The sequence below is a fragment of the Podarcis vaucheri genome, assembly GCF_965113315.1.
Source record: "Podarcis vaucheri genome assembly, chromosome: 16".
In the NCBI taxonomy this organism is placed as follows: Eukaryota; Metazoa; Chordata; class Lepidosauria; order Squamata; family Lacertidae; genus Podarcis; species Podarcis vaucheri.
The window spans coordinates 35,720,718-35,792,806 of record NC_138754.1 but is presented as its reverse complement, the minus strand read 5'-3'; positions in this window follow the sequence as shown (position 1 = coordinate 35,792,806).

Sequence of the window (72,089 nt, the reverse complement as noted above, 5' to 3'; positions counted from 1 at the left end):
ATAAACATAATAATTATTTGTTAGTCACTTTGTCTTGCTCAGGAAAACCAGAGCAACTTACAACCAAACAACCAAACAGACAATAAACTCCACATAGATACATTAAAACCAAAAGCAAAAGAGGATTACATTAAAAACATCCATTCTAAAAGGCTGCAGATAGTTAAATGCCAAAGGCCTGTTTATAGAGAAAAGCTTTTGCCTGGTGCATAAAGATATATAATGACAGTGAAATGCACACCTCCCTGTGGAAAACATTCCACAAGCAGGGGGGAGTCACTATTTACTATTAGGAAATCAGAAAACAGCTATATTTTGTATTTCTTTTGACAGAAGTGGGTGAAATTTGCAGGCATAGTAGCTCCTCCAGAGTGGATAAAGCCTTCCAAATTACTGGGTGCCATTAAAGTATGCTTCCGCACCACATACAAAAAATTGTTGGACTGCAGCTCCCATCATCCCTAACCATTGACCACACTGGCAGAGGATGGAGGAGACTCATGTCCAACACCATTTGAAGGGCACCAAGCTAGAGGATGGGTGTAGACTAGTGGTTTCCAATCAGTGTGCTGCGGCACCTTGGGGTGCCTTGCATGATAGTCAAGGGTGCCGTGGGCAACACTGGCCTCTGTCCCTCTTTTTTTCCTTCCCTTCTCTCATGCCCTCTCACATCGCTGCCTCCCAAAGGCTTGCACAGCTGTTTGTTGCAGCAACCCTGGTGACAAGCTCTGCTGGGGGTGCTGGTTGCCAGGACCTGAGGTGGCATCAGAGCAAGCAAGTAAGTGGGCGAGGAAGCCTAGCCAGCCAGTCTGCCAGCCCTTGCTGTTGGGAATGGACAGACAAGTGGGAGGCTAGGCAGGCGGGCAGGCCCTGAGTTGGACTTTCTTGCACTTGCTGTTTGAAAGGCCTGTCTGGGAGCTGAGAGACTGGTGCCTTTCCAACATGCAGGCCCAGCAGTGCCCGCTGTCGCCACTGCTACCTCCCAAGGTAAGGTACTGGCCTCACATTCACCTTTGGCCAGTCTCTGTTGGGCGACAAAGGCTGGAGGCATCCTCTTCCCAGGCCCCTGTGGGGCAGTGTGAGGAGGCACCTCTCTTGGGGCAGGAGAGGGGCAGCTCAGAGATCAGGGCCAGCAGCTGAAGCTGCCCAGAGGACTCCCAAGGAGAGGAGAGAGGAGAGGAGGCAGAGGGAACACTCCACAAGGGAGAGTGTTCAAAATAGGGTAAGAGGCTGCCAACTGGGTTCCTGAGCCACACAGGGTGCCACAGAAAGAATGTAGTTGGTCAAAGGAGCTGTAGACTCAAGAAGGTTGAAAACCTCTGGTGTAGACAATACCAGGCTAGATATGCCAATGTTCATAAGTCAACTTCAGATGTTCACAACTGGCCGGAATTCACTGCCTTCTCATTCTGATGCACATCATTAGAAAATGTAATATCTAATTTATTTATCTAATGTAGCATGTTCCAGTCTGCCCTCCACAATTCTATACTGCCTTTTAAAAATGTTTATATGCCACCCTTCCTCCATTTTATCATCACAGGAACCCCGTGAGGCAGCTTGGGCTGAGAAAGAGTAGTTGGTCCATGGTTGCCTAGTCAGAGTCATGTCTTGGTAGGGATTTCAAACAGCCTTCGCTGAGCTGATGCCCTTCAGATGTTGCTGGACTACAACTCCCTTCAGTCCCAGTCGGCATAGGGATTATGGGAGCTGTACTCAAAAACATCTGGAAGGCATGTGGTTGGAGAAGGCTGCTCTAGCCAATTACTGAGACCTAGAAAGAAAGGAAGACATGGAAAATGAGATAAGCGCGGTACACACAGTCTACACTTCAATTGCCATTTGACCTTCATACAACACATATTCCAGTGACACCATGCTTTGAATAACATAACCAAAAGCAGCACTCTTCCATTGCTTTGTTTGCATGAGGACTGAAGCATTTTGTTGCTTGAGCCTGGGCTGGCGATAAGAAGCCTTGTTAGCATGAGAGAACCAATAGGGGTAGAAAAAAAGCTTTCTCTGGTAGCAAGATTATGATCTACTTCAAATACGATATCCATCATCCCTTAAGTAACTGCGGGACACTGAAGCATTGACACTAACAAATGTAAGATTGGATTATAAATGCCCAAGTGAGAATTTTGTGTGTGTGTGTGTGTGTGTGAAACTTTTTTCCTTTGGAGTTCACTGGTTGTTTTGAATCTAATATTGATAGTAACACAATGCCTAGTTTAATGGAATGGACTTTTAGTTAGCTAAGCTGTTTGAAGCTATTTGTAATTACGATGCTCAGAAAGGCGAGGGGAGAAAAGATTGTATGGGAAGATATCAATCATCTTCATGAAAATTTGATGAAGAAGTCAGTTGCAGGTGAGGAGCTACACCCCAAATGGCTGTAGATATATGCTTTAATTTTGAATGAGCTGTCTTGAGAAAGAGGTGCTGTTGTTTGAAAGCATACATAATGTGTGCGCATGTTTGTATGTGTGCACATACTTACCTCTGTGGGGCTTATGCAGGTGGCACTGTGGTCTAAACCACTGAGCCTCTTGGGCTTGCCGATCAGAAGGACAGTGGTTCGAATCCCCATGATGGGGTGAGCTCCCATTGCTCTGTCCCAGCTCCTGCCAACCTAGCAGTTCAAAAGCACACTAGTGCAAGTAGATAAATAGGTACTGCTGCAGTGGGATGGTAAATGGCATTTCCGTGTGCTCTGGTTTCCATCATGGTGTCCCGTTGTGCCAGAAGTGGTTTTGTCCTGCTGGCCACATGACCCGGAAAGCTGTCTGTGGACAAACGCCAGCTCCCTTGGCCTGAAAGTGAGATGAGCGTCGTAACCCCATAGTTGCCTTTGACTGGACTTAACCATCCTGGGGTCCTTTACCTTTTACCCTTTACTTTTAAAACAAGGGTAGCCAATATGGTGTTCTCCAAACACTGCTGTATCACCCCTGCTTTTAAAAGTTTTCCAGACCTATCATAGGAACAATTTCCCTCTCTCACACATTTCTTGGAATTCATTCTTATAGTTTGGAACTAAAGCAAAGTTACTTAATTGCGGTTTTTACCATTGATGGGGAGCGAACTTGGGTTTTGTTCCATCTGACATGCCAAGACGCCTTGGACCAGGACTACCTAAGTAAGCTCAATATTTTAAGAGACTGCAATATCTTTTTGGCCTCTCTCCACACTCCTCTGCCCACCCTTGCTTGATGATTCTAATTTGTTAGAGCGGAAGGAAAGCCCGTCATCTGTCATCTGACAAACGCGCTCCGTTAAGTATTGATCACACAATCATGCCTAATGACAGAACCCTTTAAGTGAATTAGACAAGTCTTCCCTCATGCCTTTCCATTTAATTTTCCCTGTCCACCGAAATGCACTTTTGCTATAGCGTGGAGCGGGCAGGAGGGAACCTTCATTCAGAGGTAGATGGTCTTGTGCCTCTGTAGGTCCCCTGCAATTATTATTAATTCTTTATTCAGTTCATTTCCGTTCAAACACTTAGATCCCACCTTCTCACCAAAGTGGAGTCTAGGGATGCTTCTCAATTTCCTCATCCCAATTTTCCATGGATCCATAGAATCATATGAACATAAGGAGAGTCTGCTGGATCTAAAATGTATAAATGGTTGTTGGAATGGCATTTGAAAGATGAAGAAGTGAAGTCGGTTATGATACACTGGGCCAAGGATTTTGGGTATAATATACAGTTAAAAGATTGGGGAAAACTGTGGAAAGAATGAATAAAATTTACAGCATGCAATGCTTTGAAAGAAAATGTGATGAAAATGAGGTACAGATGGTAAATTACACCAGTGAAATTAGCTAAAATGTATAAAACAAGTAACAAATGTTGGAAATGTAAAGAAAAAGAAGGATCTTTTTATCACATGTGGTGGGAATATAAGAAAGTGAAAAGCTTCTGGAAAATGATATATAATGAGATGAAAAAGATGTTGAAATATACATTTATATATAAAAAAAACCAGAAGCATTTTACTTGGCATTGTAAGTGAGGACATTAATAGACAGGACAATAAACTGTTTTTATATGCAACAACAGCAGCAAGAGTATTGTTGGCACAGAAATGGAAACAAGAAGAACTACAGACAAAGGAAGAATGGCAGACAAAATTAATGGACTATGCAGAATTGGATAAGATGACAGGAAGGATTTGAAACCTGCGGGATCAGAGATTCTCAGAGGACTGGAGTAAATATATGAACTACCTGAAAAAGCAATTGTAATCAACAGATTATGCTAGTAGGATTGCTGGAAGTTTTGTAAGGAGAACTATGCGAAATATTGCAGAGAAAACCCGTGAAGGAGTATTAAATGTAATACTGAAAATGATGAAATGCAGATTAAGTGATAAAGACTGGAAAATCTTCAGATGCAGTTGATGGAGGTCCAAAACATTGTATAAGATAAGAAAGTATGTTATATGATTTTTGGAAATTATTTGTAAAAATATTAATAAAAAAAGAAGAGTTTGTTGGATCAGGCCAGTCATAGTCCATCATATGTCTATCATAGTCCAGAATACTGTTCTCACAGTAGCCACAGATGCTTATGGGGAGCTGACTAGCAGGACTTGAGTGCTACCAACTTGTGATTCCTAGCAACTGATACTATATTGGGCAGCGGAGACAGAACATAGGCATCGTTGCTAGGAACCATTGATAGCCTTATCTTCCATATAGCCTTATCATCCACAAGTTGTCTCACAGAGAGACTACTTTTTGAATGCTCCTCGTTTATTTATGTCAGGGAACTGCCATCGGCTCAGGGGTGAGAGGGGAAAAGCCGGATGGATTACAGAGAGCCCCCAAAGATCGTGGGAAGCAGCACCTCCTCAGCGGAGGAGAGTAACCATGCCTCCAGTGGAGAGGAGCTGCAGGGCTTGGAGGAGGCAAGGTGGTGCCAGGGCACCTTGCCTGAGCAAAGAGGGGAGGAGAGAGGTCCTCCGTTACCCACGCCCTCCTTGCACAGTAGGCTTCCGTGCAGAGAGGGGAAGTGTAGGCTGGGCGTCAAGAAACTACTCTGCTGGGGAAGGTTTAAGGAGCGCCCACTCTCAGATTCTGCCAGTGAATGAGCGAGCCACGGAATAGTGGTGCTCTGCATGGTGAAGGTTTCTTGGGCACCAATAACAAGGCTTTACAACAGACCAGGGAGGCATTTGCCTGATTGCTTTCGAGCAACCCCCTGATACCCTTACAATTTATGGTTTTCTTTTTAAGCCTTCCTGAAAGTATAAAACCAGAACAAGGAACAGGCCAGTTTAGAACACTTCTCTATCATATCTTAGCTTTTAATTTGAAAGGACTGTTGTTGTTCTTGCTAAAAAATATGAGGAGCAACATTCAAAAATGGCACAAACATCACACAATTGCAATGAAAAGTTGTATGGCTCACTCTATGCCCTCAGGGCTCCGCCATCTCATCCCATTGCATGTGCAAACCAATCTTAAGAAGCATTTTGTGGCAGAAAGTACATTGTAGCATTCCCGCCCCTTTTGGGACTGGAATTTGAACTTCCAGTGTATTTAAAAATGCTTGGCTGCCTTCCTGGAGTGAAAAATCTTTCCTTCAAAATATGCATGTTTTTGTTGTTGTGCTGGTGGTGGTTGCTTTCGGATGGCTCAACAAAACAAAAGCCAAACCTCACATAGCCTAATAATAACTTCCCATCGCTCTTCTTGTATGTTCAGCTTTATGGTTTCTTGTAACCAGCTCTGATGAATTCTCAAAGACAAAATTGTGTGTTTGGGTGGGGGGAGTAATAAGAAGAAAAGTGTGTGCATCTAGCAGCATTTGCAGGTAAATCAGTAATGCTGGAAGGCAAGAGCTGAGTCTCTTGAACAAGATCAGTATTTTATTCATGCTTGCAGGCAGTTTTCATTTCCAAAAAATCATTGCAACAAGCTAAAGAAAAGATGTAGAAAAATTTTAAATAAAACAGGGTGCAAAGTGGTGGATTTCATATCCCCCTCCATCCTAGTCTTTTATTGTGGAAGAAGAAGAAACACTGGGAAATTCAACACCTAAACAAGAACATACCAGGTTGTATGAGGTTAGGATATTATACCAGGTTAGGATATTTCCCCCATCTAACCCAATGTTGTCTACTCTGACTGGCAGTGACTCTTCAGGGTCTCTGGCAGAGAGTCTTCCCTGTCTCCTATCACTGTCCATTTTAACTGGAGATGCTGGGGATCAAATGTGGGACATACTGGAAGCAGAGCAAGCACTTTGTCAGTGGGTTTTGGGCCCTCTCCTAAAACCAGGTCATTTCTCCATCTAGCTCACAGCTGGCGGCTTGGACTGGTAGCAGTTCTCATTGTTGGTTGATTTTAGTTAAAGAATAAAATAAGAGTTCACTGGATTCCAAGATCCAGAATTAAGGCAAATACTCTTTGGTAAGAGTATTTCAATTACGGTAATAGTTTTGAAATTATTTGTATAGAAAAGCAAATATGGCTTGCTAAAGCCACACAGTCTAAGTTTGAAGCATCTAGCACAGGCATCCTTACAGGAAGGTTTACATAATGGAAAAAATGAGAGAATAAAGTGTTTGGTAACACTCCCAAGGTGAGGGGGGTATGACCTAGCTAAGCCTGGCAGGACAGCTTAGTCTATGGTCTTAACCCCTTCATGAATTAATTGGAATTAAGCATGTTGGTTCCCCAGAGTGGCTTGGGAAACCCAGACAGATGGGTGGGGTAGAAATAATAAAATGAAGAAGAAGAAGAAGAAGAAGAAGAAGAAGAAGAAGAAGAAGAAGAAGAAGAAAAAGGATGTATCTCACACTCAAGGGAGGAAAATCATTTCCAGCCTTGCTATTTGGACTAGATGAGGTTGGTCAAGATGACCTCTGGGTCCCTCCCATTTTATAATTCTACTAGTTTTTAAATTCTGCCTCCTAATATCCTTGCACTCGGGGTACCAGGGACTGAACCTAGTGCTGTCTGTGTACAAAGCAAGTCTTGCACCACTGGACTATAACTCCTCTTAATCTCAGAGAGGAGCTTAGCTCTACTCTTTTGAGCTCATGGGAGAAGAAGGTGCTGACATTTGTCCTAGAGAATCAGATTCTTCTTGGTTCTATAGGACAACCATTCCCAGCATGGTGCCCTCCATATGTTACTAGACTCCAGCTCTCATCATCATTGGTCATACTGGCTGGGGATTTCTGGGAGGTGGAGTCCAACAACATCTGGAAGGCACCAGGTTCCATCATCCACACCATATTGTCAGATCTACTATGTAGGTTCTGCTCTATGTCCTAACCTCTGAGCTACATTTGGCCAATACACAGGATAGAAGCTAGGCAGTTGTAGCATCTAGACTGTGGAACTCCCTGCCCAGGCAGGACCATCTGGGATTCCAACATGGTTGTTGTTTTTAGCCACTTTGTGAAAATATTTTTATTTCAGAAGGTATTTAACCTTCCAGGGCGCTGATGACATTATGTCCCCATATCCCCGCATTTGGCAATATGTTGCCCTCTGGATATTGTTGGGCAACAACTCCCATCATCCTTGGCCATGGAACATGCTTGCTAGAGCTAATGGGAGTCAGAATCCAATATTTGGAGGTCCACAGGGTCCTCATTCTTGGCATAAAGACATGATACTACAAAAGATGGGAGATTCCCCCCCCCCGCCCGCCACTTAACCAGCTATAGGTCTCATGCCATTGTTCTCCAATGAGAAGAAATATATCTCAGTCATTCTTCATCTCTTTTTTCCAGTTTAGTGAAGACTGGGGGGGGTGGGGTTGAATGCTTCCTTAAACAATGCATCATTGACATATGGAATTCACTTACCCTGCAAAGTGGTGATGGCTAATAACTTAGCTTTAAATGGGAATTAGACAGATTTATTGAGGAGGACAGGTCAATCAATAGGTATTAGATGTGACAGCTAAATGATCCACCTTGGAGCACCATTCGCCAGACTCTGTTGGTACAACAGCTGTGACTCCTCTTGAGTTGGGCTAGATTGAATGCAGTAGTTCAGGCACTGCTGACTTCAAGACTGGATTACTATAATGCACTCTGTGTGAAGCTTCCCTTGTGCTTAGTCCAGCTAGTGCAATTAATGCAGGATGCTGCAACATGACTGCGGAAAGGAGTGAAGTTCTCTTGGCATTAATGTGTACTCAGATATCTGCACTGACTGCCAAATTGTTTACACTTACTGGCAGTGCTTTGTGAGGTTTTGGGCAGGAGCTTTTCCCAGCCCTACCTAGAAGTTGAGATTGGATTGAGTCTGGGACCTTCTGCGGGCAACTCAGATACTCTCCTGCTGAGTTAAAGCCTTTTGTCTAGACGTCTAAAAGAATTGCATTGGAGCTGCAGTGCTGTGCATTGCAAAATAATTTTTTTAAAAAACGTGTTATATTTAAGATAACTGAATTGCAAAGATGTATAGGTTAGGCAAAATTGCATGCAAAAAAGTGCCATTTTCACATGAAAATGCTGACAAATGACCATGAGAACTTTTTTTAAAAAATACATTGCAAACTGATATGGAGAAGTGAACCATGGAAAAACGAGAAACAGGGAGAAACTGAAATTGACAGATTCACCCGCCTGTAACTAAGGCTTAGCATTTAAGCCCTAAAAGCCCATTATATTTCCTGCAGAGGACAGGAAGTTTGCAACAAAAAGGAAAGGGGGTGGAAATTAAGTTCTTCAATGGCAATATGCAGGATAGATTTGATTCCCCTTGTGCAATTGAAAGGAGACATTATTGTGGCAGCTGCTCCACCTGCCCGGGAGAAATATTGGAAATGCCACCAAAACCATTAGGGAAAGTTCAGCCCGTGGTGATGGATCTGTTTGCAACAACAAAAGCTCTATTTTATGGTGTGAGTTTTTTGTTTTGTTTTTTTTTTCAAAAGGGAGGGAGAGAGAGAGAAATCAAGTGCCCTTACATCTCATACTGAGAATTAACTTTCTGTCCTCTGAAGAAAGACACAATTTGTCACCTTGGTGCATGTGTAAAAACCATGCCACCAGAGAGAAAAACCATGTGATAAGATGAGGCAAATGAAGAGGAGTTGAGTGTGGCAGCTGTGCTGATATCGTTTCAAGGTGAGCATATAGTTCTCATTATTTACTCACCTTTGAAAGAGCAATGGTGTTTGGTGCATAGTTGAAGGAGCTTTCGCAGAAGTACCATCTCTCTAGCAAAAAGTACAAGGGACAAATTAGATATGATGCCAATTGCATGAATGCAATTTTATGTAAGTGGGTTTTTTTCCTTACATTTCTATCCAAGGAGCTTAGGGTGGTGTATATGGTTCTCCCCTCCAGTCAGTGGCGTAGCGTGGGTTGTCAGCACCCGGGGCAAGGCAAGTAATTTGCGCCCCCTAACCCATGGATTTGCGCCCCCTAACCCTAACCCCCAGATGTTGCGCCTGGTGTGGCCGCCCCCCCTGCACCCCCCCACGCTACGCCACTGCCTCCAGTTTATCTTCACAACAATCCTGTGAGGTGGATTAGGTCTGAGAGGCAGGGACCGGCTCAAGGTCACCCAGTGAACTTCATGGCTGAGTGGGGATGGCTACCAGGGCCCAGTCCAACTGGCCAACCACTGCACCAAACTAGCAGACCACCTTCCAAGGCAGTCTGTTCCAATGTCAAACAGCTCTTACAATCTGGAAGTAAGATTTTTTTTGTTGGAATTTTTCTTTGGAATATCCCGTGCAACAGCAGAAAACACACTTGCTTCATCCTCCTGGGTTGGAACTCATTGAGGATAAGACTATCAATGTCTGTTGTGAGAAGAATGGATGTGGAGCTAGACCACTAGGGTGAATGGGACAGCACCCCATTGACCTCAATTTACCCTTAAGGAGCCTCCTACTTGCCTGCCTTCTTACTTTAGAATGGCTCCTTCTGTCATTGGCTCTGGCTCCGCCTACAGTTGGGTCTCCCTGCCTTCTGTCCTGCCAATCTCAGTGAGTGCCCACCACCACTGATGGCTATGTGCTGGAAAACAACAGGACTATGAGGTCCAGAGTTTATGCCTCAGTTGTGGGGCTTCCTGTAAGTATCTAGTTTGCCACTGTGAGAAACATCTTGCTAGACTTAATAAACCATTGGACTCTTGTTATGAAGAGCAGCAGGGCCAGAGGGCTGTTGTAGAAGCCTGCAGGGTTTCCTGCCAAAGTGGAAGCCAACTGGTGACTGGGAGCAGCCGCCGAGACCACATAACACCAGTCTTGAAAGACCTACATTGGCTCCTAGTACGTTTCCAAGCACAATTCAAAGTGTTGGTGCTGATCTTTAAAGCCCTAAATGGCCTTGGTCCAGTATATCTGAAGGAGTGTCCCCACCCCATTCATTCTACCCAGACACTGAGGTCCAACACTGAGGGTCTTCTGACAGTTCCCTCACTTGCAAGAAGCCAAGTTACAGGGAACCAGGCAGAAGGCCTTCTCATTAGTGGCACCCACCCTGTGGAACACCCTCCCACCAGATGTCAAACTACCAGACTTTTAGAAGACATCTGAAGGCAGCCCTGTTTAGGGAAGCTTTTAATGTTTGATGCATTACTGTATTTTAATATTTGGTTGGAAGCCGCCCAGAGTGGCTGGGGAAGCCCAGCCAGATGGGCGGGGTATAAATAATAAATTTAAAAAACAAAATAAAAACCACTTATGCCAGCCCTGATCAAAACTCTTATTATATTCCAAGGTAACAGTGGCCCAGCAGCAAAGGGTGGGATCAGAGCTGGCTGTGTCATTGGGCAGGGTCTGCTCCAAGCATGGCATAACAGAAGTTCACAAAATTATACATAGCATGGAGAAAGTAGATAGGGAAAATTTGGAACAGGCGAGAGGAAGCACTTCTTCAAACTCTGCATAGTTAAACCAATGACTGGGATGGCTTTTTAAAAGAATTAGACAAATTCATGGGGGAGAAAACCATCAGTGGCTTCTAGCCCTGAGGGCTATGCTCTGCCTCCACGGCCAGAGGCAGTTATGCTTCTGAATACCAGTTGCTGGAAACCACAGGATGAGAGTGGGCTCTTTTGCTCGAATCCTGCTTGTGGGCATCTGATGGACCACTGTGAGAAGGGGGTGCTGGGTAAGATCCTCCACTGGCCTGACACAGCAGTGCTCTTCTTGGGGTTGTTGTTTTTTTAAAAATAATGTTTATTAAAGTTTCATGACCAATAAAAAATTTCAAGATTTAAACATAAGAAGAACTTCAAGAGTAAAAGCATACAGGAACAAAACATATAAAAAATACACAGTAACAAACCATTAGCAAAAGAAAGGAAGGGAAAAAAGAAAAGAAAAACCAATAAAACAGAACAAAGAATAAATTAATATTTTCATCTCTTATAGTTCATTCACTAGTTTCTTGACCTCCTCACACCTCCCATTTTGCATTCCAGTTCAAATATTAAATTCAGCAAATCCTTACCCTCTAGCATTTATCCTTTATCAATCCCCATTTACATTTTCTTAAAAAACTTTTTACCAATACCACTTCTTTTCAATCAGACGTCAATTTGACATTCCTTAATTTTACAGTGCTTCTGCAAGTAGTCTTTAAATTTCTTCCAGTCTTCCTCCGCCGACTCTTCTCCCTGGTCACGAATTCTGCCAGTCATTTCTGCCAATTCCATGTAGCCCATCACTTTCACTTCTTGGGGTTTTTTAAAATGAAATTTAAGGGCACACTTAAAGGGGAGTGTCAGGAAACTGCCATCAGTTCAGGAGGGAGAGAGCAAAAGCCAAATGGATTATAGAGAGCCTCCAGGGATCGTGGGAAGTAGCTCCTCTTCGATGGAGGAGAGTAAACACGCCTCCAGTGAAGAAGAGGTGCAGGAGTCGGAAGTGGCGAGGCGGTCCCAGGACTCCTTGCCTGGGAGAAGCAGGGAGGAAAGGGGTCCTCCGCTGCCCATGCCCTCTTTGCGCAGAAAGCATTCACACAGAGAGGGGAGGCGCAGACTGGGTGTCAAGAAGCTGCTTTGCTGGGGAAAGTTTAGGAACCGCCCACTCACGGATTCTGCCAGCGATTGAGTTAGCCACAGGAGAGTGGCACTCCGGACAGATAAAGTTTATTTTGGCAGCAAAGCCAAGGCTTCACAGCCAAGTAGGGAGATCTTTGCCTGCTTGCTCTCGAGCAACCCCTTGGAAACATAACAGGGAGCAACAGACGTGCTCTTTGCTTGCTTCTCAGAAGATTGGTCACTGATGTTTCCTGAGAGGGAAGGGTGGAGGGGCAAACCAGCGGGGAGGTCAGCGCAGTGCAAACACACTGGCAGGGGAAGTGGATTGGCTCTGCCAGTGTGTTTGCAGCACACCGATCTCTCCATTACTTTGCCCATTCCCTTCCCCTGTAAACAAAAGCACCCAGCCCATTGGGAAGATATCATAAATGTTTGTGTGGTGTTGACTCAGGGGAAAGCATTGCCTGCTGGATTTATGGTCTGTGTACAGATCAAGTGTAGAAAGAGAGAACACATATTAGGTTTTTTCTCCCCCCCCCCCTTAAGGGTCAGCAGTGTGTGTGTGTGTGTGTGTGTGTGTGTGTGTGTGTGTAAAGATTCAAATATTCATATATCTTGTCGTCTGCAATTTGTGTTTCTGAACAGAATGAGAAGAAAATTCACTGGGGGGGAAAGTTCGTATGTGTCTATGCAGTGATCATAATGAAGGCTGACTTTCCTTGAGTAATGCCATCTCACGTTGTATAAAGTCACAGGCAGAAAATTGAAATGATTTTGTAGGTCATCCACTGCTGATGAAGGAGTAGTTCGTCAACAAGGATGGACAGATCTCCATTCTCTCCCCCTCCCCCCCCTGCTTTGTCTGTAGAGCACCCCCCTCGCCCAAATCTGTTCCATTTATATAAAGCAGATAGTTACACTCTCTGCAGGTATAGGTTTGCTAAAATACAAATAATAATTCAGAGTTCTACATGTGCAGAAGTGACTCACCAGGCAAGACAGAGGTGCTGCTCTAGCCTCTTGGCAGGTGAGCCCCAGTTGCTTCCTGGGGGGAGGGGCAAGGCAGCAGCGAGATTGACACAGTACTAATGTGGCAGCACAGCCAATATGGTGCTCTTCCTGGTATGCCAGCTTCCCCACTGCCTTGCCTTTCCCTCTACCTGCAAGCAACAATGACTCACCTGCAATGAAGCTAGCATTTTGCCTCCACCCCACCTGGTAAGCCGCTTCTGTAACCTTGTATAGTAATACATACACTATATATATATATATATATATATATATATATATATATATATATATATACCTTCTTTGCATCCCTGTATCTGCCCTCAGCTTCTTTCTATCTAACTTATGTCTCGCCTTGTACTGCCTCCCCCAACCCATTAGTTCTAAATACCTTGAATAATTCTTTCTTTCTTTCTTTCTTTCTTTCTTTCTTTCTTTCTTTCTTTCTTTCTTTCTTTCCAGTGTGGTGTAGTGGTTAAGAGTGGTAGACTTGTAATCTGGTGAACCGGGTTTGCTTCCCTGCTCCTCCACATGCAGCTGCTGGGTGACCTTGGGTTAGTGACACTTCTTTGAAGTCTCTCAGCCTCACTCACCTCACAGAGTGTTTGTTGTGGGGAAGGAAGGGAAAGGAGATTGTTAGCCGCTTTGAGACTCCTTCGGATAGTGATAAAGCGGGATATCAAATCCAAACTCTTCTTTCTTTCTTTTTTTCTTTCTTTCTTTCTTTCTTTCTTTCTTTCTTTCTTTCTTTCTTTCTTTCTTTCTTTCTATCTATCTTTCTTTCTTGATTTCAACCTATGAAGGCTCTCTTGTGAACTTGGAAAGGCACTCTGAACCAGGCATTCCCCGCTGAAATTAAAAGGGGGAAAGGTACAGCTAGGCACTTCTAAGGATAGAGGATATATATCTATAAGAAAATCTCACAGTTAATTAGATTCATTTCCAGAAATACTTCTCATTATGCTTCACACCTCCTCTTTAAAGGCATGCCTGGAGAGCCAGACCCCGGTGTGTGCATATTAATAGTGCATCTTAATAGACTGACTCTGTTTATGATCTAGTTGACCTCTTTTCTGGGTTTCCTAGTGGGAACTGTGATATAGATGGCGCTGAGCAAATTGCCTGTGTGAACTTGTTCTGTTGAAGTCTCTCCTCATTAGAGCTAGGGAGAAAGTTGAACTATCATCTGCGCACACTTTCTCTCACACACATACTCCTTCTCATTATCATCATCATCATCATCGTCGTCGTCGTCATGGTTGCTTATGTCTGTTTTGGACCAGCAGGGAGCTAAGAGGCCAGAAAGCTGTGCATTAAAAGCCAAAGATAACAAGAGTTGTGACCTTCAGGTGGTCCCAGCAGGCCCACAGGGGTATTGGGTTGTTGGATGCAATGCTCAGGCAGGAGCAATGCATTGTTTAAAGCCACTGTGGTGCACTGCAGTTTTCAATCTGTCCTAGCACATCATGACAGGGCTTCAGAAGCTGTGATAGGGCTGCAGTGTTTGGTTGATCAACAGCACAAGTCTATATACGTCTACTCAGAAGCCTTTTCCATTGGCTCAGTTGTGACCTTCCCTCTTAGAACTATCTCAAACAGCATTAGGTGAGACAGCAAACCCCACCCCATCAATTGGCCTGTGGGGCCTACTGCTATTTCACTCTTCCCCTCCCAGAACAGCCATTTGAGAGGGAGAGGTGAGGCCACTTCCATCACCCTGAATAGGACCATCAACCCTTCCCAACATGAGAGATATTGAAGAAGAAATGAAGATATTAAAAGACATTAAAAATATTTGAAATATTTGAAAGGCCACCTCCTTTCCTACAGACTATCTCAGGATCCCTCTTGATAGTTCCTCCATCCTCAAAGCTTAAGGGGCCTTCTGTGTGCTTGCCCCTAAGTTGTGGAACTTCCACCTGTCCCCCTGTTAGCCTAGATACAATTCAGAACACCAGGCATGCATCTCCTCATTTCCTCCTCCCTCCCCTTTCTATAGGGTGGCCAGATTCAAATAAGAACAAAATGGCTACTGCATCTAAAAGAGCAGATTGAGGGACACAATCTGGGGGGGGGGGTGGAATGGGGGTGGGGAGGAAACTACATTGGCCACTATCATGCTCACTTGCTCAAAGAGAGAAGCCATCTGCACTCCTCCTCTGTTCAGAATGAACACAGGAGATTAGTGACTCCTGGTTTATGGAATTTGGTGCCAGATAGTGTGGTGATACCCACAAGCATATGTAACTTTCAATGGAGACTTCATAGAGGATTAGGCTAATGATTGCTATCTGCCACATCCAGATTAAGTAATAGTAATAGTAATTTATTATTTATACCCCGCCCATCTGGCTGGGTTTCCCAGCCACTCTGCGTGGCTCCCAACAGAATTAAAAGCACAATAAACCATCAAACATTAAAAACTTCCCTAAACAGGGCTGCCTTCAGATGTCTTCTAAAAGTCAGATAGTTGTTTATTTCCTTGACATCTGATGGGAGGGCATTCCACAGGGTGGGCACCACTACCGAAAAGGCCCTCTGCCTGGTTCCCTGTAACCTCACTTCTCGCAGGGAGGGAACCACCAGAAGGTCCTCGGAGCTGGACCTCAGTGTCTGGACTGAACGATGGGAGTGGAGACGCTCCTTAGATATACTGGACCGAGGCCATTTAGGGCTCTAAAGGTCAGCACCAACACTTTGAATTGTGGGAAATGTACTGGGAGCCAATGCAGGTCTTTCAGGACCAGTGTTATATGGTCTCGGCAGCTGCTCCCAGTCACCAGCCTAGCTGCCGCATTCTGGATTAGTTGTAGTTTCTGGGTCACCTTCAGAGGCAGTATGGTATGGAATATACCAGCAGTTAGAGGGAAATAGTCATGTTCTGCTCCACAGCTCTGTGGTGGATCATGGATAGCTCTAAGTGACCAACTCACTCCAGTGAGCTGTTGGCAGCAGACTGAGGCCTTTTAAGCCTCTGTTGCCAGACTACCTCCTCCAGGCTCTACCCGCTTATAGAAAATTTCAGAGCCTTAAAGAGCCAACCTTCTGGCCTGGTGACAGGCACTCTATTCCATAACCTCCCTTCCCTGTGTCACCAGACAGGTGACGTGCAGTGGAAGCTATCTAGCTCCTCAGGGGAAAGTGCTTGTGAGGACTCTGGTCCCATAGGTCTGGTGGCCTGGGATGTTTGTTTGGGGGCTCCTGCCCAATAGTCTCAGTTGCAATGGTCTTTCTGTCTACAGCAGTCAGATTTGAGCCCCAGACCTGACCCAGTTTCCCACCTGGTACCCCTGCAGCCCCGCAGTGCTGGATCGCAGTCTGGATCACTGCTAGGTTCAGGGGCCATGACATGGACAATGAGTGAATGCTGTCGCCCTCGCATCTTGCATGTAGGCTTCCAAAGAGAATCTGCCTGGCCCCTGTGGGGAATAGGAAGCTGGACTAGATGAACCGTCAGTGTCATCCAGCTCTTAACATTTGTAGGAGATCCAAACACATATTTGGGTTATTTTCTCTGTTCTGGCCCTCAGTCAGGCAGGGAATTACCCGCTGATCCGTTATGTCACCATCTGCAGCACTATCACAGATGCCTTCCCCTTCTGCAGGGGCAATTTGGAAAGACAATTAATTAGCCAATGTTCCACCTGTTTCATTGGCACTTCTGGACATCCTGAGTGATGCTACCATCTAACCCATGTAAGCAGAAGTAGGGAATTTCTGCACTGTAATTCATTCACACACCCTTCTTTTGCTTCCCAGATACAGGCAATGAGCTCAGGACCTCCTACAGTGACTCCTGTCCAGACTCATTTTGTGCGTCCTGAAATCTACCACTTTGAGCATAACTGAGTTCATTAAAAAAGAGAGCCAAATTGGCATGCTGAAGATAAATGGGTCATTTCATAACTCACAAGCTCTGAATAATACTACTGTCCAACAGGAAGCATTTGGAATGAAAATGGTGCTCAGTGATTAATGCTCCCTCTCTTATATATGCTGCAGCAGTTTGCCTACTCTGGCGCTTAAGCCCGTGGTTCATGAAGGAACCTTTTACACAGGTGGGGGAACTCTTGGCCCTCTAAGGTGCTGCAGAACTACAGCTCCCAAAATCTCTGGACATTGCCCATATTTGTTGGGACTGATGGGAGTTGCAGTTCAAGAACATCTGGAGTGCATTTTTTTTTTCAGCGCAGGCCTCCAACTGGTATTTGGAAAGAAGAAGAAGAAGAAGAGTTTGGATTTGATATCCCGCCTTTCACTCCCTTTAAGGAGTCTCAAAGCAGCTAACATTCTCCTTTCCCTTCCTCCCCCACAACAAACACTCTGTGAGGTGAGTGGGGCTGATAGACTTCACAGAAGTGTGACTGGCCCAAGGTCACCCAGCAGCTGCATGTGGAGGAGCGGAGACACGAACCCGGTTTCCCAGATTACGTGACTACCGCTCTTAACCACTACACCACACTGGCTCTCCACATAATAGTGGAAAGATTGCATAAAACTGAAGATATTCATAAAAATAACATCCCCCAAAATGCATTATTTTAGGAGAAATTGCTTGCAAAAATGTGTATGTTAGTCAAAACAGCATAAAAATAGGTGCTTATTGGGAGCAATTCACACTACAATGCTTGTGACTATGCATAATTGTTTTGTTTTGTTTTAAAGTAAGGGGAAAGATGGGGAAAATTAGAAGCTGAGGGAACCAAAATTGGCAGGTGCTTTCTTTCCACGTCCCCTCCTAACTTGGGAAGGGGAGGAGACCTTAAGAAAAGGAGATGTGCACTGTAACACTCTCAAATCAGAGTTAGGTATTCCAGATCCATTTCCAGCTATAAATGTGTGCATATTTTAAAAAGCACTTTGCAGTACACACTCGTGAATGTCTGCACACATATATCTTCAATTTAAATGGCAGCTGGAGTTCTGCTCATACCTGATATTGTGCAGTAGGGGAAAAGTCAATTTCTGTAGTAACACAAGGGAAGTGAAACATACATACTACCTTAGGGGAGTTCTGAAGGATCTGTGAGTTTTTGTAACAATGCTATGGGATTATTTGCAATTGAGAGCTTAAGGGCTTGATGTAATCACAAAGTAGTAGAGATCTCTCCCCCACCTATTCCTCTCTCCTCCCTGCTTCCACAGTGCAATACCCAATTGTATGCTATTTTTCTAGTTCTTAGATCACGCTGCTAGATGAAAAGACACAATGTACTGAGTTGAATAGGTTCCAAAATGCAGCAGTCTGATTGGTCCTAGAACAATGCAGCAGTATGATTGGTCCGCAGCAGCCACCCAATCCAGCTCCAGGTGGAAGTGAATCCACAACCTGATAGGCCTACAGGAGAATCCCAGAATTACCCAATCACATACAGCCCATTGTGTAAATAATGTATATAAAGCAGATATTGTGGGGGAACTTCCATTCCTCCTCACCACTATGAGCTGAATAAAGAGCATGAAATCCACTCTCGACTCTGAGTATATTTCACTGTGGAACCCAAAATATAGCTCAGCCCAACTGCCTTACTCAGCCGGTCCAGTTGCACATATTAAGGCCACATCTACACCAAATGTTTAAAGGAGTATTATGCCACTTTAAACAGTCATGGCTTCACCCAAAGAATCCTGGGAACTGTGGTTTCTTGAAGTGCTGAGAATGGTTGGGAGACTCCTCTCTCCCTCACAGAGCTACAGTTCCCAAAATTCTCCGGGAAGAGGAATGGATCACTCAACCTCCAAAGTAGCTTCTCTGTTTTCCATGATGGCTCAATTGAATCTCTGGTGTTCAAAAATGGAATCAAATTGATTGCAAATGTAGGAAACAGGAATGGGAAACCTACTCCATAAGAAATTCACAATGAGGTTAAGGGCTATCAATTGTGGGTTTGTTTTATAAATCACACTACATGTGTTAATTGGTTTTCCTATGCCAGAGTGTCTGCATTATAATCAACAACTATTTATGTGTATGTTGCTGGTCACCGTTAATGTTATTATCACCACATGTGCTTTCACCAGTCCTCCTGATCTCAGTGTTTACAACAACAACACTCAGATAGTATCACATGCATCTGATTAAGTAAATTCTAGTGCATGGAAGCCTATGCCATAAGTAATTTATCCATCTTTAAGGCACTGCAAGAATGCTCTTTTGTAATGTTATAAGTTTATGGAGGTGGCAGATCCCCCAAATTCTTAAATTAATAACTGTTATAATTTAGCTAATTAAATTAATAACTGTTATAATTAGCTAATTTAGCTAATTTAGTATTAAGGGAAGATGCCAGGCAAACTGGAAAAACTAAACTAAACAGGCTATACTGTACTGTTCTTGTTTTTGTTTTCTGTCCAGGAGATCTGCTAATAGAGGTGCCATTAAGAAGCAAAGGACTCAGCTACATTGGCTTTTTATCTGTTGTTTATGCATTCTAACACTGTGACACCAGATGGCGATGTGCGTTTCCATTTTTGCTAACCCGATTTCTCAAACCAAGTTTACAATGCGACGGCACGTTTAACTGAAACACTTATTTGATGTGTCTAGATCCAGCCAAACGGAGCAGAGTGCTGGGCCATTAATGATGATTGGCAATACAAATACTTAGTGGACAGAGAGCAAAGGGATAAGTGGGTGGTTGCCAGGTTTGCAGGGGGTGTGATGTCGCCACAGGAAAAAAAGAGTGCCTTTTGCAGGATGCTTTTGAAATGAGGTTGCCAGGGTGACAGGGGGCGGCAATGATATAACTGGAAGGGGAGGGGCATTTGGCAGGGGCATTGGGGAAGAGGAAGAAGGAAGTAGGCAGAACTCCATGAGGGCTGGCGAGGAGACTCTGTACCCAGAGACCAGGAAGCATGGTGGCCTTCTGCACTAGCCAACAATAGACACTTTGGGGGTCTAATGTTCTGCACCCCCTCCATTGAAGGATTCAGGCTGCAAATAGGTGTGAATAAACCATAATTCATAAATACACTATAGCTGCCATTGCAGACCCTCCAAGTGTCCCTATTTTTCAGAGATGTCTCTGATTTAAAGAAACTGTTCCTGTTTCTGATTTGATCCCAGAATGTCCCTATTTTCATCAGAGAAATGTTGGAGGGTATGGAGTTATCTGGCCCCTGAGTCATCTGTATAAGGATGGTTTTTTATGTTTAATATTTTATCATGTTTTATATATGTTGGAAGCAACCCAGAGTAGCAACCAGCGGCGTAGCGTGGGTTGTCAGCACCCGGGGCAAGGCAAGTAATTTGCGCCCCCTAACCCGGGGCAAGGCAAGTAATTTGCGCCCCCAACCCCTAACCTGCCGCCGCTGCCAGCTTCTTCTTGCTGCTGCCTGGGCTGGTCTAGTGTGGTTCTCTCCCGCGCTCAGCGCTGCGCTGGGCGGTCGCTGCACTGTCCCTCCCCCAAATAGTCCCTCCCTCGCTCTCTCTCCGCTCCGCACCGCAACGCACGCCTGGCACCCTCCCCCTCCACAGTGGGCGGCGACCCAGCAGCTCGGATCGGATTCGCACAGCCAGCACTGCAGTGAGAGAGAGTGAGTGAGCCAGGTAGGGGCAGAGAGCTGCGAGTGCGAGATGTTGCACCCGGTGCGGCTGGCCCCCCCCTGCACCCCCCACGCTATGCCACTGGTAGCAACCCAGTCAGATGGGTGGGGTATAAATAGAAAAGTTCTTATTATTATTATGAAATAGGATGAGAGATTTTACTTTCTTGGGCTCCATGATCACTGCAGATGGTGACAGCAGTCATGAAATTAAAAGACGCCTGCTTCTTGGGAGAAAAGCAATGACAAACCTAGACAGCATCTTAAAAAGCAGAGACATCACCTTGCCAACAAAGGTCCGTCTAGTTAAAGCTATGGTTTTCCCAGTAGTGATGTATGAAAGTGAGAGCTGGACCATAAAAAAGGCTGATCGCCGAAGAATTGATGCTTTTGAATTATGGTGCTGGAGGAGACTCTTGAGAGTCCCATGGAAAGGAGGAAAGGAGATTGTTAGCCGCTTTGAGACTCCTTAAGGGGAGTGAAAGGCAGGATATCAAGTCCAAACTCCTCCTCCTCCTCCTCTTCTTCTTATATAATTGATATTGATGATATTTGAACCACTAAGCCTCTTGGTCTGTGGTTCAAATCCCCATGACTGAGTGAGCTCCCATTGCTCTGTCCCAGCTCCTGCCAACCTAGCAGTTTGAAAGCACACCAGTGCAAGTAGATAAATAGGTACCACTGCGTCGGGAAGGTAAATGGCATTTCCATGCGCTCTGGTTTCTGTCCTGGCATCCCATTGTGCCAGAAGCGGTTTAGTCATGCTGACCACATGACCCAGAAAGCTGTCTGTGGACAAATCCCGGCTCTCTCAGCCTGAAAGCGAGATGAGCACCATAATCCCATAGTCACCTTTGCCTGGGCTTAACCGTCCAGGGGTCTTTTACCTTTACCATTTACCTAATTGTGCTTTGCAATTTGGAATGATACAGTTTATTTTATTTGTGTGTGTAAACATCTTCATGGTCGCTTGTGTTGAAAATCAGCAAATAAACACATTCAATAATAAACAAGCAGAAAGAGAGGTCGCTTTTGTGTCAATAGTCTAACACAAAGGCCCCTATGGAAATGAATAGAAACAGCAGATTTGTCATGAATTGAAACCTGGGCTTGTGAGCTTCCAGAACTATCTGGCTGGCGACTGTTTGAAATAATATTCAGGTCTAGATAGACCTTGGTTGAAGCTGGCAATAGCAATTGTTATGCAGTGTGTATCCTTGATCCTGGAAACACAAGGCTAGCATTGAATGGCTACATGCTTAAACACACAGCCTTTTGGATACAGCAACATTTGCAGTCATCCCTGATAGCTCTCAGGGTCTGCTGGCACTGTCCTTGAAAGGGTGATGAAGGCTTTTAGCCAAGAGGGGAGGTTTATTTTGAAGGGTATGTCGCCAAGCCAACAACATTCACTGATGCAACCGTGACATCATCTAGCAGTAATAGATGAGCTTTCATGTCACTCCAAAATGCTACGGAAGTTTATTATTATTTCCCCCCCTTTTGCAACGCTTTGTAATTTATGGCTCTGTTCTTTATGCAAGGGATTGTCGTCTCCTTTCCTGAAGGAAATGTTTCTCCTCCTGATCACAGTGCAGCTCCTAAACCCCATTAAAATGAGAGACGCAGTGTAAAAATGTCAAGTGTGTAATTGATGTGTGAAATAAATGGGCTCTCGGGGCTATGGGAAGGGTGAACAGTCACACTGAAGGGTACTTCACATCAATGCCACAGGCATGTCTGTTCAAAGGCAATTTGGAATTACATCTTGGGGAGATGCCCATGACCAACCTTTGCTGCTAATGTTCTCCTTTCTCCCCAGAGAGCAGCTGTAAACAGGAAGGAACTTAGAAAGACGTGGCAATATTCTGGGTCCAATTTCTGACGCACGTAGCGTTGTTCCGCTGATGCAGACAATAGCCCTGACCTGAGCCTGCCTGATGCCTGATCCTGTCCAATTTGCTTCTGTCGGGAAATGCAGGCAACGGGGGAGTGGGAGTACAAGACATTTACAGCATAGTACTAGTTGCAGCAAAGCACTAATCCTGTGACATTTTCTCAGCAGGGCTTTGCGGAGCCTCAATTTTCCCCTCTCTGAAAAAAACAGCCAGGAATCTGGCTGGAGTTCTGAATACAGTGCTGGCTCGTGGCCACTGGGACTGATAGGGTGAAATGCAAGGAGACCAGAAATGCAAGGTGGAGCCAGAGTTCGTGGCAGGGAAGCTTGAGGTTGGGGGAGCAGTGCCTCATTTGCCATAATAAAGTAGCCAGACTACACCCATTAAAAGGAGAATTCCTTCCAATCCTTTGTTGCAGGGCCATAGATGAAGCAGGTAAACATATCCAGTCCCTTCCTGCCTTAGGGAACTTCCCTACCTGGACTGTATTTTGACTTGGCTAATTATATTTCTTTGGTTGTTTTCATCTATGTTGTTATATTTGAACAAACTTTCACCCCAGTTATGGTTTCTTGAGTCTTTAATGGCGTGCTGGCAAGTGCTGATTTTGTAGGACAGCTACTGTATGTTTAGGTCTGCATCCTGTTTCAGAAAGGGCAAATTTCAAGGTTTGTCTTGAATTGCGAACTGAATTGAAATTCTCCCCCATCCTCACTGAAGAGGGTGATATATTTATTTGTAATAGTATGATGCTGCCTTTGTGCCTTAGGGTGGTATTCATGGTTTCCACGAAAGCTGAAAAACAGCAATAGCAAAACAAAAAACAAAAAACCAGAGCAACTGTACCAACCCAACAACTACAGTTAAAACACAGGTCTCAAAGTGCCTATAAAAGCAAATCAAATGCAGCAGCAGCAGCTTCCGACCAGATATCATAACAAACAATAACTAAAACACACAATAAAACTATCCATCAGATGGTTGGGTAAACAAGACAGCATTTACTTACAGAGAGAAGCATATTTATAAGGAAGACAGTCCATCTATATTATTCTTGGCCAATGGCAGCTGATCATGAACCCAAAGTGCATTTAATTCCCATTCCCCTTTTCCTTTAGGTTGCTGTTTCATAAAATACCATCAATAAACTCTGCAGAGTAAGTGGTCAAAAGTGAAGAGGCATGGAGTCACTTAAAAAGGTAACTTTGCAGGAAGGGGGAAGCCCAGTGTTTATTGCGCCATCAGAAACAGGAGTAATAACTATTGATTGCAATCAGATTAAATGCTTATCCATCTAATGTGCTTAGCTCTAATCTTTCCTGGCTCTTTTTATTATTCAGAACCCTATCGTTAGTCTCCCCCCCCCCCATTGTATAATTTTTTTAATGCTAAATTTGTATAATCCAAAGAAGTGATGGCTGAGGGGGCGGGGGGAGGATGCTCACATTTCTGTAAAATGGTTTGCATAAAATAAGTTTCTTTGCCCTGAATTATCTGTAAGGTAAAGGTAAAGGTAAAGGGACCCCTGACCATTAGGTCCAGTCATGACAGACTCTGGGGTTGCGGTGCTCATCTCACTTTATTGGCCAAGGGAGCCGGCGTACAGCTTCCAGGTTATGTGGCCAGCATGACTAAGCCACTTCTGGCAAACCAGAGCAGCACATGGAAATGCCGTTTACCTTCCCACCGGAGCGGTGCCTTTTTATCTATTTGCACTTTGACCTGCTTTCGAACTGCTAGGTTGGCAGGAGCAGGGACCGAGCAACGGGAGCTCACCCTGTCACAGGAATTCAAACCGCCAACCTTCTGATTGGCAAGTCCTAGGATGCGCCACCCGCGTCCCTAGAATTATCTGTACACAACGGTAATTTGATCAAAACTGTATGAATCCATTCATTCATTGCTTAGAACCCTGGGATGAGGGGCAGGTTTTATAAATGACTTTTAAAGGATCTAAGTTTTGTGAGAATTATCTGGCCCACACAGGCTCAATGGCCAACTTTTAGCAACTTCCCACTGGGAAGGGAGAAGAGAGGGAGGTAGGACGGCAGGCAGGCAAAGGAACATCAGGTGCCAGGGCCGCTGAATTGCCAGGGCTCTAGCCAGAAAAAGGGGATATAAATCTACTAAGTATAAATTTTGTTTAGAGATGCACATTTTATACAATGGCAGTTTAGTTTAAATTAGGTTAGCATAGTGTTTTACCCAGTGCACTTAAATAATTGTAGAATTGGGAGATACACTTAAGGGTCATCTATTCTAGACCCCTGCAAGGCAAGAATCACAACTAACCAGTTATTGTTCATTTAATATGTTGTGAGCCACTTTGGACACTTTTTTGGGAAGGGGAAAGTTGCATAAAAATAAATGTTGCTGTTGTTTCATTTACAAATCACCTCATGAAATGATTTATAGCAGATAGATAGATGATATAGATAGATAGATAGATAGATAGATAGATAGATAGATAGATAGATGATAGATAGATGATAGATAGATAGATAGATAGATAGATAGATAGATAGATAGATAGATGATAGATAGCTTACATATATTAAAAAGTTGAAATGATGATGACTTCTTTTGTGTCTTGTGAAATCAGAATGTGTGGGTCTAGGGTCTGCAGTTACCCTGGTCTGTTCTTATATCCACAAATCTCTCTTAGAAAACAGGTGTGAAGGTGGAGGAGAAGATGAAAGAATCAAATATGGGAACTTGGAGCTCCTGACTTCAGCAATACTACTTTTACTGTGTTTTCCTCCCTGTAAAGCTATTTTCCTGTGGTTTCTTACTAATCGGGTTGCAAGATTTTGCAATCACTATAAGAAGTTGATAGCTCTGTACATAAACAGAAGCCCCATTGATCAGTTTCAGAAGAGATTCTGGCCTTGTCCAATGCAGTTGGGTTGCCTTAATAGTCTTGAACAGACCTTTACTCTACCCACAGTCAGCCACTTTGAGGAATACACATTTACCAAATAAATGAATATAATTTGAGACTTTATGGTGTCGTCATCAGCCAGCTTCCCACACCCTATTTTGTTTACTAGCTAGCCTGATGAAGAGTTCTGGAGAACTGAAGGTTTCCACACTCTTTTTGTGACCCTTTAGTTATACATTTATTCCCTTTCTTGAATGAATTTGGTGATTCATAGGATATAATTACTTGCAATGGGACCCTTCCATATTTCCCAATAGAAAAGATGATGAAAGCCAGTCTGACAGATACCAGACTGAGCAATTCACTCTGCATTTGAGAAGAGAGTGATTGCATTTGTATAAAAGATACACCTTCATTTGGAAAGGAAGAGAAAGAGGCAGTCCCCAGTTTGGAGGAGGGGGTGGAATGTTTCAACTGGGATCTCTCCACTAACTTCAATGGAAGTCTGCTGGCAGGTGCCAATGGTCTGGGCACAGCATGTCACAAAAACAAAACAAAACACCTTGCAAGAGGAGTCATTTCCTTTTTGAGTCTCTCCATGCCCTGCTCCATTTTCAGGCTTTTATCCCTTCTATTTTAACCATCCTTTGTTATACTGGAACGTATTTACCTGTCAAACTTAAAAAGGGGAGAGATGCTCCCAGCCAAGATAATTAAGCTTTATGGCTGGGCTCCCGATGTGAGATTGGCAGATTGCAGGGTCTGATGTGAAATCACTTGGATCTGCCATCTTCAGCAGGCTTTGCTCATCTCAAATATGATGGGAATAAATCCCTGCCTTGGACATCCAATGGTCGGACTGGACCATTTCACATTGATCTCATGGCAGCTGGCCAATTCCAGTTTGCTGGATTGGAAATTCCTAACACTATGTTTCCTTGCTCCATTTTTTGTTTGGTGGAGGGATAGCTTGTGGTCCTTTATGTAGCTCAGAAGGGCAATGGCAGCAAAGGAACAAACAGCACAAACCACATGGACCACACCTGATATTTGAAAGCATCACAGCACCTCTGATGGCTGATGTTTCTCAACTCTTTGCTGCAGAGTTAGGGCAAAATCCTCGCTGGATTCAATATGGACTCCAAGCGCTCTAAAGTGTCAGCAGTCGTATCACCTTTGAATGGGCTTTTGATATAATAAAATTATCAGGACTTGAGTTTTGTTGCAAGACAAAGTCATTTGGAAAATGGAATAATTTGAAGGTTAAAAAACCAACAACTCAGCAATAATTATAATTCAGTCTCTCTCTCTCTCTCTCTCTCTCTCTGCTCAAGTGACAAGGGAACTCATATTTCAGTGAAGGAATCCTGCCCCCATACCCCTTTAAGACATGTTCCTATTTGTTGCTGAAGACATTTTCTCCTTGACCACAACAACTTTGCATGCTATGCTTGCTGGTAATAATAATAATAATAATTTATTATTTATACCCCGCTCATCTGGCTGGGCCTCCCCAGCCACTCTGGGCGGCTTCCAAAAAAATATTAAAATACTGTGATACATCAAACATTGAAAGCATCCCTAAACAGGGCTGCCTTCAGATGTCTTCTAAAAGTCTGGTAGTTGTTGATCTCTTTGACATCTGGTGGGAGGGCGTTCCACAGGGAGGGTGCCACTACCGAGAAGGCCCTCTGCCTGGTTCCCTGTAACTTGGCTTCTCGCAGTGAGGGAACCGCCAGAAGGCCCTCGGTGCTGGACCTCAGTGTCCGGGTAGAACGATGGAGGTGGAGACGCTCCTTCAGGTATACAGGACCGAGGCCGTTTAGGGCTTTAAAGGTCAGCACCAACACTTTGAATTGTGCTCGGAAACGTACTGGGAGCCAATGTAGGTCTTTCAAGACCGGTGTTATATGGTCTTGGCGGCCGCTCCCAGTCACCAGTTATGCTGCTGCGTTCTGGATTAGTTGTAGTTTCTGGGTCACCTTCAAAGGTAGCCCCACGTAGAGCGCATTGCAGTAGTCCAAGCGGGAGATAACCAGAGCATGCACCACCCTGGCGAGGCAGTCCGCAGGCAGATAGGGTCTCAGCCTGCGTACCAGATGGAGCTGGTACACAGCTGCCCTGGACACGGATTTAACCTGTGCCTCCATGGACAGCTGTGAGTCCAAAATGACTCCCAGGCTGCGCACCTGGTCCTTCAGGGACACAGTTACCCCATTCAGGACCAGGGAATCCTCCACACCTGCCCGCCTCCTGTCCCCGAGAAACAGTACTTCTGTCTTGTCAGAATTCAATCTCAATCTGTTAGCCGCTATCCATCCTCCAACCGCCTCCAGACACTCACACAGGACCGTCACCGCCTTCACTGGTTCTGATTTGAAAGAGAGGTAGAGCTGGGTATCATCATGAAATTTCTGTGGCAGGTTTTCAATGCCAGCCTGTCCTCAGATGAAGGTAACTGGAACATAGGAAGATGTCCAACACCCGGCTGAACTATTTGTCTACCTAGGTCAGGGGTGTGAGGTTTGTGACCCTACATATGTTGATCGGCTATAACTCCCAACACCGCTCTATATAGGGAAGACATCCAAGGATGAGTCATCATATTGGACGGTGCCACACATTTTCTGATGGAAGGACACCATCATCTTCTTGTGACGCTGAGGTGGGAATCCTATCTTGTTGAGCAGCATGAATAATCCCTTTTGGCTGATGAGGTCAAAGGCCTTTATCAGGTCTATGAAGGCGATGTACAAGGGATCTCTCCTTTTTATTATAATTTTTATTAAATTTCTGTTTTACATTTTAGAACATTCACTTAAACAAAATATCAATGACTTCCCTTCCTCTCTTTCCATGGTTCATTTTGCACATCATAAATCCCTACATATTTTATATAAATTAAACCATTCAGTATTCCATTATAACATCCATTAGAACTTATTTACACGGTTGAATTTATCTTAATGCTGCCAGTGTTTTCAGCTGTACACAGTTATTTCCCATATATTCAATAAACATTTTACATTCTTCTTTAAACGTATATTCTTCTTGTTCTCTTATTCTTTATGTTAGGTCCACAAGCTGTGCATATTCCATCATCTTAAGGTGCCATTCTTCCTTAGTTGGGACTTTGCTCGTTTTCCAATTTGGGGCTAACAAAACATGAGCTGCGGTAGTGGCATACATAAATAGCCTTTTTTGACACCTGGGAATTTCTGCCTGCGTTATCCCCAATGAAAAGGACTCTGATTTTCTTTGGGGGGGGGAGTACTTTTAAACATTTTTTTTCAGTTCATTATAAATTATTTCCCAATACTCTTTTACCCTTTTACAGGTCCACCACATATGATAGAACGTACAGTGGTGCCTCGCAAGACGAAAAGAATCTGTTCTGTGATTCTCTTCATCTAGCGGTTTTTTCGTCTTGCGAAGCAAGCCCATTGACGGATTAGCGGATTAGCGCTGTTAGCGCTATTAGCGGCTTTTAGCGGCTTTTAGCGGCTTATCGGCTTATCAGATCAGCTGATAAGTGGCTTAGCGGCTTAGAAAAGGGGAGGAGGAAAAAAACCCCGCAGGAACTCGCAAGACATTTTCGTCTTGCGAAGCAAGCCCATAGGAGATTCGTTTTGCGAAGCACCTCCAAAACGGAAAACTCTTTCGTCTAGCGAGTTTTCCGTCTTGCGAGGCATTCATCTTGCGGGGCACCACTGTACCCTCAGTCTCATTACGTCTCCAACACTTATCTGATTCAGAGTTATACATCTGGCATTTCTCCTCCACCTGATGCAGTGGGAAAATCATGTCGACTGTTGACCTCTGAGCTCTAAAGCTTCATTGTGACTTGCGACAGATCCTGTCAGCCAGTGCCTGTAATCTATTCAGAGCTACATGGGCAAAGGCTTCCCTCACAGTACACAGTTGGGAGATTTATTGGTAGTTGTTACAGTCATGGAAGTCACCTTTGTTCTTGTAGGACATCACAATGCTGATAGTGCTCTGCCCATCACTTCATCTGCTTCCTGTGGTCTGTGATTATCTCTCACAACAAGGTTCTCAGCGGTGCAATTTTCTTGACTGTTGGTCCAAATGATTTCTTCATGCCTTTGTACATTTTGCGAGTGTTCCTGATGTCAGCAGTGAGTTGCATGTTCTGATACAGCTTTAGCCTGTAGTTATTGGCACATTATCCATCTGGCAATCTGCTGGACATTGCTCCTTGCCTTTCTCAATGCAGCAAGCGTCTTTTCTTGGGAGTCTGTAAGAGCCACATGCTTTGAGGTGATAACAGGCTCCATGTCCTTTATGCCGTCCTCAGACCAGTTGGGGATCTGTTGCTCTCTTTTGTGAAAGGAGGACATAGCTGTGTTATAGGCTGCCTCTTTTATGTGGTTCCACTTTGCTTTGATGCTGTCCCAATATTCCAACAATCTCCATGATTATTTCCACCCTAAAAAGCTATACCATCATGTTCACTCTAAAAAGAAGAATAATTATGGTAACTTTCAGTTACATCTCTTATAATAATCACATAGGTTCTTGCATTCTTACCACTGATAAAGAGTAACCCTTCTCCTGAAACACTCTCCTCACCCCAGGAAAGATCCAGCTGCAGAGCAGGTGACAATGTCCAGACCAGGGACTCAGCTATACAGCTGCAAATAAAATGTTTTGAATGTGTTGTAAAGTGCAATATACAGTTGTAGCGCTAGATGGCGAAGGTGAGCCAAAGCAAATTCAATGCATTTTTCAAAATGATTTTTAAAAAATCATTTTCACCATGTTTTTTAGCATGTGTGTAGATTCCACCCAAGAGGATCATGACAGTTTCCGCCACACAGTTCTTCCCTCAGACAGCTTCCTAAGGGTGCTTCCAAGACAACCTGTTTATTGAGCATTCATATTGATTTGTCAGCAAGGAGATTAGATGGCATTGACTTTTTAATGAGCATTCATCTTGACTTCTCTGTGCAGAGGTTATGTGACAACTCAGCTATGATGGATGGTCCAGATGTTTGCCAGCTCATATTTAGTCATTTAACAGAGGGGCTAAGTATCCAAAAGCAACCAGAGGAAAGCCATTTTGTAACTAGTAAATAGTGAAGTGAGTTTTTGAAGAGTGTGTCCTATTTTCAAGGATATGATTTGAGAGATGGTATTGTCTTGGAGCCTGTGTTGGAGAAAGTGGCAGCTCTGCCTGGTCTTGTTAAATGAGATACAGTAACCTCAAGGCCTTTCGGCAGACAGGGGCAAAATGAGAAAGGTTTAAAGAGATGTGGCTACGAGGTGACAGACACAAATGGATGTCAGTATTCTGGCAGCCTGCTTTAATATTGTGATTGGGAATAATAAGAGGGAAATGTATTAATTAATTTTGGCCAGTATTCACCTAAATAATTGCAGGAGTGGAACGACTTCCGCTTCTGATTTATCCCCTCTTGTCCCCCACATGTTCTCAGGGCCATCTCTAAATCTGCTCCAGAAGGTTGGGGAAACATTTGACTTCACACTGCATTGAATTAAACACTATAGTTGTATAGACTTTTTAAAAAGGGGTGGGTGCATCCAACAATTTCATTTTTCATTCCTCCCCCCATCTTGAATTCAGTCCACATTTCTGCATCAACTTGCATTTTTTTTCCTTTTAAAAAATCCTCATGATAATTCAATACCATGCAATTTTACCTATTTGCATGCTATGTTTCTGCAAATAAACTTTCCGTAATACAGCACCTTTTTGTATGTTATTGCGTGCTGAGGTCCCCCAAAACACCCCTACCCCAATAACTCACACATCACTCATAAATTTTTGTTTAAGGTTTTTGGCATAATTTTGGCCACAACTTTATTAAACATACAAATTGTGAGTGGTTGCTTAGGCATTGGTTATGACTAGCTGTCCCCCCCGCCTTGGGGGACAGCACTGACTCCCGGATTCCAGCGAGAGTCAGTGTGGAGGAACAAGATCAGGGCAACTGGGGCTGCGACACAGACCCTTCAGTTCCTCCCCGCTTGCTCCTTGGGGTCTTACGCGGCCCGCACCCGATTCCAGGGGTTTGGACAAGGGGATGGTAAGCCCCAGAATTCCTTTAACGGAATTCCCATGCAGCAGCAGCATTGGAGGGGCAGGCACAGCCAATCCATACCCCTCCACCAACCAATTTAAACCAATGCCTAACCGCCAACCTTACAAGTTGTGACGATTTGCTACGCAGTAGGCAAAAACCAAATGGCACACACTAATCAGCCAAATGGAAAAATTCCTACCAGGCCCCCGCACCAAGGCGGACGACCCCATGACAGGCATAGCAAGGTCAAAGCACAAGCCCAAAAGGGAGGGCGGGCGGGTGATCCGGTTCCCATATCGAAAGAGAAAGCAGCTTGCTGTGAACCTTGTTTAAATAACCTCTGTTCCCACCCCCAAATTGGCAACATCAATTTTACCCCAGCAACACAAACAGCCAATCCTTGCCAGGCCCCTCTATCTTATCCTGCCTGGCAACTATGGGGTGTCTTGCTAGGCCCCATCCGCAACACATGCTCTCCTTTAGTGAGAACACGCTTTATTGAATACATACATTTTTATGCACGCTTCACCCTATTTGCATATTTGTACATATCACTTGGCCAGAGAACTGCATTGCAAAATTCAGAGAAGGGGAAATTTCAATCCCTTTCAATCCACATCTTATTTTGGAAAGTGTGAGTTAAATAAATTTAAAAAATTAAAAATTATCCAGTAACACCTTAGAGACCAACTAAGTTTGCTCCAGAACAAACTTAGTTGGTCTCTAAGGTGTTACTGGACAATTTTTTAAAAAAATTATTTCGACGGTGTCAGACCAACACAGCAACCTACCTGAACTAAATAAATTTGACTTCAAATGCAAACTAAATTGAATTTCGCCCCCATCCCTGCTGTCTCAATCCATCCTTACTCATTTATCCATACTGCTTTATTAAAATATAGAAAAAATACATTTTCATAATGATAAAGCTAAACTTAAGGAGAACCACCCCCGATCTGTGGAAGCAATGCTCCATTATACAGCCTGCTTGGTTGAGTTTAATGGCCTTCTTTTCCACGGGGGATTCAAGGCTTCCTTTCTAGGGAAAAGGCTGTCACTCAGGCAAGAGGATCTTGATCTCTGACATCTCCCAATCCCTCTCCTTATTGGGAAAAAAAAGACTGAATTTTTTGGGGAAGCAGGTTTGATGCACAAGACCTCCCAAAATCATTGTAGGACCTGTGTTTGTTGCTACATGATCAAATTCACCCCAAAATTGAAGCAGACTGGAAGAGACCTAATTGTTTTCACTTTATCAGATGCCACATGGATAGGCACTCCCTCCTGCCTGCTGATTCTCCACAGGTCCCACATTTGCCTTTTTAAACCACAAGGAGAGCCATGCTGGATCGGCTAGGTCAGCATCCTGTTCTCACAGCAGCCAACCAGTTGCCTACTAAAAGAGTGCAAGCAAGGCCTGAGCTCGACATCACTCTCCCCTCCTATGGTTTCCAGCTGTTGCTGTTTAGTCATTTAGTCGTGTCCGACTCTTCGTGACCCCCTGGACCAGAGCACGCCAGGCACTCCTGTCTTCCACTGCCTCCCGCAGCTTGGTCAAACTCATGCTGGTAGCTTCAAGAACACTGTCCAACCATCTCATCCTCTGTCATCCCCCTCTCCTTGTGCCCTCCGTCTTTCCCAACATCAGGGTCTTTTCCAGGGAGTCTTCTCTTCTCACGAGGTGGCCAAAGTAGTGGAGCCTCAGCTTCAGGATCTGTCCTTCCAGTGAGCACTCAGGGCTGATTTCCTTCAGAATGGAGAGGTTTGATCTTCTTGCAGTCCATGGGACTCTCAAGAGTCTCCTCCAGCACCATAATTCAAAAGCATCAATTCTTCAGCAATCAGCCTTCTTTATGGTCTAGCTCTCACTTTCATACATCACTACTGGGAAAACCATAGCTGTAACTATATGGACCTCTGTTGGCAAGGTGATGTCTCTACTTTTTAAGATGTTGTCTAGGTTTGTCATCGCTTTTCTCCCAAGAAGGAGGCGTCTTTTAATTTTGTGACTACATACTGCCTCCAGCAGTCCTCAGGGCTAGTAGTCATTGATAGGCTTCTCCTCCACGAATTTGTCTAATCCTTTTTTAAAGGTAAAGGTACCCCTGACCATTAGGTCCAGTCTTGGATGACTCTGAGGTTGCAGCACTCATCTCACTCTATAGGCCAGGGAACCGGACAGGTTCCAGGTCATGTGGCCAGTATGACTAAGCTGCTTCTGGTGAACCAGAGCAGCACATGAAAACGCTGTTTACCTTCCGGCCAGAGCGGTACCTATTTATCTACTTGCATTTTGACATGCTTTCGAACTGCTAGTTTGGCAGGAGCTGGGACCAAGCAACAGGAGCTCACCCCGTCACAGGGATTCGAACCGCCGACCTTCTGATCGGCAAGTCCTAGGCTCTGTGGTTTAGAGCACAGTGCCACCCGTGTCTCTAATCCTCTTTTAAAGCCATCCAAATTGGTGGTAGTCATTGCTTTTTGTGGCAGCAAATACCATGGTTTAACTACACACTGTTTTGAAGGAATCTTGGTGTTAGGGATCTTGTAGCAACTCCTTCAACTCTAAAAAGGAGTCATAATCTAGAGCCTATGAAAACAAAACCCTTCTAATAGCATTACAGCACCCCATGTGAGGTGTCAGGGGAAGAACTGAGCATAAGTTGTTTTATTGCCTGCCTCGCAGAGCGCTTGTTACATCATTATCTTTGACAGCAACGTATTATGCCTCTGTCACTTTCAACACAAAGTGCATAAATATCCCAAAGTTGATTATGTAAAGTCAAATTGTTATTAGCTTTAATCATCTGATAATGTGCTAATGCATTGTGGATAATTCACCATTGTGCTCTGAACTTCCTTCTGTAGTGAATACAGAAATTACTTGCCATTTAAAAAGAAGACACGTTTGGGTGGGTGCAAAAGGAAGGTGGCATCAGGCAATGCAGGAGAGAAGGCAAACATGGCATACAATTCCTGATTTGACTGTGGAAGAATGTTCATCTAGCTCAGTGGTTCCTGAACATTTTCAGGCCACCTTCCCCTTGGTTGCATAAGCTCTTCCCCAGTATCTCCTACCGTACCCAAATTAAACAATATTCAGAATAGCGGATGCATGACCCTCTAAGGAAAACAATAATACAATAAAATTCAAAACAGTAATAATTAATTGTACATTTATTCAATCAACAAAATTTATGTACTTGATCTCGTGACACCGGCTTTTCAAAGTCTGAGAGTTATTTATACTTCCAGCATCCTCCCTGTCACCACCTTGCCTCTTAGCACCCCTCCCCCAGGTAATCCCACTGTCCCACAAGGGGTGGTTCAACCCACTTTCGGAACCTTTTAACTAGCTGATTATATGTTCCCCACAACAACTCCTTAACTAGAGGTTAATTAGAGGACTACATCAACCCTCTTCAGCATGTAGCCCAACAATTTCTGACTGGCCCCAATCCCATCACCACCGACTAGGGATGGATAAATTTCACTCAGTATTCGCTTCACCTTAAGTTCATTTCTACACGTTTATTCATCGGCTTGCAGATTTTTTTATTTTTATTCACCTGCATTTTAGGGTGCATTTATGCTAACACACTTACTGTGCATACAATTTTACCTAACAGAATCCTCTGCTACCATATGTGGGATGTGAAGCACAGAGCAGTCAAATACAACATTCCTGGAGAGGGATGTTTGTCCAACCAGTAGATAAACTTCCTGTTTGTCCTGGGCTGGGACAAATTTCCTCTACATGTGACCAGAGGTGGGCATGACCTTACCTGTGCAGTTAACAAAATAGCACAGGTAGTCATTTCTCTCTCTGACTCCATTCCTCGAAGAAGCAACATCTCCTTAGCCTGAGATTCTCTCTTGGAAGCTAAGAGAGGACAAACGAACTATCTCCTTATGCGATAGATTCCACGTGTATATATTTTGTAACTTAAGTCTGCCTTCTGAGATCCATCTGTGAACAGAATGTGTGAGTAAACTATTTTATACCTTTCATACAAGACTATCGTGTCTATTCTTTTTAGGAGGGAATAAAGGGGAATTACCAGGAAACTTATTTTAGAGGCTTAAGCAAGCCTGGCAACAACTTATCCGCTGTGTAAGTTTAAAAAGGGAATGTTACTCTGCTACATTATAGAACGTGTAAACACAAGTTGGGAAGGATATAATTAAACAATCTATCTTCTCCTGCCTCCCTGAACATTCCCACAATTACTATATCTAAGGTGAGGGCACTCTTTTATAAGCATAGTTCAGGAGCTTATGCTGGTCACAAAGGGAGGGGTTAAAGAAGGGCATGTGGAGTTGGACAGCCATTAGGGAAGCGAGGGGAGCTTGGCTTTATAACCTGATCTATTCCTCAACTATTCCTCTTTCCCAGTTTGTAGTGCCCTCCCTCCTTCTCTGCCTGCATGGTTGTGGCCAGTCATCCAAGTAGGAAGTTTTGAGGGAGGACTTCTTGACGGGCTCTAAAATCCTCCTGTGTCACACTGCTGGTACTAATTCCGCTTGTGCTTCAGGAGTTGCATAGCTTGGTAGCCCGTGGTGGGCAAATATATGCCATATTGACCAGCACTTGGGCTGCTCAATTGTTGTATCCATGCCTTATGCCTATGCCAACCCTATTCTCTGTAATCAGGCCATGAAGTTGTAGTCTTATTTCTCTTGACTATTTTTCTGAGTCATGCAGAGTGATACAGCGGCTTCCTCTTCGAAGCCCTTGTGATGAAGTAGATTCTGCACACAAGGTGACTCTTTACGTGCAGGATGACAAACATTAGCATTTATGCATATCAAGTCCAATACAATGCGCTTCTCTCCCTTGAGCCCAAGAGAGGTTCTTCTTGCTTCTTGCCTCCAAAACCCCTTTGTAGCAGTCCATAAATTATAGCTTGTCCTCACCTTACAGTGCCTCCACACTCAGCAAAACAGCAGTGAAAAACCAGCCAACCTCCAACTCTTCACCCTTCCTATCACCGTTTGAGGCACACACATGCTCACTTTTAAAGGCAGTTAACAAATTGACAAGGCATTTCTGTGGCCTTGATTGGAGTCACAAGATTTTGCAGCTGTTACGTTACATTACATAGGTTTTCCTTCCCCCTGTACAATTTAATCTTTGTTAAATACATTTTCTAACAAATACAGTACAAATACCGGCAATTTCATCCCAGAATTGTCTCATGTTTGCTTTGTTCTGCTCCCCCCCCCCAACATTGCTGCACGTATGTCTGCTGTATACAGTAATAAGATCCACAGGGCTCCTGTTTGAAGCCCCTGCTGTCTCCCTCTAGGCTCCTGTCCCCAGCGGCCTCTGTCAGCTTTGTGGTCTACCACACAAGCGAAACAGGATACACATAGGCTGGAAGTGAAATGCAATGGCAATAAAAGCTACAAGCGCCGGGACGTGTAAAATACAATTGCACGAGGATACCTTCTGGCATCCTCTCCCAGCACCCAGAAATAAGCACAATTCATCATGGAGCACATTGTTGTTCTCATAATGGGTCTTTAGTGAGCTGTCCTCAATATGCCAAATGGCAATGGGAAAGGGAGCAGACTTGAAAAGGCATGAAAAAAGTGAAGCCTGCTCTTGACAGCACTGAATGAAAAAGTTAAAAGGTTCTGATTTCAATGAATGCTGATTCCATGACACCAACTACAAATAGTGCTGTTCCTGATTTTTGCCACAAATTGCTGTGCTGCTGGAAAAGGAAAGAAAAACGAAATGATGCCAGGGGGCATTGTTAATAAAGAAACCCGTTCAGCGAGATATTTTAAATAGAAATTATTTGATGTGAGAGTCTCTAAGTGAGAGGGGCTCAGATTGGTCATTTTTTAAAAAGGAGAATCAAGCTGTGGAATGCCGCTCTCATGACCTGTTTGCTCCCTCCTTACAAACTGGAAGCACAGGTTCTGTTTTGGTCTATGTGCAGCTTCCCCTTAAATCTACCCTGCCCTGCTGACACCTGGCTCTATATAATGTTGGTGCAAGGTAAAAAATAGGTATAGAAAGGAGAATTCCCCGGATAGCAAGATCTAGGTTTGGGGCAAGTACTCTTTGGTGAGAGAACCTCAGTGGAGATTTAAAATCACAAAATATGCAACAAAGTGTGGAAATATATGCTGTCAAGCCTTTAAAATGTGCCCTTGTGAGTTCCAATACTTCTCTTTTCTCTTAGCATAGAAAAGGACCACACATTTGGTAAGTTAAAAATGGTTTACTTGCAAACTCTCCAAAGGTCAGATTCATGTGTTTTTCCATACAGCATTCAGAAAAAGTTGCACAGGCAGTAAAACTTGGCTTAGTTATAGTGGTGAAAATGCCTAAATTATTGGTCTAGGAACTTAAGGGGGAGAAGGATGGAACTTGATCAGCTCTCCTGAAAAACCAGCAGGTTTGGGCTTTTCAATCCCTCCTATTCACTATAAGAATTCTGAAATTAAGAATTGGCACCTGAACTTGTGGTTTTCCTACTGTTAGCCCCCTTTCCTTTATTTCCTGTATTGGATCTTTTTGATTGTGAGTCTATAGACAGGAACTGTCTTCTCATTGGTACTATTTTGGCTAAGGAGTATTAACAACATCAACCCAACATGTCTCAAAGGATTCAGGGCATAGCTTATACAGCACACTAGTCAGTTTTCGCCTACCTCGTAGCAAACGTCACAACTTCTCCGGTGTTGGCGGTTAGGCATTGGCAGGGGGAATTGATACGCAAATGAGAGGGGGGGAAGGAAGCGCCATCACCTTCCCCCAAATAAAAGGGGTAGTCCGGTAGAGGACTCCGGGGGGCGTTGCCTTGTCCGAAACCTACGGAGGTAAGGGCCGCCGGCACGCCCCCGAGCGGTGACACCCGTGGGATCCTAGTTGGCGTACTCCAACAGGACCCCCCACGGTTTGTGGACAACCCTCCCGGTCACCATGCCGGGTAGTCGATAGGAGCCAATGCCTAAAGCCAGTACCTTTCAATTCTGTAATCAATAAAGTTGTGGCCTTTTTATGCCCATTAACCCAAAATACCGTGTCCCGTGTCTTCATTTCACAATGGGGGGGGGGGAGTATTGCCACGCAACTATTCCCCAATGTGGACTAAAAATATACCCAAAAATCAAAACTGGGGAAATTGTTGCCCATATCATAGCCTCAGTTGCTGCAATTTGGACAACTCAGTGATTTGGAAGTGTGGCAGGGTGTGTTTTATTTTGGGGGGAGGGCTAGCTTAGACAAAATGGTAAGGGGGGACATGATAGAGGTGTATAGAATCATGAATAGTGTGGAAGCTGAATGGTGGGCTACTCAGGAGAGGCCAAAGGGAATGCTTCTTTATTTATTATGGAACTGACTACCACAAGACACAGTGATGACCAACATAGATGATTTTAAAAGGTGATTAGACATATTCATGGAGAACAATATCAATGGCTACCAATCGTGATGACTGTATCTTACTGCTGGTAGCAGAGACTTTGTGCCTTTAAATACCAGTGACTGGGGAATATGTGTGAGTGTGAATTACATGTGAACTTCCCATAGGCATCTGGTCGGCCATTGTGAGAACAGAATGCTGGATCAGAACCACAGGTTAGATCTAGTACAATGGTACCTTGGTTGTCGAAAGGAGTTCTGGTTTGTGAGCATTTTTCAGAAGCCAAACATCTGATGCGGCTTCCGTTTGAGTGCAGGAAGCTCCTGCAGCCAATCAGAAGCCGTGCCTTGACTTTTGAATGGTTCCGGGAGTCGAACAGACTCCCAGAATGGATTAAGTTCAACAACCAAGGTACCACTGTAGTGCTCTTTTTACATTCGTATTCTTGCCAGCACCACCATATGGGAAGGACTGCAACTCAACAGCAGAGCTTCTCTCGCGGATGCAGAAGGTCCCTGGTTCAGTCCCCAGCACCTCCAGGAATGAAAACCTGGAGAGCCACTGCTGGCCAATGTAGAGAGTACAGAGCTAGATGAATTAGTGATCTGACTTGGTCAGATCACTTCCTTTAAGCTTAGCATCAGAGTAAAAGCTAAAAAGTAAAAGCAGTTTCACTAATAACCTGTTTTTTAGGATGATGAGGGGTTTTTTTGGTAATGCATTGCAGGAAGTCTTCACTATTCACATCTCTATTATTATTATCTTAAGACTGCCAGTTGTCAGCATGAAAAGGGGAAACGATGAGTTGGAAGACTCTGACCCAAATGTTCCCATTCTGAATCTTCATTAGCGACAAGAGCCTCAGCGCCAGCCAGCCCCTGCGGGAACACCCATCACTTTGATTGAACCATATTTTTTCTCAAGTCTCACTTATATTTAGAGCTAGATCTGAGTTGTCAAGATTCTTGAGCAGCTCTTCAAGAAGTTTCTCTTTTCCAGCAGGGGCATCTCGCAAAAGTAGCTTCTTCCTACTTGCTTAAAAGAAAAGAAAAAGATGATGAACATTATAGCCGAGTAAGAAACTGCAGGAGGGGGTATCCATTGGGATTTCAAGCCTTGGAAGAAAATTGGTAAGCTCTTTCTCTGCTGGCCTCTGCCAAAGTGTCCTTTTATGGTGGCTGGAAGTCTTAAGAGAAATTGACATTGCTGAATGCTTCATATATCACTTGCATTACACAGGGAAATGCCTTTTAAAAGGGCTGGGGGAAAATGAGTGCTGGCGGACAAGAAGAAGAACTAAATAAATCAAGAAAGGGTTTTAAAAGGTTTTTGCAAGGAGGTAAAATGGAGAGATGCTTTTCATAAATCAGGAATGCACATACTTGTTTCGAGAGGGCAGGAGCAACACGGCGAGCCTGGCAATCATTTCTTAACAGGCATTCTCATGAGGAGGTGTTTCTGTGGACTTGGCGTCTGTGGACTATGGAACAGTTGTGCTATCGTAAAAGAAGGGTCAACTACTGAGCAGCGCTGGGACAGATCTGGCCTGAGCATGGTTCCATCTGCACACTTCCAAGTGCCACTCCCAGAGGCATCGTCCACTGACTTATTTCCTGTCTGTATTTAAAGTCTAACTTTCAGCAACCATGCATCTTGGAGCAGCTTGCAGCAGGAGATAAACCCAATGCACAATGCTATACAGTGGAGGCTTCCCCGATGGGAAAAGTGGGTTGTCCAGGTGCTGGAAGATTCAGGACAGACAAAATAAAGGACTTATTTACACAGCGCATAGTAAAACTATGGGATTCATTCCCAACAAAGATGTAGAGATAGCCACCAACTTAAGGTAAAGGTAAAGATACCCCTGCCTGTACGGGCCAGTCTTGACAGACTCTAGGGTTGTGCGCCCATCTCACTCAAGAGGCCGGGGGCCAGCGCTGTCCGGAGACACTTCCGGGTCATGTGGCCAGTGTGACAATGCTGTTCTGGCGAGCCAGAGCCGCACACGGAAACGCCGTTTACCTTCCCGCTAGTAAGCGGTCCCTATTTATCTACTTGCACCCGGGAGTGCTTTCGAACTGCTAGGTTGGCAGGCGCTGGGACCCCACTGCGGGGATTCGAACCACCGACCTTTCAGTCGGCAAGCCCTAGGCACTGAGGCTTTTACCCACAGCGCCACCTGCGTCCCTACCAACTTAGTTGGCTTCAAAAAAGAATTAGACAAATGCATGAAGATAAGGCCACCAGAGGTTATTAGAAGTGATGGTTATCACTGTCCTACAGGACCGCCTCTCCTAGTATGCCCTGCAGAGGACCTTAAGGTCTATAAATAACAACACTTTGGAAGTCCCAAGCCCCAAGGAGGTTAGATTGGCCTCAACCAGGGCCAGGGCCTTTTCAGCTCTGGCCCCGGCCTGGTGGAATGCTCTGTCACAAGAGACTAGGGCCCTGTGGGATTTGACATCTTTCAGCAGGGCCTGCAAGATGGAACTGTTCCCCCTGGCCTTTGGGCTGGACTCAGTCTAACCCACCCCCCTCATTTATTTATTTTTTGATGGGATTTTGTATATAAATTTTGCCTCGGCTCTCTTTGCTGGTCCATTTAGGACCAGCATGGATAGTTGGCCCCGGTGAATATTTGACGTTTTCTCCCCTTATGGCTTTGATCTATGGGCTACCACTAAAACGAGGCTGCATTTTAAGCTGCATTATAACTGTGCTCTAACTTATATATTAATCAACTTTTTGTTTTGTTTTGAATGTTTTTACTGTATTTATATTCGGTGTTGGCCGTCCTGAGCCCGGGGAGGGCGGGGAATAAATTATTATTATTATATTATTATTATTATTATTATTATTATTATTATTATTATTATTATTATTATTATTATTATTATTATTTTATTATTATTATTATTATTATTATTATTATTATTATATTATTATTATTATTATTATTATTATTATGCCTTACCTCTACTATCAGAGGCGGTAGGCCACTTAATTCTAGTTGTTGGGAATCACAAATGGGGGGAATGCTGTAGCTCCCACATCCTGCTTGTGGGTTTCCCATTACCATCTTGTTGGCCACTTTTGAGAACAGGAGGGTGGGAATGATGAGGCATTTGCTTGATGCAGAAGTGATTTTCTTATGTTCTTAAATCAAGACTGAATCACCAATCAAGTCATCCAATCAAGAAGACATATGAAGGTTTAGGAAAGTTTTAAATGTCGAATGTTTTATTGCTATTGCTATTATTATTATTATTATTATTATTATTATTATTATTATTATTATTATTGTTATTATTATTATTATTCTGTTGGGAGCCACCCAGAGTGGCTAGGGAAAGCCAGCCAGATGGCAGGGTAAAAATAATAAATTATTATTATTATTATTAGTAGTAGTAGTCTGCAGCAACATGCCAGAGCTCAGAAAGGCCTTATTGCTCAAGCAATACTGAGCTGGAAAAATAAACCCTTAATACTCCTTCCTTCCCAGAAATATCCATAAGGTACCCTGGATCTCTCAGCAGCACAGCATTCTGTACAAAACTGGGACATAAAAGCAAACAGAATAATGGAGGATTCTTAATGCATTAGTTCCATTTTGTGGGGAAATGTCTGGGTAATTGAGAATGCCGCAATCTGGAGGAGAATTTCAAATGCATCCCTATTTATCATTAATGTATAGCTCCCTACCCCCAGTACAAATTAAATGATAAATGCTCTGTATCATAATTTCACACAGATATTCTACCTGTGCTGGAACAGCAAGTGTCTCTCCTTGCCTCAGTGATTCATAAAAAACCACAATTGAAAAGCAAAGGTGAGATGGTTTCATCTATGACTGATCAATGCAGCAGTGGTCCTTGCCGTAATCGCGAAGATCTATCCCATGGCATCATTGCGGCTCCAATAGGCACATGCTGCCATGATACAAAATCACTGACTCACATCAGAGTGATGGAAAATATATCTCAAGTGTTCTGCTTCAAGGAGAAGTCAGCCGCATTCAAACAAAACAACGCGAGCCAGCTTCAAAACAAACGACAACTTAGCAAGTTCACCAGCCCTAAAAATGCACAAGCAAATTTGTCTCCATTTGTAACAGATTCTGACAAATAGATTAATTACCTTCCCGTGTCATTTCGTTACGTGCCAATGGGTTTTGTATGTCTTTCTTTGGGGATTTGTGTCATCATTCTGTCTCATTAGCTGAGACGCTCCAGCCAGTATTGGAATGCAGGTTTCGGAGAGAGAAATTGGTTGCCCTTGCCTTCACGACGGGAGCATGAGTGTATTGATTGAGCAACTTAGTTGAGTGCCCTACAAAGGCAAAATACACACCCCAAGAAAGATGTAATGGTTAAATACATGTTACTACATCCCAATCCCAAAGAAGGACAATGCCAAAGGAATGCTCCAACTACCGCACAATTGCACTCTTTTCACACACTAGCAAGGTTATGCTTAAAATTCTACAAGTAGGTTCAAGCAGTATGTGGACCAAGAACTCCCAGAAGTGCAAGCTGGATTTAGAAGAGGCAGAAGAACCAGAGAGGTGCTGGAGGAGACTCTTGAGAGTCCCATGGACTGCAAGAAGATCAAACCTATCCATTCTTAAGGAAATCAGCCCTGAGTGTTCACTGGAAGGACAGATCCTAAAGCTGAGACTCCAATACTTTGGCCACCTCATGAGAAGAGAAGACTCCCTGGAAAAGACCCTGATGTTGGGAAAGATGGAGGGCATAAGGAGAAGGGGACGGCAGAGGACGAGATGGTTGGACAGTGTTCACAAAGCTACCAGCATGAGTTTGACCAAACTGCGGGAGGCAGTGGAAGACAGGAGTGCCTGGCGTGCTCTGGTCCATGGGGTCACGAAGAGTCAGACTAAACGACTAAACAACAACAACAATAACCCAGTGGGGTAGTGTGGGTTGCCAGTGCCCAGGACCATGCAGAGGGAGGGAAATGGATGGAGTATGCATGTGCATTCAATCGCCTAATGGTGCCTGTGTCACCCGGGAAATCGCAGCCACAGATACAGTCACACCTCTTGTTGCGTCAGTCTCCGGTTGTCTTTTTTCAGGATACGAACACAACAAACCTCGAAGTGTATACTTCCAGGTTTTGCCATGCACAGAAGCTCTCTGCGCATCTCTCACATGTGCAGAAGCACTCTGTGCACCTCACACGTGAGCCAAAGCTCTTTATCGTGCCTCACACATGTGCAAAAGCGGTGCTCTAGTTGAGGACTCTTTAGGGTGCAAATGGCACCCTGGAATGGATCGAGTCCATAACTAGAGGTACCACTGTATAAGAAAGGAATTGTTGTTCCATTGCCTGGAGAGGACACTTTCTGGTTCGCATGGAGAAGCTGTTTTCAATGGATCCTGGCAATGGAAGAGCACTGCTGTATTGAGGCAGCACCACGTGTTGAAATATTGTGCCCCTAACAATTTTGCACCTGAGGCAACCTCCCCTGTAGTCCCCAGCATGCTACGCAACTGCTAGGATTGGTGTCTTTGCAGTAGACCAGCAGATGATGCAGTAAACAAGGCAGTTTGGAGGTCTGCTGTTAAGAGGACCACCATTTCTTTGAATGCTGATTTAAATCTTCCAGCACATGTGCTTATGTAGTCTAGAACAGCACCAAGCATGCACAAAAGGGAAGGCACCAACAAAGTAATCCTGTGGTATGGGGGGGGAATGTTTACCGTGGTACCTCGGGATGCAAGCGGGATCCGTTCTGGAGCCTGGTTCGCATTCTGAACAGAACGTAAGATGCGACTGCATGTCTGTGTGTGTGTGTGTGTCATGCTTCGCCGCTTCTGCGCATGCGCGTGATGTCATTTTGACCATCTGCGCATGTGCGACCGGCAAAACCCGGAAGTAACGCGCTCTGTTACTTCCGGGTCGCTGCAGAGCGCAACCTGAAAATACTTATCCTGAAGCGTATTTATCCCGAGGTATGACTGTACAGTGGTAGCTCGGGTTACATATGCTTCAGGTTACAGACGCCACTAACCCAGAAATAGTGCTTCAGGTTAAGAACTTTGCTTTGGGTTGAGAAGAGAAATCGTGCTCCGGCGGTACGGCGGCAGCGGGAGGCCCCATTAGCTAAAGTGGTGCTTCAGGTTAAGAACAGATTCAGGTTAAGTACAGACCTCCAGAACGAATTAAATACTTAACCTGAGGTACCACTATATAGGAAAATTCCTAAGAGAGGAGAAATGCCCAAACCACCTCATTAGATATCAGTGGCGCAGGATGTTCAGAGGACTAACAGCCAAGTGTCCACCTCATAACCTACCCCAAGCAACTAATCTCCAATGGAAGGGTAAAACCAAGTGGAGAAGAAATGTTTAAGCTTCCCAGTGAAGACTGAGCATGTTTGCTGTGCACAAAATTTTGGCTGTTGGGGCAGGGATCAGAAAACCTGTGAGTCTGGGGTGATGGGGAATGGAATACCTGGCACCCTGAACAGAAGCTCTCCATGCTGCAACAGTTTTGTTGCAGGGCCTCATTTTCCATGATTAGTTTATGCTGATTATTCAGAAGTTGAAATTGTTCCAGGAATGCATTCAGGTGTGTAGAGGAGATTAATTTGTGTACTACTGGCAAAGCAGCCATCATGATGAAGGATGGAGAGTTTAGGAATGGATGGTTCCTAGACGCAGAGATGGTTTGCATATAGAAGGGGTGGTCTGTATGCCTAGGGGTGAGTGGATCTGTCAGTTTCTCATTCTCCCACTCTTACGTTCTCCACATTTGGAAACTAAAACAAACAAACAAAAACCCTTCATCAGCATTTCAGTGCAAGTTTCTCATAATATACTTAAAGAAACAGGAGAAATCACTCCATGGTTTTTTAGGCATCTAATAAATGCCCTTTAATGATGCCGTGAAAGGAAGATATGAAGCTGTCTTAATAGAAGGCCTTTTCTCCATCTAGCTCAGTATCATCTTCACCAACATTGACTCTTTGGAATTCACCCAGGCTTTAAACAACAACAACAAACAAATATCATAACAGCTCACAGACATCATTTCAGTAATTCAGTTTTAATGTTGCGCTTAATGTTTTGCTGGATTTTTATTGCATTTTGATATCATTATGTGCTGACTTTTGGCTTGTGGTTTTTCAGACTCTAATCTTAATTATTATTTATTATTTTTTATTCAATTTATATACCGCCCTTTATCAAAAGATCCCGGGGTGGTGTACAACATTGAAAACACATTGCAGAGCACCAATAATTTAAAAAACATAGTAACAGACAGCATAATAATAAAACCTTCATGCCAAGCAATATATCTGTTTTAAAAAGTCAGTCCCTTCACCAATTTTTGCCCCCTGGCTTCACCCACTCCTGGCTAGTGGCCCCCAGAATGCTGCTCAGAAGCGAATGTGGCCCTCCGACTGAAAAGGGTTCCCTGCTCCCATTCTAGGAGCTATACAGTGGTACCTCAGGTTAAGAACTTAATCCGTTCCAGAGGTCCGTTCTTAACCTGAAACTGTTCTTAACCTGAAGACCACTTTAGCTAATGGGGCCTCCCGCTGCCACCGCACCACCACCATGCGATTTCTGTTCTCATCCTGAAGCAAAGTTCTTAACCCGAGGTAATATTTATGGGTTAGCGAAGTCTGTAACCTGAAGTGTCTGTAACCTGAAGCGTCTGTAACCCAAGGTACCACTGTAGTGGATGAGCTCACAACTGCATGATGAAGGATGATGTGCGAAAAGTTTGGAGTTGCATTCCATGCCATCAAAAAATACAGCAAGTCCATCACTGAGAAGGATAGTCCGATCAATACAGTTTATTAACATGATGTAGGTAGGATATTTTTTCTCTTCCCAGACAAGCATTTTGACTTCTAAATCTCCAAAATGCATGCAGAGAACATTTGTTTTAGGGACATTTAATTATCTTTTCCTCAGCATAAATAAAAATAAAATAATGTGGACATTTATTACATCTTGCTTTTCGATTGACACTGAGATCCGACTTTTTTAAAATAGAAAGAATAAAGTTAGTAATAGCTGTGTTGAATCATCACTCATGAGCAATTGCCATACAATTTCTGATATGGCTTGACACCCCATTTATTTTAAAGAAACTTATTCAGAATATAAAATCCAAATGCAAGCCAAAAAACCCAACAACCAATGAAACTGTTCCAGCCAAACCTTGTTATTCCTTGCAAATAAAATATAATATTCCAGGGTCAGCACCATACTTTATTCGGCCCCTGCTTACTATTACAGGGCATCATGTATTGGGGAAAAGGCAGGTACTGCTCATTCTATGAGTCACCAACCATGGGTCGCCAAACCTGTGACTGCCAGTACCTCCTATGGTACCAACAAAAGATCTCAGGAAATGCCCCCTCAAAAACCCATGATAGGGCCTTTGCCTTCTCAGTTCCTGTTTGCAATTACTCCACTTCTCCTACACTGAGCACACACCCTTAAAGATGCCCACATTTAATGCCCCAAATCAGGCATGCTTCTCCCTCCCCTTCTGAACACATATGCTGAGAACTACTGGAATGTGATGTTAGAATTCCTGCTCCATGACTGCAGCCATGGGATTGTTGTCTTTCACATGACGGTATATGTTTTGACTCCACAGAGTAGGAAGTAACAGAGACAGGATGTTTGTCTTACTGTGTTCCGTGAAGCGGGACTATTGTCCTTTGTGCTTTTCTCTTTGCTGTCTGATGCTGGAGAGAGAGGGAGCCATGTTGCAGTGCTCCGTGTGTGTTTATATGTAAATAAAGTAGATTAGCCAAAATGCTGAGTTGCTGAGGTCTGTTACGCAAAGCCGCAAAGACTCTGCAGATCCCTAAGTGTACCGATGTCGGTTGGCATCGGTCGCTGTGATGTTCGGGCTGAAGAAAGCTTATGAAGCTCCCGAACGATCGACCAGGAGGGAGAGAACATGCCAGTCAGGCATGTGTCTCTGCCAGGGTCCTACTCGAGTGCGGGCTGAACTCCTGGCATGTGAGACATCCCAACAATAAGAGAACCAGATTTGGGCTGGGCTAGGCTGGAATGAAGGGCAGATGTTTTCCGCTTTAGGATAGGAGCACAGAATTTTGGATGGATAGACTTTGCCTATTTAAATATTCTGATTGTCTCATTCTAATGGCTCCTGCCCCCCTCCCATATTAGTAACTCTTGGCTAGGCAGATAGATGCCCCTCCCACCCCTATTTTGTCCATCTTTATACCTTTTTAACAAGCCTAATTTAAGAGACTGTTTTCATCCAGGACCTGGCAGGACGTTTGCCCTTGAGAGTCAGCATCCTTTGGTTAAAAACACTTTGCATTTATTTTACCTGTACATTCAGAGGCACATTTATTATTTAAACATATGCTACATAATTGGTTAGCTGCGCCATAAAAATAGCTTACAAAGCCCCAGTGAAAACAGATTGTGGCAATTAAAGGCTCAACGGGAGTCGAATCAGCCTGGCCATGTGAAATAAGAGCCTTCTGACGGTTGTAAAATCCAACTTGGATGAACCTGGTTAAAGGAGGTCTCTCTGGATTTTCCCTTTCTGATCTGGGATGAGATGATAGAAGCAGGAGAAAGCTTTATAATGAGATGTCAACCCTAGCATAGAAATCCGGATAATTCAAATTTGTACTGGGTCTTTCATGTGCTTCTTTCAGATGCTTCAGATAAATGAAGCACACTACAAAAAAAGAGAAGAGAAACATTGATCCTCCCACCCCAATTACTTGTCATGTTTTGGAGGGTCCTCCCAGATTTAGAAGAAAACGCTAAGTTCAAGACTTCTTAAAGAAGATGATTTGCATTTATTAAAGTCCCTTCTGATTTATTTTAATTTCTTTAGAATTCTTAAACAGAATACAAGGAGCTGCTTTTATGCAGGGCCCTAGTGCAGATGTAACACTGGATCCCTGCAAACCATAGTTTAGGAGGAGGAGCTAATGGGAGCTAATGGGAGTTGCAGCCCAACAACATCTTACAGGGGTCATCAAACGTTTACAGCAGGGGGCCGGTCCACTGTCTCTCAGACCTTGTGGGGAGCTGGACTATGTGTTTTTTTTTTGGGGGGGGATGAATGAATTCCTATGCCCCACAAATAACCCAGAGATGCATTTTAAATACAGTGGTACCTCGGGTTCAAGACGCTTCAGGTTACAGACACTTCAGGTTACAGACTCCGCTAACCCAGAAATAGTACCTCGGGTTAAGAACTTTGCTTCAGGATGAGAACAGAAATCATGCGGCAGCAGCAGGAGGCCCCATTAGCTAAAGTGGTATCTCAGGTTGAGAACAGTTTCAGGTTAAGAATGGACCTCTAGAACGAATTAAGTTCTTAACCCGAGGTACCACTGTAAAAGTACACATTCTACTCATGTAAGAAGAAGAAGAGTTTGGATTTGATATCCTGCCTTTCACTCCCTTTAGGGAGTCTCAAAGCGGCTAACATTCTCCTTTCCCTTCCTCCCCCACAACAAACACTCTGTGAGGTGAGTGGGGCTGAGAGACTTCAGAGAAGTGTGACTAGCCCAAGGTCACCCAGCAGCTGCATGTGGAGGAGCGGAGATGTGAACCCGGTTCACCAGATTACGAGACTACCGCTCTTAACCACTACACCACACTGGCTGTAAAAACACCAGGCAGGCCCCACAAATAACCCAGAGATGCATTTTAAATAAATGGACACATTCTACTCAGGTAAATACACAGCTTCCTGCAGGCTGGATTTAGAAGGCGATTGGGCCGGATCCGGCCCCAAGGCCTTAGTTTGCCTACCCATGTCTTAGATGCTCCCTGTTGACTAATCTCTGGTTTAGGAGCACTGAGTTGTATTCATGGGGCGGGGCTTAACTGCCCCCCCCCCATATTTTATTCATGTTGGCACCCCTGCCTTCTGACAAGTTCTATTTAACAACCAGGTGGCATATCAAACCGGGATACCCAGCGGCACCCCAAATTACCCGCCCAATTTGCAGGTGGTGAAACTGGTGTGGTTGTTTTGCCAAACATAGGATTTCTTTTTAAATTAAAAAAGCTTGAAAAGAAAAGGAAAGGAAAGGAAAGGAAAGGAAAGGAAAGGAAAGGAAAGGAAAGGAAAGGAAAGAAAGAACACTGGTCAGAAAGCCCTCTCCTGAGACATTTTAGTTCATCTTGGACTGAACTTGCGACGCGTTTGCTGTGTCATGGAGTTATGCGTCCCCGTTCCTCCATACTATAAAGCTGCATAATCCATATATATATATGTAGTTGCTTAGCTTTATACAAGTCGAATAATGACTAATGCTTCATCCCACTAGCGTGTTGTGAGTGCCAATTACTTAAACCCTACAGAAATGTTAAGTGCTGCATGTGATGGTTATGGAGGCAAAGGGAGTCAGCTCCATTAGGTTAATTATCTGAGCTTGGGTGTGTTGTTGTTTTTTAAAAAAAATAATTCTAAATGAGAGACCATATGATTTAACGAGTGTGTGTTTTCAAATGCATAAACTCACTCCCAGCACTTTTGGAGCACTATCAACAGCTCTTTATAATTGCAGTGTGGGTGGGTGTTTTGAGGCAGTTTTCGAAGTTATCCTGAAGCCCTCAAAACACCTTGTTTTTGTGCTAACTACGGGGGCTTTTAAAAAATAATAAAAGCTGCTAACTAAAGCTGCTGTTATAAGCACTCAAAATTTTATTCTTTTCCTTGCTGCCTCTGCTATAAAATGAAACAAGGGGGTGGCATGCTTTGCATGTACGCCCAGAGGTGGCAAGCGCTGAGCCTTGTTGTTTTGATGCACATGTCAACACAGTGACTGGTATCAAGGTGAAGGGATACAAAAGCCCACCCCTGAACCAGCCTTTTCAGAATGCTCTAGCCCAGGCATCCCCAACCTTCATCCCTCCAGGTGTTTTGGATTACGGTCCCCATCATCCCTGACCACTGGTACTGCTAGCTAGGGATCATGGGAGTTGTAGGCCAAAACATCTGGAGGGCCGCAGGTTGGGGATGCCTGCTCTAGCCATATTCTCCAGCTCCAAAGGAAGGGCCTTCTGCTTTGCATGAAGAAGGTCCCAGTTTCAGTCCCTGGTATCTCCAGGTAGGACAAGGAATGTCCTCTGTCCAGAACCCTGGAGAACTGAAGACCAAGTCAGTGTAGACAATCCTGAGCTAGGTGGACTGCTTAAGTAAAGAGTCTATGGGCTGTGCTGGTGGCGAAATAAATTGTCTCTTTCTATCATCATCAGCATCCCTTCTGTTTCCTATTGTTTATTTGACAGACTGGCTAATCAGCCAGTCCTATTGTCCTGTTGCGGTGGGCTTCCCATACACATTTCATTGACCACTGTGAGGACAGGATGTTGGACTAAATAGGCCTTTAGCCTGATCCAGCAGCTGAACTCTTCTTAAAAAAAAAATGTCCTTCATCAAAATTTTCCAGGGTGACCAAGTGAAGGACCAATTCACACAGCGAAGTATACTGTGTGTCTAAAAAAGCACAAAAACATTATGACCTTCAAAGGGGGTGGGGGTGGAATTGTGTGCGTCATACAAAACAGAACGCTGAACTACATAATTTATTTTTAGAGAAAGTGAGGCAAAGAATATGTGTGAAGAAGAGGGTTTATCAAATGATGAACACACATAAAATTGATCTCATGTTGTTTTCTGTCTATATTTTGCTTGGGGAGCATCTACACACTAATGTCCAGTGAAAACTACAATCACGCTGGGACACCAGCTGCCTTGTTACCTCATTAACATGGCTGAAATATCTTGGTGAAACCCTTCCCCATGTTCATCACCCACAACACCCAAGTTGGAGGGGGAAGTCAAGATGTGAATCCCATAAATGAATTTGCAGAGACATATTACATTCCATAACTTTACAGTGGTACCTCGAGTTACAAACGCCTCAGTTTACAAATGCTTCAGGTTACAAACTCCGCTAACCTGGAAGAGTTACCTCGGGTTAAGAACTTTGCCCAAGGATAAGAACGGAAATCGCGTGGTGGCAGTGGAAGGCCCCATTAGCTAAAGTGGTAGCTCAGGTTAAGAACAGTTTCAGGTTAAGAACGGACCTCCGGAGCAAATTAACCCGCGGTACCACTGTATAAGCATCCAGAAGTTCAGTGACAATTGTTTTGCAGTTTGGGCCCTTAAAATTTCCAAGAAAATTTCCATCAAATTTTTCATCAAATTGCTCAGCTTATATATATCTCCATTCTATTTTTTTAAAATAATAATAATATAGCTGTAAAAATTAAGAATTTTCACCTTCCAGTTCCCCTTGAAATTTCACTTTAAGCAAAACTTGGTGGCAACTAAGGGATTGTGGACCCACACAGCTTCCTCTGAGAAATCCTCCTCTTTATCTTTGTCTTGACATTTTAGGTTAGGCATAGTTTGGTGATGTGTCATCTTTACATGTCATCTGTAGGTTAAACCTCGCCTGATGTAACTGCAACCTTCCAGCTTTGGATCTTGCCCATTCAAACAAAGTATTCCTTTTCAAATGCATATAGAACCAGCTCATCTGCACTTTCCAAAATGATGTGTTGATTGGAATACAGATACACTTTGGATTTCATGCTTCTCCAAAATTTGTGATGCATTTTTCGGATCCAAAATGAACCTCTATAGGATAAGCTTTCCAGTCTTACAAGATCACCTGCCAAGGAAAGCAAAAAGCCTTCTGACTGAAGGGTACATTTTTAAGCAGCAAGAGACAGGAACAGGAAGTGTCGTCATTTTGATTCATAGGATCGTGTTTTTAGTTTTGCATAATAATATTTTTCATCATTGAGTATAATTTTTAAATGAGAAATGTCAATGATTTATTATAATTCTGATTAAAAATGCATATGTAGAATTATATTTCTAATGCTAACAATAAGGGGGAGTGTTATTGAAAGAAAAAAGGGGAAACCACCATTATATTTAATGAATAATAATAAAACTGATAATGGTGATGATTCATTATTTAATAATTTTAAAAGCAGACTGCTTGGAGACAGAAAGGGAAGCAACCCTGCTGCGCACATACAAGTCATTTTGCATTTTATTTGCTATATCTGATCCCCCTGATCCATGAATGAGAGTGGAAACGTTCATCTGCATTTGGAATTCAGGATTATGAGTATTTAATTAAACAGTGAATCGCCTGTTTAATTAAACCGGACTATTATGCTCATATTACACCATTAGTACTATCATTTAAATATAATTTTAATTAAATCATAATGAACATAGCTCTGTGTAACAGAGGACTTTATTTAATTATATAATAATGCCTTTGGGAAGTGGTATAATCCAGACACAGGATGAGCTGAATGAGCCCATGATGAATGTTGCTGCCATTGTTTTGTCGGTTGGCCTTGAAGGAATATCTGCGAGAGAGAAAATGACTGAAGTCTTCCTTCTCAACAAAATGCAGTTGACATGTATTACTGTAAACCAAGTTCACAGTAAGACTCTAATTGAGAGCCAGTGTGGCATAGTGGTTAGAGGGTTGGACTAGGTCCTGGGAGAGCACGGTTCAAATCCCCACTCGGCCATGATGCACATGGGTGACCTTGGGGCAATCACAGCCTCTTAGCCTATCCTACTTTAAAGGGTTCTTGTGGGGATTAAGTGAGGGGGGGGAAACCATGTTAAGGCACCTTGAGCTCCTTGGAAGAAAATGGCAGGATATAAATACTAAAATAAAATAAAATTGTTTGTAATTGATAGGAATGCACCATTCCTATGCATATTTAAATCTTAGTACATTCATCGGAGCCTCACTCCTAGGGTGATATTTCCATAGCTATTCAATGCACTAGTCTTCTTCTTTATGAAATATTTTTTATTGATTTTACACATAGGAAGTGTAAATAAACAAACCATTACTTACATATCACATCCATATACATATACATATATACATATACACATCCATATTCCAAATTTTATCTCAAAACCATATTGTCTATAATAATTTGTATACTACAAGTGAATCGAAATCCTGCTCTCGTCTCCACTTAGAGTGGTCACCTAAATAACTTATAATTTTCCCCCATTATTTAGTAGAGTTCTTGTCCTCCGTAGAATTACAATGCCACATGAGCGAAATGATCAAACATCCAGCAATAAGGGACCATGGGAGAGGTTTCTCTCCAGCTAACTATCTGTCAGGTCTTCAGGTACCCAAATACAGACAGTCTTTTACCCTCGCCGGATTCTTTTTTTTTATATATAAATTTTTTATTGGTTTTACAAAAGTTTTTATAACAAACAAACATAAAGAAAACAGACAAACAAACAAATATAATTTCATAATGTCCTTTCATAAACTTCTTTCCTCGGACTTCCCCATACCTCCCCTTTCTGCATCCTCATGTCCAAATTTTTATAGCAACTTGTAAATGTTTTTTCCCGTCCTAATTCATCATAGTCCTTTCTTAATCTAATCTTATATTACTGCAACCCTTTCTCTCTGTAAAATCTCGACATTCTAAGCTTCATCAAGTTTATAATAGTCCTTAAGATAAATCTTAAATTTCTTCCAGTCTTCTTCCGCGGTCTCCTTTCCCTGGTCACGAATTCTGCTCGTCATTTCCGCCAGTGTCATATAGTCAATCACTTTCATCTGCCATTCTTCCAAGGTGGGTAAGTCTTGTGTCTTCCAATACTTTGCGATCAGTATTCTTGCTGCTGTTGTTGCATACATGAAAAAAGTTCTATCCTTTTTTGGCACCAATTGGCCGACAATGCCCAAGAGAAAGGCCTCTGGTTTCTTAAGGAAAAAGGAAATACCTTTTTCATTTCATTATATATCATTTCCCAGAAAGCCTTAATCTTCGGGCATGTCCACCAAAGATGATAAAAAGTACCTTCAGTTTCCTTACATTTCCAACATTTGTTATCAGGCAAATGGTAAATTTTTGCTAGCTTAACTGGGGTCATGTACCACCTATAGATCATTTTCATCACATTTTCCTTTAAAGCATTACATGCCGTAAATTTAATACCGGTGTTCCACAACCTTTCCCAGTCAGCAGACATAATATTATGACCAATGTCCTGTGCCCACTTAATCATAGCTGATTTAACTGTTTCATCTTGTGTATTCCATTTCAACAGCAGGTTATACATTCTTGACAAGTTCTTAGTATTGGGTTCTAACAATTCTGTCTCAAGTTTTGATTTTTCCACCTGGAAGCCAGTTTTCCTGTCTTGTTTAAAAACCTCCATTATTTGATAATAGTGGAGCCAATCTTGTACTTTGGGTTTTAGTTTTTCATGGCTCTTTAATTTCAGTTTCTCTCCATCCTGTTCTAAAATCTCACAATACTTTGGCCATCCGACCTCCATATTGACTTTCTTGTGGGCCTTAGCCTCTAAAGGTGACAACCATCTAGGGGTTTTGTTTTCCAACAGATCTTTATATCTCATCCAAACATTAAACAACGCTTTCCTTACAATATAATTTTTAAAGGCACTATGCACTTTGATTTTGTCATACCATAGATATGTGTCAGGGGATGATTAGCTGCTTGTGCTTAAAATAGTGTCCCTTCAGAGTTTGTGCGGCCCCACAAACCTCTGTGTGTGACAGAGCTCCTCAGACATGTCTGCTCTAGTCACTAGTAGAGTCTGACAGTGGCTGCCTGCGGAAGCGCTTCCAGCAAAGAAGTTCCTTAACGGAAACGCGTCTCCTGGACTCACGACGTGGCAGCTTCCGGCGAAGCAAGGGTCTCCCTGCAGTTGCTTCTGACACCTCCCCGCTATTTTCGCTGGAAGTGTCTCTTACCCCTTTCTCTCCCCTGCTGTTTCCTGCCTGGGCTGCTGCGTCTCTCTCAGCATTACTGAGATCCTCCTCCAGAGACCCCTCGCTCCCCCTCCTTGTCCCTGCTTTAGCTGCTGACTCTCTCCCAGTCTTTGGGAGCCCTACCACCTCCCTTTCCTCTGATGTCAGTTCCCTGACATCCACCTCCCCTCCAGGGCCCCCTTCTCCCCCGCCCCTACTCTCTCCTCTGGGCGGTGAGGAGCTGAAACCCCGAAAAGAATCCTCTTCATCTTCAGACGTCTCGAACATTTCCCTCCATCGGTCTTCGTTCCGACTCGCTGAATCCTCCTCCACCTCGGAATCAGAGAACCCCTCCAACTCTTCTTCTTCGTCGGTGGTGGCGAAGTATTCCCTCCGGAACCTCGCCACTGGCTGGGGTTTACGAGGGAATCTCTGATGAAAAGTTTCAATCAAAACCTCGTCATCTACATCCTCTGCCCTGACCCAGGTGTTTTCCGACTCCGGCTCCCCTTCCCACATTACCAAATACTCTACTTGCTCTCCCTTCCACCTGGAATCGAGAATCTCCGCTACATGGTAGCTGTGTTCTTTTTCCTCCATAGCTGGTCCCCTATTGACCCTCCCCTCTCTGTCCCCTATATACGGTGACAGCAACGACCTGTGGAACACTGGGTGCAACTTCATGTGGTTCGGTAACCGGAGTCTGAAAGCCACTGGGTTGACCTGTTGCGTGACTTCAAATGGGCCCAGTCTTTTGGGTCTTAACTTCTTACAACCTCCTTTAAATGGTAACCCTTGGGTGGACAGCCACACCTGGTCCCCCACCCTAATGCTTTCCCCTTCCCTTCTGGTTTTGTCTGCCTGCCTCTTATATTCCTCCTTCGCCCTGTTTAAATTAAGTTGGAGCTGGCGATGGATCGCTTCCATTTCTTCAACGAACTGTTCTGCGGCTGGAACGCTCCAGTTCTCCCCTTCCCCCCCTGGGAAGGCTCGGGGATGACACCCGTGATTAGCCAAAAAAGGGCTCATCCCCGTGGACACGTTCTCTGCATTGTTGTAGGCAAATTCTGCCAACGCCAGCTTCTCCACCCAATCATTCTCTCTGTCATTCACATAACACCTCAAATATTGCTGGAGGACACCATTAGCTCTTTCCGCCTGCCCGTTGGTTTCTGGATGACGGGCAGTAGAGAAATTCACCTCTACATGCAATAAGCTCATGAGCTTCCTCCAGAACCTGGAAGTAAATTGTTTCCCTCGGTCAGAAACCACCCTCAAGGGGGCGCCATGCAGCCTAAACACATTTTCCACAAACAATTTAGCGGTTTCTTCCGCTGTGACCGCATGTGAGCAGGCTATAAAGTGGGCCATCTTGGTTAACAGGTCTACCACAACCATGATGGCTGTTTTCCCTTTGGACCTGGGCAGATCAGTCATGAAATCTATTGCCACTGCCTCCCATGGCCTTTCCGGCGTGGGTAGTGGTTCTAATAAACCTGCCGGTGCCCGCCTCTCCCCCTTGGCTCGTTGGCATCGGTCACACCCTCTCACATATTCCCGCACATCTTCCCTGACCTTGGGCCACCAGAATTCCCTGGTAACCAGCCACATGGTTTTGTGTTGCCCAAAATGCCCTGCTGTGGGGCTATCGTGCAGTTGCTTGAGTACCTTTTCCCTCAATTCCCCTTCAGGTATGTATAACGCTCCCTTGTAGTACAACGCCCCATCTCTCTCCTCAAAACCCCCGGGTTTGTCTCCCTCCCTCCTGAGACCCCTGAGTTTGTCCTGGGCGTATTCATCCTGCACCGTTCCCTCTACCAGTTCCCTTTGCCCCACCAATGCCGCCCCACACACCCAGCGGTCCTCGGGAATGACATGGGTCTCTTCGGGTGCACCCTCTCCCTCCAAATATTCAGGTTTGCGTGAGAGAGCGTCCGCCCTAACGTTCTCCGGGCCTGGTACGTAACAAATCTCAAAGTTAAATTTGGAGAACTCCTGGGCCCATCTCAACTGCCGTTGGTTGAGCACTCGCGCAGTTCTCCAATACTCTAGATTCTTATGGTCCGTGCACACTTGCACCTTCTGTTGTGCACCAATTAGCAGGTGCCTCCATCTCCGGAAGGCCTCATGAATCGCAAGAAGTTCCCGGTCGTACACCGTGTAGTTCCTCTCAGATTTGTTCAGCTTTCGCGAAAAGAAGGCACACGGTCGCCACTCTGACCCCTCCTTCCCTGGCTGCAGAAGAAGCACCGCCCCTATGGCTCTGTCAGAAGCGTCTGTTTCGACCCTCAGCTTTTTTTGTAAATCCACATGTAGAAGTTGTTCATCCGAGGCGAAGGCCCTTTTCAGTTCCTCAAACGCTCGCTCCGCCTCCCCCGTCCAAACAAACTTCTTTTTACTGCTGAGACAGTCCGTGATGGGCGCCGTCAGGTGGGCGAAGTTTCGGATGAACTTACGATAAAAGTTTCCAAACCCTAGGAACCTCTGCACATCCTTCTTGGTCTTGGGTGTTTTCCATTCCAGCACCGCTTGAACCTTGCCGGGGTCCATGGCCAACCCCTTGTCTGACAAGCGGTACCCCAGGAATTCCACCTCCTTGGTATGAAACTGACACTTCTCCAGTTTCACCCACAGTCTGTTGGCTTGCAGCCTGCTCAACACTTCTCTGACGTCTCTCACATGTTGCTCCTCATTCTCCGAATACACCAACACGTCATCTAAGAAGGCCACGCAATTCTTGTAGAGCAAAGGCCCCAGTACGTGGTTCATGAAGGCTTGAAAACACGCGGAGCCTGTTTGTAATCCAAAAGGCATAACGAGGTATTCAAATGCCCCCAAAGGGGTGAACATGGTGGTCTTCCATTCATCCCCTTTCCTTATACGTATCAGGTTGTACGCCCCCCTTAGGTCCAGCTTTGTAAAAATCTTTCCTTTTCGCACCCTGGTCAAAATATCATCAATCCTGGGCATGGGAAAAGCCGCCGGCTCTGTCACTGCATTTAGGCGCCGAAAGTCACATACCAGCCTCGGCTTGTCCGTGTTTTTTTTATCCACAAAAAACACTGGGCTACCCCCCGCTGCCTTGGACTCTCTGATGAAGCCTCTCTTCAGGTTCTTGTCAATGAACGCTCGCAACTCCTGCATTTCCCTGTCTGACATGGCATACAACTTGCCTACAGGAAGCTGTGCTCCAGGGAGTAAATTGATCTGGCAATCAAAGGGCCTATGCGGGGGTAGTTGGTCAGCTTCCTTCTCGCTGAACACGTCGCTGAGATCAGCATACTGTGGTGGCACCTTCCCCTTCTCCATTACTTCAGTCCCTGCTAGGGTGGCTTGGGCCCCTGCTGACCCCTTTCCCCCCCTGCAGTGTTCTAAGCAATGTGCTGAACCGAAGGAAACCACTCTTTGATGCCAGCCCACCAGCGGATCATGTAAGGCTAGCCAGCTCATTCCCAAAATAATGGGAGCGCCTCCCAAGGTGGCCACATTAAACGCTATCAGTTCTGTGTGCCTTGCCACCCTCATTATCATTGGGACGGTCTGCAAGCTGACTCCTCCTCCCAACAGTTCCCTGCCATCGATCGTGGTCACCTGCAGGGGGTTGCTTAAAGGGATAGTCTGTATCTGATGTTCAGCAGCAAACTCCTTGCTCATAAAATTGCAGGAGCTGCCTGAGTCCAACAGCGCCTTTATTTTTAGGGGGTGTCCATTTTGCAGCTCTAGCGACACTTCAATCACTAGAGCAGGTCGAGGAGCTTCTGGCACGGGCACTTTCACTGCTCTTTGGCCTGGCTGCAGTGCCCTGACTCTGGCAACCAGGCGTTGGCTTTTACCTGCTCCGTTTCTCCCTGCTCTTCCCCCTCAACTGCTCCCACCATCCCTTGCCATTCCTTCCTCTGGGGGCAGACTCTGGCAAAGTGGCCTGGCTGTTGGCAGAGATAGCATTTCCGGGCTCCCTTTCCCTCCTTCTTCGCCCCCTCACTGGGCTTTGAAACTGCGCGCGCGCGGGCTGTTCCGATTTCCATCGGCTCTGCCGGCGGGAAAGCTGGCTCAGGAATGTCTGGAATGCGTAACTCCTTCCAACGTTCCCCTCTCCCTTCCCGCCTCTCCAAGGCTCTTGCCTCCTGGCGCGCTCCAATGGTCAGCGCAGATTTGGTCAGCTGATCCATAGACACCGCCCTGGGGCTCCTGGCCAGCTCGTCCTTCACAGCTGAAGAAAGACCTTCTTCAAATAGCATCTGAATTGGTGCTGCCGATAAATCCCACCCCAATCTGTGAATCAGCATGGTAAATTCAGTCCAGTACTCCCGGACAGATCTGCTTCCCTGCTTGCAAGCCATTAGCTGTCTGCGCACCACCCCTTCCTCAATATCGCTGGAAAACATGATATCCATTGCACGAAAGAATTTCATAGTGTCCTTTAGGATATCGTTGTGCGTTGCCATCAGGGGTCGAACCCAGTCCCGCGCCCCCTTCTCAAGATGCCCAATTACGAAAGCAACTCGCGATTCCTCATCAGGGAACTCATCAAACTGCACATTCAGGGCATATTGCATCTCAGTCCTAAAGGCATGGTAATCCTTGGGGTCCCCCCCAAACTTCTGCACCAATCCTGGTACCTTTCTGGGGAACTGAGTGGTTCTCCCCTTTTTGTCAGCATCCTGAGCCCTTCTCTCCTCGAGCCTCGCCGTCTGCAGCGCAAGTTGGACCTCCAACGCTCGGTATCTTTCTTCCAAGCTTGGACCAGCTCCACCCCCTGCTCCTCCGGCTCCGTCTCCGGCTGGGTCGCTCATGATGCTTTCTCCTGCACAGGCAGCGTACAGAGACTGTCAGACTGCTGTCAGGGGATGATTAGCTGCTTGTGCTTAAAATAGTGTCCCTTCAGAGTTTGTGCGGCCCCACAAACCTCTGTGTGTGACAGAGCTCCTCAGACATGTCTGCTCTAGTCACTAGTAGAGTCTGACAGTGGCTGCCTGCGGAAGCGCTTCCAGCAAAGAAGTTCCTTAACGGAAACGCGTCTCCTGGACTCACGACGTGGCAGCTTCCGGCGAAGCAAGGGTCTCCCTGCAGTTGCTTCTGACACCTCCCCGCTATTTTCGCTGGAAGTGTCTCTCACCCCTTTCTCTCCCCTGCTGTTTCCTGCCTGGGCTGCTGCGTCTCTCTCAGCATTACTGAGATCCTCCTCCAGAGACCCCTCGCTCCCCCTCCTTGTCCCTGCTTTAGCTGCTGACTCTCTCCCAGTCTTTGGGAGCCCTACCACCTCCCTTTCCTCTGATGTCAGTTCCCTGACAATATGCATGCCAACCAAATGCATTATTGAAACCTTCTAAATCCAAGATATCTGTATTCTCGAGGAGCATCCACTCTTTCAGCCAGCAGAATGCTGCTGCTTCATAGTACAATTTTAAGTCCGGCAGGGCAAATCCCCCTCTTTCTTTTGCATCTGTTAATATTTTATATTTTATTCTGGGCTTTTTGCCCTGCCAGACAAATTTCGCAATGTCTTTCTGCCACCTCTTGAAACAGTCCATCTTGTCAATAATCTGCAAAGTTTGAAATAAAAATAACATTCTAGGCAATACATTCATCTTAATCACTGCAATTCGGCCTAACATTGACAATCTCAAATTTGACCATATTTCTAGATCCTTTTTAATTTCTGACCAACATTTTTCATAGTTGTCCTTATACAAATTCAAGTTTTTAGATGTTAAATTAACCCCTAGATATTTCACCTTCTTAACCACCATCAAACCTGTCTCTTCTTGAAACTTATTCTTCTCCATGTCTGTTAGGTTTTTCCCTAAGACTTTAGTTTTTTGTTTATTCAATTTAAATCCAGCTACTTGTCCAAATTGTTGGATTATTTCCAACACTCTTTTTGTACTAGTGTTTGGCTCTTGCAAAGTCAATACAAGGTCATCTGCAAACGCTCTCAACTTATAATGTTTAACTCCGACCTTTACACCTTTAACTTGCTGGTCCTCTCTAATCATGTTCAGCAACACCTCCAGGACCGAAATAAAAAGCAATGGGGAAATTGGGCACCCCTGTCGTGTTCCTTTTTCTATCTTAAGTTCCTCAGTTATTACATTGTTTACAATCAACTTAGCTTTTTGTTCAGAGTATATTGCACCTATACCATTCTCAAATCCTTGTCCTACCCCCATCCCATGAAGATTCTTTTTCATAAAACTCCACGAAATGTTGTCAAAGGCTTTCTCCGCATCCACAAATATCAAAACTGCTTTAGTATTTATGTTCACCTCTAACTTTTCCAAAATGTCTATTATATTCCTAACATTGTCTGAGAGGTGTCTCTTTGGGAGAAAGCCTGCTTGGTCTCTGTGAATCTTCTCCATCAGTACTCTTTTAAATCTTTTTGCTAAAATGTCTGCAAAAATTTTGTAATCCACATTGAGTAACGAAATTGGGCGGTAGTTCTTCAGTTGAGTCTTTTCAGTCTCTGTCTTTGGTATGAGTGAAATATATGCTTCTTTCCACGATTCGGGTGCCCTTTTTCCCTCTAAGATCTCGTTGCAGACGTCCTTTAACGGTTGTATCAGCCATTCCTTTAAAGATTTGTAATATCTGGAAGTCAGTCCGTCTGGCCCTGGAGATTTGCCCAATTGCATGTCCTGAATGGCACCCTCTATCTCTTGTTCTGTAATTCTCTGGTTTAGATCCATCTTGCTTTGATGAGAGATTTTCTGTAATCCAAATTTATTAAGGAATTTATCTATGTCCTCTTCATTTTGTAATCCTTGAGAATAAAGTTTTTTGAAATAGCTCACAAAACAATTTCTTATCTCGTTGGGTTTAGATTTAATCTTTCCATCCACTTCTAAACTTGTAACTGTATTTAATTTCTGTCTTTTCTTTAATTGCCATGCCAAAGGTTTACCACATTTGTCTGCCGACTCAAATGTCTTTTGTTTCATTTGCTTTATTTTCCACTCTATCTCTTGGTTCATCAATTCCATATATTGTGTTTGATATAACTTAATCTCCCTCAAAATCTCCTGGGACTTTGGTTTTAATCTTAATTTTTTCTCTCCTTCTTTTATCTTTTCCAAAAATTTTTCCTTTTTCTCATTCTGCTTTCTCTTCTTTATTGAATTTTGTTGAATCAAAAATCCTCGCATCACAGCTTTACTTGCGTCCCAGATCACTCTTTTTTCCACATCACCCTTTAGATTAATTTCAAAATAGTCCTTTAGAGTTTTTTGGGCCTTCATGAGGATCTCTCTATCTCGAAACAGGGTGTCATTCATTCTCCATCTAAACTGACCAGTTGTTGTAAATTTCATTTCCATCTTCACGGCGTTATGGTCGGAGCAGGTTTTTGGGCAGATTTCTACCTTCTTAATCTTCGGAGCCATTCCGCTAGTGACCCATATTTGGTCGATTCTGGTCCAGGTCATCTTTGCTTGGGAGAAAAAGGTTCCCTCTCTTTCAAGAGGGTTCCTTGTTCTCCAAATGTCTATTAAGTCCATATTTTCAGTCATTTCGAAGAAAGTCTTCGGGAGTCTCCCTTCTTTAGTAAGTGTCAGTCTTTGTGTCTTATCCATGTTTGTAGAAACTACACCATTCATATCTCCCATGATTATCATATTATATTCCAAATAGTCCATCAAAGTTTCATGAAGTTTTTTGAAGAATTCTGCTTTGCCTTCATTTGGTGCATAGATCCCAATTATCAGAAATTTTTCTCCTTGTACCTGTATCTCCACCGCTAAATATCTTCCTTGTTCATCTTTGAACATCATTTTTGGGGCCCACTTCTCTTTTACATAAATCACAACTCCTCTTTTTTTCACTTTGTCCGACGAAATAAATTCTTGTCCCAATCTTTTATTCATAAGTAGTCTCCTGTGAGCTCTAGTTATATGAGTTTCCTGTAAGCAAATCAAGTCCAGTTGTTCTCTGTACAAAATATGGAATACTTGTCGTCTCTTCAAAGGCATATTCATCCCATTACAATTCCAACTAAGGAATTGCAGGGCCATCTTGTTATTTTTCTGGTATTCCTCCAACAGCTCCCAATTGTTGTTCCTCCTCTGTTGGTGGTGGAAGGTTCTGTCCAAACGAGAGGTTCAAGATGTCTATTACACTCTTTTGCTCAGCAATTGGGTCTACAGTTCCTTTCTGTAAATCTTCTTGATTTCTTTGCAGGAACCTGTCTTTATCCTGTATCGTCTTTATTTTCACCTTCTTCCCCCTGTAGTCAAAAGACAATCCCTGTGGAAATTCCCACCTGAAGAGAATGGTGTTCTTCTTCAACAGGTAGACCAAATCCTTATAAGAAGCTCTCAAGTCCAAAATATGTTTAGGAATATCTTTAAAGATCTGTATCGGTGAGTTCCCGATTTGTAAGGCCTTTTCAAAATGCAGTCTTAAAATTTTGTCTCTTTCCTCCTTCGATCTCAAGGTAATCAAACAGTCTCTCGGTGCCTTTCTGTTCTGTCTTTTGCCCAGTCTAAATGCTGTTGTGATTTTAAATTCGTCTTCCTCTAGATCTTCCCAGGCGTCAGCAAACTCTTTCGTTAAGAAGTCCGTAAGATTGTCTCCTTCGTCCTCTGGAATTGATCGTAATTTCAAATTCCTTTCTTTTCTTTGTAGTTCCCACAATGCCAGAGTTGCGTCGTGGTCATAGACCTTCCTGGCAATCGGTTCTAATTTTTCTTGGGTCTCTTCAGCAATAGTTCTAGCTTCCTCCGCAATTTGGCGTGTGGCAGAATTTTCTTGCGTAAGCCTGTTTATAGATTCTGTATTCAGGTCAAGTCTTGTAGTTAAATCTGTCAATTTCTGTGAATTCTCTGTCAATTTCTTGGTATTTTCTGCCGTCTGCTTTGTTAGATTCTCCAGAGATTGGTTTATCTTAAGAAGGGCTTGCGACACTGCATCCATGGAGACTGCTGTGCCTTTTTCTTGTCCTGTTGTCACTGTAGGGGTTATACCTGAGATCGAGCCTCTTTTCTTATGTTGCTGTAGCTGTTGTTGATGTTGCCTTGTCTTGGCTCTCGTGCTTATCTCGTCTGCTGGGCCACTCATATCCCAAGGTCGTTTCCCACGAGAGCCTTCTCCTAAAGGAAAATTCCACTGTCCCAAGGTGTAGCAACTTTTACTTTACCCTCTAGAGGGAGCAAATCAAAATGTCCACAAACAAAGACAAAGAGTATTTAAAAAGCAAATTTATCAGTAGGCTTCTATATGTATATTGCAACACTTTCCCAATAGATAGAGTCCCAGCCTTCCCTGATATATTGTAGCCACAGAGTCCCAAAACTTTGTAACCAGTAAGCAGTGAAACTTCCACTTTGTTACTTTCACAGGAGTCTAGAGTCAGTTCAGTGTTCCTTTGTCTTATGAGCAGTTTGTGCCAGGTTGGAGGCTGCAGAGAATTTCCTTTTCCTTTAAATTGATCATGCAGCTTATAAAGTCACTTTTTCCTCCCCTCTGCCCTGCAAGCTAGAGGGGATAGTCAAAGTCCAAATGTCGGATTCAAGCAGTTAAAAACAATATCCCATACGGATGCAGCTTAGTAAGTTTCGTTGCTTTGGTTATCATGCAGTCGGGGGAAGGCAGACTTCCTTAATTTTCGCCTTTCCCGTTTTCAGCCTAATTTCAGGTACTTTTGACTCGAATAGAGGTTCAATCTTACTCACGGGTTTTTTCAGTCCAAATTGTTCAGGAAGGAATCGGCGCTCTCCACTAATGGCGACGCGGCTTCACCCTGCGGGCTGGGTAGCGATTCTCAGCACCGCGCTCCCCGTTGTCGTTCCGGAGCCTTTAAAAAGGCTCTTTCTGCGGTAAAGGGGGGCGCTTCAGGTGCCCACCGAATCTCCTTGTTCACAGGCTCCGTTCCTGTGATTTTAGGGGTCCCCCGCTTGCCGTAGCGGGTCAGACCCGAACTCGCAGAGCCGTCCTCTCTCCGGAGCTCGGAGAGGGAGCAGCCATTAGCGCTGGCGCCGAACCGGAAGTCCTCTACCCTCGCCGGATTCAACGTTCTCCCTTCTGCCTTACTTCAGGGCAGATTTGAGGGTAAACCATACACAGCACGGGTCTGCCCTTGTGGCTCGTTGGAAGTTGAAACTGCTCTACACGTACTATTACATTGCCGTCCTTATGAGGATATACATTTGACTTTTATTACACCTGTTTTGCGAAAGTCCAGGAAAGTATCGGAACACCATAGTTTAAAACTACTGCTGGAGGACAAGAATCCCAAGACTACATTAAATGTAGCCAAATTCTGTGTGTCTGCAATCAATCGCAGGAAGCAAGTGGTATCCCATAATGACCAAACCCCTAAATGTTAACTACAGGGAGTACGCTAATAATTAATTTTATTTTTTATATTTAAATTCTTGTTATATTCATACTGTCCTTTGTATTTCTGATTTTTTTTTAAAATGATCTGCGATATTGTGTGTGTTGCGGCTGGTCTGTGACCGTATTAATAAATTCATTCATTCAGTTCTTGTCCTCTTGGTTCCTGAGTTTTCCAGTCACTTTTGCCATCTCGGCATATAGACTTCAGTCTTAAGAAGTCTACGCATTTTCCATCATGGCCATTGACTTTGGCTCCAGTCCCAATCATACCTGCTTGGGAGTTGGGTCCACTGTGTTGGAACAGGCTGCAAGTTCCATTGTTTTCAAAGCAATTCATATGCCAGTTACAAATTACTGAACTTCCAAGGTTGGATTGGAATTGCGCCCTAAGCTGCAATTGATTTCCGTGGGCTTATCCTTGAGCTACTAACAACAAGCCTGTTTCTGAGTTGTCGTGTCACAGATCATTGCTTTCAACTGAACTTTGTTATAAGCCAGATTTATTCATTTAGTTTTTTATTGAGAGAATTCATTCATTACTGCCTAGCTGATGTTCTTTATTTTTCTTGAAGGTTTTGTTGTAACACCACAAATCAAGAACAGCTTGGGTAGGACGCTTACGTAAAGACAGAGGGTAATCTTGGCCACCTCCCCCCCTTTTACAATTAGAGGAATTATCAAAAGATCAAAGTTTCATGTCCACTAGTTGAAGAACAGTTAACTACATTAGGTCTTAACAAGTCCAGATCCATTTACATGCAGCTGTTACACACCTGCTGTTTTCAGATTCTTGGCACACCCAATAAAATTGTACCAGACTGCAGTGAAAGTGTCCTTGTGATTCCTTCCATTCAATATCCTGACCTGAGTTGGTGAAGGTCTGTTTTCCACCAAAGCATGGTGGGCTGCCTTGAAATACTAGTTAAAGATTTTGGTATTTCATCTGGGGAAGGGATTAATTTTACTTTTAACCAATGAGAAATCTATCAGCTCATGGTTGAAAACTATGGAATGAAAAACCCCCAGAAAAAAGCACTGCTCTCGATCTTATATAACCTGTGGAACCTTTGCGTTTCGAATTCGGTATGGCCATGATTTTCAGTTACCCTCATATTTCATGAATCTTTCTGTACCAGTTATCATTGACTGTTTACCAAAGCCAGATTAAATGTATTTCCATCTGAAGTTCTAAACGGCAGACTGACTAGTATACTTTATCAGAATAGACTCTGTTTATGTTCTCAGGCTGTCGATTGTATGAAGCATATCTTACTACACTGTGGACTGAAAAAACAAGCCAAGGATCAATTAAACAAACCCTTATTGGTAAATTTACCTGGAAATTCTGATAACCTTTGTCTCATGTATCCAGGGGCGCCGACTTATAAAAAATATTGGGGGGGCCCATACCGGGGTCCTGCCGCTGGTTCGCTCGGGTAGCCGGGAGAACGCAGTTCGAGGTGGCGGTGTTGGGGAGAGACCCTCGCTCAGGGCGCCACTAGACTTGGCGGCCGGCGGCCTATCTGGGGGGTTTTGGAGCGTATTTCGGCGGAGCGATTGGGGAGGAGGGGGCTTGTTGCCGGATTCTTCAGCTGAGCCGGAGATCCGCTGCTGGGGGTCCCTGGGCCGAGTTGTGAGCATGGCCTGCTGAAGGGAGATCCAGCCGATTGCGCGACGGGGACGGCCGGGGCTCTCCGGCTAGGGCGCGCGGCTGGCTGGCTGGCGAGGGAGCAGGTGGGGAGGAGGCGGGGGTCCTCACTCTCTTAGGAAACGCACCCGCGCGCCTGATTGCCACGAAGTCCGAAGGGTGCGTGTGTGGAATTAAAAAGCAAAAACGAGATACGGGCAGGGCAGGCAAAGAGTTTTCTGCAAGAGGATGGAGGGCAGGTTGAAGAGAAAATCACTCAGGATGAGACAGTCAAATCAGCCATGATAAAATGGGCTCAGGATATTGCGTATAACATCATGTTTGAGGACTGGGAAAGGTTATGGACCACCGGAATGAAATTCACGGCATGTAATGCCTTGAAGGAAAATATTATGAAAATGATTTATAGGTGGTACATGACCCCAGTCAAGCTTGCAAAAATATATCACCTGTCTGATAATAAATGTTGGAAATGTAAGGAGGCTGAAGGGACATTCTTTCACCTCTGGTGGACTTTTCCAAAAGTGAAGGCCTTCTGGGAAATGATCTATAATGAGTTAAAAAGGTATTTAAGTATACCTTTCCCAAGAAACCAGAGGCCTTCCTCTTGGGCATTGTTGGCCAGAAAGTGTTAAAGAAGGATAGAACTTTCTTTATGTATGCAACTACAGCAGCAAGAATACTTATCGCAAAATATTGGAAGACACAAGATTTGCCCACACTGGAAGAGTGGCAGACGCAATTGATGGACTACATGGAACTGGCTGAAATGACTGGCAGAATCCGAGATTTGGGAGAAGAAACAACGGAAGAGGACTGGAAAAAATTTAAGGACTATTTACAAAAACAATATAAGTTGTATGAATGTTAAAAATTTACACGATTCGGAAACTATAGCTTCAGCAATTAGATTTGGGAAACAGGAAATTATATTTTAAGTAAGAAAAGGTCAAAATCTAAGGTAATACTATGTTTAATTTAAGATATAAGTAACTGATGAAAAGTATGTTAAATTTAGAGGTATAGTATTTGAAAAGTACAAAATAAGGTACGAAACAAGGTAATAATTTGCTGATATCTTTATTATAAAGAATGCAGGGTAAGGGAGATGCGAGGAAGTCCAGTTAGTTATATAAAAAATGTGTTGCATGGTTGGTTTTCTTTTCTTCTTTTTCTTTTTCTTGTTCTTTTACTTTTTTCTTAAGTGTATGTTTCTAACTTTGTATTTGAAAACTTAATAAAATATTTATAAAAAAAGAAGAGAAAATCCTTTCGCTTTTCTGGGGCGCAGGGAAGTCTCAGAGCCGGAGGTTGGGGAAGGGACCCCCTTTGCTCTGCCCTCTTCTCCCGTCTTAGATTCGCATGGGGGTCCCCGCCCGAGCTTGCCTGGCCACCGGGCCACACAAGGGCCGCGCTCTACGCGGCGCGCCTTGCTAGCCGTGCAGCTGTCCTCCACGGCTGTAGAGGGGCCCTGCGCCGGTGCCCAGCCCCTCTGGGCGCCCACTGCGCTGCCAATGACAAGCGGGCGACGTCGCGGGCGGGGAAGGCGTCGCTTTCTTTCCCGATCCTTCATCCTCCCAGTCTTCCAGCCCTTTTTTGGGTTGGAAGCTCGTCTCGTTCGCCCTTCTCCTTTCTTCACCCTGCGCGCAATTTTCCTCCCTCGTCTCCCTCCCCATTTCTCCTTCCTTCCTGACTGACTGACGGGCTCGGGTTCGGGCTTCGGCTCAGGCTCGGGCTTCGGCTCGGGCTCAGGCTCGGGCTCGGGCTCGGGCAGCCACAGCGTCGGCGGTGTTGGCGATCGGCGGCGCGGGGGGATGGCCCTCCCGGGGGAGCCGGCGCTGCTCAATGGGGTTGCCAAGGAGACAGGCCGGCCGCCCCCCTCCCCCGGCCCGGCGCCCCCCGCCGCGCCAGTGCCCGTTATCGAGCTGGTGCGCGCCGGGCGCCCTATAAAAGCCGCGGACGCGCCCACCGCCGCCCGAGATTATTGGGGGGGCTGAGCCCCCCCAAACGAATTTTTGAGGGGGCTCGGGCCCCCTCAAGCCCCATGGAGTCGGCGCCTATGCATGCATCTTCTCGAAGATAAGTCAAATGATATTACCCTGGCCATGGCAAAATTTCTCTCAGAGGTAATAAGAAGTAGAAATCAACATGCTCTGGATAAAACATAATGACTGCCTTCCCCTGTATCTCTGCTTTTGAAATTATTTTGTGGGTCTTTGGACCATAATAAAGAATGTTGTTATCATTGACCTGAGTGAACTTCCCTCTCAATACAATTTGCCATAATTTGGTGTGCCAAGAGTTCTCATTTTCCCCTTTCAGATGCTTCCAGAAATGTGCCACCAGTAGAAGACCCTAGGGTCTCAAATTTTAGTGGTGCCCTATCAATGCCAAAATTTGGTGCACCATGGCTCTTGTACTCCCTTCCAAATAACCGTTGCAGCGTCCCCTGTGTCAGCTTCGCCTTTGAGCCAGTGCCACCAACTGGGCTCAACCTCTTCAGCCCCGACTGGGCCAGGCGAGCTGGAAAGCACTTCCAGAGACCTTCCACACAGGAAGCAGGTCTAAGTGCTGTGGACTCACAGCTCAGAGCTGTGAGCACCAAACTCACTTCCAGTAGTCAGCAGAGCACAGCAGAGCATGAACCACACGGACGACAGCTTCTGTAGAAGAACTTCTCTATTCTCTACAGCTACTATACAAACTAACCACAGACTAAATGGAGACGCTGGACTGCACTGAGTGTTACAGCTGCATGAGCAGCGACCTTATCTATACACAGATAACACTCAGACTCCCCCTTTGAAGTCAGGCTGGAGCGGAATAAGTAATGAGCAAAATCCACCCCCTCATTTCTGAAACATCAGCAGATTCTTGCAATGGGAGGGGTGAAATATCCTCATCCTGCAGTGCCCCCAAGTCTCTCTGCCAAGTGCGACTGAACCGGTTGTGATCCCCTACAGCCATCTCTGGTGCCACCATCACTCTTGTTGCTAAGAAGGGCTATCACATGGAAGATGGCGCAAGGTTGTTTTCTACTGCTCCAGAAGGTAGGACCAAAACCAGTAGATTAAAATTACAAGAAAGAATGAACTTTTTGACGGTAAGAGCCGTTTGACAGTGGAATGGACCACCTTGGAAGGTGGTGGCTCCCCTTCAACAGTTTTTAAATAAAAAAGTTGGGTGGCCAGGGGTTGTTTAGAGGATCCACTGGCCACTGAAGCTGTGCCATGCTGGGCTCCGCATTCAGGCACTGCACTCAGCCTCCTCTCAATGATGTGATGTTGTGCACACATGATGTCTCACATGTGGGATATGATTGTTAGGATATTTCCATTCCACCTTAAAAGGGAGCAGGCTGTGAGTCACAGAGTCTGCGTATTTCCTGTTCACAGGATGTTTATGTTTTCTATTGCTTTCGTTTCTCTCTGTGTCGGAGACACTGACGCAGGCAGTCATGTCTTTCTTTGTTCTGATCAACGCTGAATAAAACTTGTAAATAATGCTCTCCTGAGTGCGACTTTTGCTGTGCATTATCTGCTGATAGAGTGTGCATGAGCTCTGGAATGTGGCAAGATATTTTCTAGAAACTCATGTCACTAATTGCTGATACTGCGTGCCTACAGGAGATCGATGGATCGTCCGGCAGACGGCTTGGGGCCATGATGGACTTTGTCTCCCTGGCAGTATCCCAACAATGATACGTAGCTAGCAGTCAAGTACAACATTCCTTGTTTTCCTAGAGTGAACTTGCAGGGGAATGTTTGGTCCAGTCAGTAGAAAACTTCTTGTTTCTTCTTGACTGGGACAAAATTTTCCTGAGCGTGTGACTAAAGGTGGGAGTGACCTTACCTGTGCAGGTAACAAAAGCACAGAGCACATAGCCCCCCTCCTCTTTCCTCTCCTTTCACTTCATCTGTCGTAGGACCAGCAGATTTTTAGCAAGAGAAGTTCTGTTGGCTTTCAGCCAACTATTCCCATATGGGATAGATTCCACATGGATATACTCTGTAACTAAGTCTGCCTTTAGGGATCCATCTGTGAACTGAATGTGTGAGTAAACTTCTTTTATATATACTTTACACAAGATTGTGCCGTGTATATTATTTTAAGGGGGATATAAAGGGAATTACCAGGAATCTGTATTGAGAAGCTTAAGCAAGCTTGCAAACAGCTACCCATTTAAAAAGGGGAATGTGAAAACTCTGCTAAGTTACAGAACTTGCTAGCGCAAGTTAGGAAGGATATTAATAAACAATATATCCTCTCCTGCCTCCCTGAACATTCCCACATCACATACACGATGCGAGATGGGTCCTCTCAATCTTGGGTGCAGGTCGGCTCCTCTGAAGGGGAAAAACACTGAACCAGTGTCCTTGTTTGTTTTTAGTTCTTATCTGTTTTAATTATCAGGTTTTTTTTATCCATCCATTATCCGTGTTTAATCTTGTATTTTATCCAGATGTTTTATCCTATGCCTGTTTCCTTGTCCTCATTTGCTCTAACAATTACCGGTTAAAAAAAATCCTAACTGCTGTTTTATC